The 72,089-nt window shown below is 41.6% G+C and overlaps 1 protein-coding gene across 1 annotated transcript; it reads left to right on the forward strand.

The window, feature by feature from the left end:
• Positions 1 to 27,274: 27,274 nt before the first annotated feature.
• On the forward strand, positions 27,275 to 43,803 carry LOC132832804 (H-2 class II histocompatibility antigen, E-S beta chain-like). Its single transcript, XM_060850956.1, has 6 exons — positions 27,275 to 27,424; positions 27,524 to 27,781; positions 33,646 to 33,927; positions 37,981 to 38,097; positions 41,444 to 41,473; positions 42,753 to 43,803. Exons 1-6 carry the CDS (start codon positions 27,310 to 27,312, stop codon positions 42,776 to 42,778), a joined length of 828 nt encoding a protein of 275 aa, XP_060706939.1. The 5' UTR covers positions 27,275 to 27,309; the 3' UTR covers positions 42,779 to 43,803.
• Positions 43,804 to 72,089: the final 28,286 nt, after the last annotated feature.

Raw genomic sequence — 72,089 nt, forward strand, 5'->3', positions numbered from 1 at the left:
TTGAGTCCTGACCACATCCTTATAATTTTATTTTCTGAACTCTCTCCAGTTTAATAACATCCTTCCTACAGCAAGGTGACTAAAACTGAACACAATATTTCAAGTGCAACCTCACCAACGTATAACTGCAACATAACTTCCCAACTTCTATCCTCACTGCCCTGACTGATGAAGGCCAGTGTGCCAAAAGCCTTCCTCACTGCCCTGTCTACCTGTGACTCCACTTTCAGAAAACATTGCACCTGAACTCCAAGGTCCCTCTGTTCCATTACACTCCTTAAGGCCCTACCATTCACCATGAAACTGCAACCTTGATTTAACTTCCAAAATGCAAGACCTCAGACATATCTCTACTCAACTCTATTTGTCATTTCTCAGCCCACTTCCCCTGCTGATCAAGATCCGGCTGTAATTTCTGATAGCCTTCCTCACTGTCCACGATACCGCCTATTTTAGTGTTATCTGTAAAGTAACTAAATGTGCCTTGTACATTCTCATCCAAATCATTGATATGGATTACAAACAGCAATGGGCCCAACAGCAACCAATGAGGCACTCCATTAGTCACAGGCCACCAGTCCGACAAGTATCCTTCCACTATTACCCTCAGCTTCCTATCATCAAGTCAATTCTGTATCCAATTTGCCAGCTTCCCCTGGATTCCATGTGATCTAACCTTCCAGAGCAGTCTATAGTATGGAACCTTATCAAAGGTCTTACTGAAATCCAGACAGACTACATCTGCCCTGCCCTCAACAACCTTCATCAAAGAACTCTAACAAATTGATAGAACAGAGAACAGTACAGCACAGAACAGGCCCTTCAGCCCACGATGTTGTGCCGCCCACGATGTTGTGCCGACCACTGATCCTCATGTATGCACCCTCAGATTTCTGTGACCATATGCATGTCCAGTAGTCTCTTAAATGTCCCCAATGACCCTGCCTCCACAACTGCGGCTGGCAACGCGTTGCATGCTCTCACAACTCTCTGTGTAAAGAACCCGCCTCTGACCTCCCCTCTATCACTTCCTCCAACCAGCTTAAAACTATGACCCCTTGTGTTAGCCATTTCTGCGCTGGGAAATAGTCTCTGGCTATCGACTCTATCTATGCCTCTCATTATCTTGTACCTCAATTAGGTCCCCTCACCTCCTCCTTTTCTCCAATGAAAAAAGTCCGAGCTCAGTCAACCTCTCTTCATAAGATAAGCCCTCCAGTCCAGGCAGCATCCTGGTAAACCTCCTCTGAACCCTCTCCAAAGCATCCACATCTTTCCTATAATATGGCGACCAGAACTAGATGCAGTATTCCAAGTGCGGTCTAACCAAGTTTTATAGAGCTGCAACAAGATCTCACAACTTTTAAACTCAATCCCCCTGTTAATGAAAGCCAAAACACCATATGCTTTCTTAACAACCCTGTTCACTTGGGTGGCCATTTTAAGGGATCTATGTACCTGCACACCAAGATCCCTCTGTTCCTCCACACTGCCAAGAATCCTATCCTTAATCCTGTACTCAGCTTTCAAATTCGACCTTCCAAAATGCATCACCTCGCATTTATCCAGGTTGAACTCCATCTGCCACCTCTCAGTCCATCTCTGCATCCTGTCAATGTCCCACTGCAGCCTACAACAGTCCTCTATACTGTCAACGACACCTCCAACCTTTATGTCATCTGCAAACTTGCTGACCCATCCTTCAATCCCCTCATCCAAGTCATTAATAAAAATTACAAACAGTAGAGGCCCAAGAACAGAGCCCTGTGCAACACCACTCACCACTGACTTCCAGGCAGAATATTTTCCTTCTACCACCACTCCCTGTCTTCTGTTGGCCAGCCAATTCTGTATCCAGACAGCTAAGTTCCCCTGTATCCCATTCCTCCTGACCTTCTGAATGAGTCTACCATGGGGAACCTTATCAAATGCCTTTCTGAAGTCCATATACACCGCATCCACAGCTCGACCCTCATCAATGTTTCTCGTCACATCCTTAAAGAACTCGATAAGGTTTGTGAGGCATGCCCTGCCCTTCACAAAGCCGTGTTGACTGCATTTAATCAAGCCATGCTATTCCAGATGGTGATTAATTCTATCCCTCAGAATCCTTTCTAACACCTTGCAGATGACAGATGTGAAACTTAGTGCCGGGGATTTCCCTATTTTCTTTCTTGAAGAGAGGAATTACATTTGCCTCTCTCCAGTCCTCAGGTATGACTCCAGTGGAGAGTGGGGATGCAAAGATCTTCACAAGTGGCGAAGCAATCGCATTTCTCGTTTTCCAAAGCAGCCGAGGACAAATCTGGTTTGGGCCTGGCGACTTGTCAATCTTAATGTTTGACAAAATTTTCAGCACATCAGCTTCCTCTATCTCTATCCATTCCAGCATGCACACCTGCTCTTCAAAGATTTCATTCACTACAAAGTTCGTTTCTTTCGTAAAGACTGAAGCAAAAAACTCATTTAGGGCTTCCCCTACCTCCTCAGACTCCACACACAAGTTCCCTATGCTATCCCTGATCGGCCCTACTCTTTCTTTGACCATTCTCTTATTCCTCACATAAGTGTAAAATGCCTTTGTATTCTCCCTAATCCATTCTGTCAAGCCTTTTTCATACCCCCTCCTGGCTCTCCTCAGACCATTTTTGAGCTCCTTCCTCGCCTGCCTGTAATCCTGTAGAGCTAGCTTGACCCTAGCTTCCTTCACCATATGTAAGCTCCCTTCTTCCTTTTGACGAGAAGCTCCACCACTCTTGTCATCCAAGGTTCCTTTATCTTACCCCTTCTTGCCTGTCTCAGAGGGACATATTATTCATCACTTGCAACAACTGTTCCTTAAACAGTCTCCACATGTCTATAGTGCCTTTACCATGGAACAAATGCGCCCAATCCATGTTTCCTAACTCACGTCTAATCGCATCATTGTTTCCTCTTCCCCAAGTAAATATCCCCCCATTTTGCCTAATCCTCTCCTTCTCCATAGCTATGTAGAATGTGAGGCAGTTGTGGTCACTATCACCAAAATGCTTTCCCACCACGAGATCTGATACCTGCCCCAGCTCGTTTCCGAGCACTAAGTCTAGAATGGCCTCTCCCCTCGTCGGCCTGTCGACGTACTGAGTTAGGAAACCCTCCTGAACACACCTTACAAAAATAGCTCCATTCAAATCTTCTGCTCGAAGGAGGTTCCAATCAATATTGGGAAAGTTAAAGTCACCTATTACAACAACCCTACTATGTCCACACTTTTCCAAAATTTGCCGACCTATGCTTTCTTCAAATTCCCTGCTGCTTCTGGGGGGCCTGTAGTAAACCCCTAACGAGGTGACTGCTCCCTTGCTGTTCCTAATTTCCACTCATACTGACTCAGTAGGCAGACCCTCCTCAACAATGGAAGCTTCTGTAGCTGTGATACCCTCTCTGATTAGTAGTGCTACATCCCTCCTCTTTTTCCTCCCTCCCTGTTCTTTTTAAATGCTCTAAACCCTGAAACAACCAGGAACCATTCCTGCCCCTGAGAAACTCATGTGTCTGTTATGACCACAACATCATAGCACCAGGTACTGATCCATGCTCTAAGTTCATCACTTTTATTCCTGATATTCCTTGCGTTAAATTTGTGAGACATGATCTCCCACCCACAAAGCTATGCTGACTACTACTAATCAAACCTTGTCTTTCTAAATGCATGAGGGAGGATATGGTGAACAGAAAGGATTCAGTGGAGACCATATGGGTAGAACTAAGGATTAGTAAAGGATCTAAAGCTGTAATAGGTGTTGTGTACAGGTAGCAGCTCGAAGGAACTAGATTGTTTCAATGCAAGAATCAGGCAAGGGTAGTATTGATGGGGAATTTTAACCTGAATACAGATTGGGATAGGAATACAAGCACCAGACAGAAAAGTAGTGAATTTCTGAAGTGTGAATTTCAGGATCGTTTCCCACAGCAATATGTCCTGGCTGCAAAAGGGGACACGCAATATCCGTGTTTTGTAGTGAGTAGGATTTAATTAGTAACCTCATTGACCATAAACGTTTACCAAATAGTGATCATAACATGATCGAGCATTTGAAATTTAAAAGCATGAATCAGCTATGAAGTTTTCAGGATGACTTTAAGGAGATAAGATACTGTCTGCAGTAAGCTGGGAAAATCTATTTATGGAAAAAACAACTGAAGAACTGTGACATTTAACACAATGCAAAACCACTTCATACCCCTGAGAGAGATAAGCTGTACCTCACAGGAAAAAAAGCCACAGACAGCATAAAACTAAAATAAAGTATTTTTTTTAAAAATATTTTTATTAGAAATTTAACATTTTTGCAAGTTTACAAAAATAAACAAAACTCTCAAATACAAACATTGATGTACAATTAAATCAAATATACAATAGTCAAAATTTAACAAAGGAAAGAGAAAAAAAACAAAAAACAAAATAAAATTAAAAAAAACTCAACTTTCTACTAATCTAAAGGAGAACTAACCAGAGTGTATACCTAAGTCTCTTACATGCTCGGAATGTATAAACATCAAATATAATAAAACCCGTATTCGTGCGGGATTCCTCTCCCAAGGGGCCCCGGAGCAGCCAGGTCTGTAATCTTCACTAAATAAAGGCCCTTGTTAGGATGGCCGAAATATCTGCATTTATGTAATTCAAAAAGGGCTGCCATATTTTATAAAATAATTCAGTCTTTCGGTGCACCATATTTGTAATGAAGTCAAGGGGAATATATTCCATAATTAATCTGTGCCAATTTGAAAGTCCAGGGGGGCCCTCAGCCACCTAGTTCACCAAAATATTTTTCCTTGCACAGAAAGAGAGAATAGAAAATAGTCTCTTCCCATGCATATCTAGGGAGGAAAAGTTCGAAAAGCCCAAAAGGAGAGATACAGGGTCCACTCTAATTTCTGTTCCTAAAATTTCTGTCAGGGTACTTGCTACTTTAGTCCAATATCTACAGATCTTCTGACAAGTCAATAGGCAGTGTACAAGAGTGCCCACCTCTATTTTGCATTTGGGACACATTGGAGATGCTCCTGCCTTAAATTTTGCCAGTCGAGCCAGTGCTATATGGGCCCTATGAAGTATCTTCAGCTGGATAGCCTGGGTTCTGTTACAGATAGTAATTCTTCTAGCATTTTCCCAAATATCATTCCACGTTTCTATAGAGATTTCTAGTCCCAAATCCTGATCCCATGTTTTAAGCAGATTGTCCATATCTCCCGAAACTTCATCATGTAGTAAATGATAAATAGTACTAACGGAGGATACCCCTACTGGTCGTAGGACATTACATTCTCTGTCTGATTTATAAAGACTATCTATTAACGTAGTCTTCTTCTGTATATAATCTCGAATTTGGAAGTATCGAAAGAGGTCTCCATTAGGTAATCCGAATTTCTGACGCAGCTGCTCAAAGGACATCAGGATCCCAGCTTTAAATAGGTCCCCTAAACATGAGATACCTCTGGATCTCCAGAGTTTAAAAGTGGCATCTGTAAACCCAGGTTGGAATCCCCATGCCCCTACTATCGGTGCATGGGGGGATGTTTTATGTAAATTACCCTCATTTTGCCGCATTATATTCCAGGCCTTAATTGTGTTTAGTATTATGGGGTTTTTACAGTGATCTGTAATGATTTTCCTCTTGTCTGAAAATAAGAGGTTAGTAAGTGGGTATTTTACTTGGGAGGCCTCGATGTCCAGCCAGATTGATTGTGGATCAGATGAAACCCAATCAGCTATGTAACTTAATAGGGAACTTAACTGATATTTCCTAAAGTCTGGGAAATCCAGTCCTCCCCTTGCCTGTGGAAGCTGTAGCTTCTTCAGCTTAATAAGGGGCCGTCTACGATTCCAAATAAAGGAACCCAGCCAGCCATATAATTTACCTAGGGCTATCCTTGGCAGCATCACCGGGAGCATTCTCATAGGATATAAGAGACGGGGCAGAACATTCATTTTAATTAATGCTATTCTACCCAACCAGGAAATTGGAAGGTCTCCCCATCGCTGGACGTCCTGCCTTATCCTTTCCAGTAATTGCACAAAATTAGCCCTATACAACTGACCAAATACTGGAGTAATAAAAATACCTAAATATAAGAAGCCCTCCAGGGACCAACGAAAGGGAAAAAGGGATCCGTCCACTAAGTGGGGTGTCATAACCAGGCCACCCATTGGCATAGCCTCCGATTTTGAAAAATTAATTTTATAGCCTGAAAATGCACTAAATGTATTAATAACTTGAATTAGACGAGGTACTGACATCAGAGGATTATTGAGGAATAAAAGAACATCATCTGCATAAAGGGTAATTTTGTGTTTACCTGTACCAATCCTCGGGGCCGTTATATTAGGATCAGTCCGGATAGCTTCTGCTAGTGGTTCAATTATTAGCGTAAATAACAATGGCGAGAGAGGACATCCTTGACGGCAGCCCCTACCCACACTGAAGCCATCCGATCTTAATGCATTGGTCATAACAACTGCTTTGGGATCACTATACAATGTTGAGACCCATTTGGTAAACACCTGTCCAATGCCAAACCTTTCCAACATGTAAAATAAATATGACCATTCAACCGTATCGAATGCCTTTTCCGCATCTAATGAAATTACTACTCCTGGTATCTTTCCCTGATGACAGGCTTGGATCATATTCAAGACCCTTCTAATATTATTGGATGATCTACGGCCCTTAATAAATCCCGTCTGATCCTCCTTTATAATATATGGCAGTACCCTTTCTAGTCTCAGTGCTGACATTTTAGAGAGGATTTTAAAATCTACATTTAGTAAGGATATTGGTCTATAAGATGTACAGTCTTCTGGGTCTTTTCCTTTTTTAAGGATAAGAGAAATATTTGCCTCTTTCAGCGAAGGCGGGAGACAGACCTGACTATATGCAAAGTTATACATGTCCATAAGTGGATCAACCAATATTTCTGTAAATTCTTTATAGAATTAAGCTTGAAAACCATCTGGGCCCGGTGCCTTTCCGTTCTGGAGTTGCCTAATTGCATCAAGTGTATCTTGGACTGTTAGAGGAGCATTTAGGACCGATACCTGTTCCGGAGTCAAGTCCGGAAAGGTCAAATTTTTTTAAAATGACTGCATCCTCCTAGTCCTATCTTCACAATCCTGCAATTTATATAACTCAGAATAAAATTCTCTAAAGATCGCATTGATTTTTTTTATGATCATGAGTCAAGGTACCTGCACTTTCCTTGATAGTTGTAATAGTCTGAGGGGCCTTCTTTTACTTTGCAAGAAATGCTAAGTATCTACCCGGTTTGTCGCCATATTCATATAACCTTTGTTTTGCAAATAATATTTCCCTCTTAGCCGTTTGAGTAAGCGTAGTGTTTAGAGCTGTCGTAAGAGCCGTAATCCTTTGCAATTTTATAATAGATGGTCTATCAGCGTATGCTGTTTCGGCTGCTTTTAAGCGTGCTTCGAGCAGACGCTGTTGTTCTCCCTTCAGTTTCTTCTGGGTTGCTGAGTAGGAGATGATCAAACCTCGTGCATAAGCTTTGATGGTCTCCCACATCATTGATGGGTTGCTAGCCGTACCTGAATTAATTTCTAAAAATGTTTTAAGTTCTTGGGAGAAGTACTTTACAAATTTACTATCTTTTATCAGGAAGGGGTCCATACGCCAATGCCGAGTGGATGTCCCATTGTTCCTTGCCTTAGTTTCCATTTATACAGCGGCGTAGTCGGAGATTGCTATCGTACCTATTTTACAGGATGATATGGAATTTTAAAAAATCGATGGGGCAAAAAACATATCAATTCTTGTATGACATTTATGTGGATTAGAGTAGAAAGAAAAATCTCTACCCTGTGGATGGAGACATCTCCATATATCTACCAATCCTAATTCTTTATTCAGATCCGCCAGTTGTCTAGATCTGGGAGATACTCCAGCAGCACTCTTGGGGATCCTATCTATTTCCAGATCCATAATACAATTAAAGTCTCCCCCTATAATTGTATGACGGGCACCAAAGGCCATCAATTTTGAAAAAGCTTCCGTTATAAATTTAAAGGGGTGTGCCGGGGGGCAGTACACATTTAAGATCCCATATTCCTCTCCATTTATGAGGGCTTTAATCAAAATATATCGTCCAGATTCGTCTTTTATCTGATTTAGAACTTTGAAAGGGAAATTCTTCCTAACAAGAATAACGACTCCCCTGCTTTTTGAGTTAAAAGAAGAAAAAAAGACCTGATCAAATCCACCCTGCCGTAATTTTAAGTGTTCTTTATCCGACAGGTGTGTCTCCTGTAGGAGAGCTATATCAACTCTCTCTTTCTTAAAATTTGATAATATTTTCTTCCTTTTAACTGGCGAATGACTCCCCCTGACATTCCAGGTGCACCACTTAACCGACTGATCAACCATAATCATCTGGGCAGATCCGAGACCCCTCGGGAGGGGAAACCCTATCTAGAACATCCCGAGCATGGAGCATATAAGGTTTACAAAAATAAAGGCTCTCTAATACACTCAAAACAATATAATAAAAAACTATTTCTAAATAAAAAAAATATAAAACGTACCTAATTGGAGATTTTCCCCCTTGTTCCCAGGGAGCGTCACTTCCTCTCCCACAGTCCATCTTATCCTCTCCCAACCAATGCCCCACCCTTGACCCAGGTGCTCTTCAATAAAATGAGGAGAATTCAAATATAATACAAAGCTAGAGTTAACAGTGAGCACCCTACCCCCACCCACACCAACATCTGCATATATTTGGGAATGTTAATACCATATATAAATATATAACCATAAAATTACAATCTCAACAAGTAATAATTAAATATAATAATACAAAATAACAGGGGAAAAAACAACCCCGCTCCTAAAGACAGAAGTAAAATAGAATAAGGTAACCACCTCCCCCCACCAACATTAACTAAACGCCCCAACATATATATATATATATATATATATTTTACACGTACATACATACCCACATATATACATAAAGTAATAAAAGAAAACAAACCCACGCGGTGGGGGGGTGGGTGGGAGAAAAATCAAATCCCTCTCCCCGCCCCCATAATAATATTAAACAATAAGGTAAAAAAAAAGGAGAAACAAAAAAAGGTGGGGGGATGTAAACCAAAGTAGAAGGAAAGGCAGACCAACGTCCACTATCTCTTACAGTTTATTTAAGAGAGTCCAAAATTCCTTAGCCGTCTCTGGTGATCCGAAGTTATATAAGGATCCTTCGTGGCTAAAACGTAGCGTCGCTGGATAGCGTAAGGAGTACTGAGTATTTAAGTCCCTTAAACGCTTCTTCACCTCATCGAATGCCTTCCTCTTTCGGACCAAAGCTGGGGAAAAGTCCTGGAATAGCATGATCTTGAATCCTTTATAGATCATGGCTTGGGGATCTTTTCCAAGATTTCTTGAGGCTTCTAGGAGCATCTGCCTCTCCCTATAGCTCTGCAGCTGGAACAGGACCGGGCGTGGGTGCTGGTTTGAGCCGGGCCCACGTATTGCGACCCGGTAGGCCCATTCCACCCTTACCTGGCCTGATCCAGCATGCAGATTTAAAAGCTGTGGCAGCCATTGCTCCAGGAATGCTGTGAGCTGGCCTCCCTCTTCCTGTTCGGGAAGGCCCAGCAACTGAATATTTTTTCGACGATCTTGATTATCGAGGTCGTCAATATGATTTTCTAAGGCCCGGACTCGCTGCTCGAGAGTCCGGACCTGATCGGCAGCCGATTGAGCTGCAGTCTCCGAGGTCACAGCCTTTAACTCCGCCCCTCCGACTCGGCGCTCCAGTTCCTGGATGTCTCGGCCGTGCTTCTGCAGTGCGGCCGAGAGTGAGTCCCATCGATGTCGGGACTCCTCAATAAAGGCGTCGATCTTCACATCCAGCTTGGTAATCATCTCCACAAGGCTTGTTACCGTCGGTAAGTCCCCCGGGGCAGCTGTGGACGCCTCTGCTGCAGCTGAAGAGGGAGAGGGTGGGGTAGGGGGTCCTGATTGTTGAGAGCTGCGGGCTCCCTTCCCTTTGGTCATTTTTCACTTAATGTTAAACTATTTAAATGTAATAGTAAGCAGCTATTTAAAGTTAACAGCTATTATGGATGATTTGTTGAGTGTGGTGGGGGTGGGTGACTCACTTTGCCCAAGTCTTGGGAAGAGCACTGTGGACTCAGACTTGCTGGGTCGCCGCCATCTTGGATCCCCACCAGAAAGTATCTTTAAAAAATGCAATAAAAGCACAGGTTCTACTGAATAGCAAAGATACAAAGACCACCAAAGGGCTTCAAAGCAACTTCTATGAGCAATGATATAAGATTAGTGTTTGGAGTTCTGGAATTTTAAAAAAAATTTGTTTGACTGAGCATATCTTATTATTGCTTTGCTATCTAGTGTAACGGAGCTGCTCCTTTAATGAGGTTATGCTGTCCTTAGCTTTTGTTTTTCCAGAGTGGTTATAAATGACACAGACTCCAAAAAATCTGGGGGTTGAAGGGTTTTAGGGCCAAATTGATAAGAGTTAACAGAGACTGCCTCAGGCAGAAGGCATTAAGGTTTGAAAAAAAACACGTACAGTGAAAGGGGAGTAGTCAGTTCTCCCTGCTCAGCTTTTCTCTGGTTTGTTTTTTTTAAAGCAGTAGTGTGAAGAAAGGCTGCTGGACCCAAAGAAGCAGATCCAAGATGGTACTCTCTCTCTGACTCCTTTTCTGTAACAACCTGTGTTTGACATCAAAATAAAAAAATAGTTATAACTACATAAAGGGAATGTGGTTGGTCAGGAGCAATGTTGGAGGAGAAAGTGAGGACTGCAGATGCTGGAGATCAGAGCTGAAAATGTGTTGCTGGAAAAGCACAGCAGGTCAGGCTCATGCCCGAAACGTTGATTCTCCTGCTCTTTGGATGCTGCCTGACCTGCTGCGCTTTTCCAGCAACACATTTTCAGCTCAGGAGCAATGTTGGCCCAATAAAGGCTGAAAGTAAGGATATTATCAATGACTATCGAGGAATAACAGATATGTTGAATAATTACTTTGCCTCAGTATTTACAGTAGAAAAGGAGAAATACTCGACAGAAACCCCAAAGAAATTCATGGAGGATCAGAAATAGGGACAGAATAAAATTAACATTAGTAAATAAAACATTGGCAATGAATAAATTAATGGAATTAAAGTAACAAATCCCAGGACCTGATAGTTTCCATCCAAGAATGTTAAAGGAAGTACAGAAGCACATTGTAGACTCCCGAACTGTAATCTCTCAGAGTTCCCCAGATATAGGAGTCAACCTTCTAGATTGAAAAATTGCAGACGTTGCTCCACTTTATAAGAAGAGCAAAAGATGAAAAGTAGGAATTACAGCTGTGGTGGAGAAATTGTTTGAGTCTATAATCAAGGATGGGGTAACTGAACACCTTAAAATTTTCAGTGATTCAGGGACGCCAGCATGGATTCTGTTATTAAGCAGAGGTTGACCCCCTCTGAGAACTAAGACCGAAACACTGAAAGAGGAGCACCTCACCCTGTAATCTGTAAATGGGGTATGAAAAGTGATGTAACCTGCTTTTCAGCAACTTCTAGTGGGGGGTTAAATAAAATAAATCCTTGGCACTTTAAAATAAACAAGTAACAATTTATTTATCCAACACCAAACTATTAACAAACAGAATAAATCCCTCTAACTTCTGACTATTCTTGAATAAAGCAAGATTCTAATGATATGTTGTGTATGAAAGTGTTTAGTGTAGTGGGTTCACTTGTAATAATAACATGAACCCCAGGTCCTAATTGAGTTGGGAAACACTTCAGCGGCCAGGGGCATTCAGCCTCGGATCATCGAGTGACCGTCATCCAAGGTGGGCTTTGGGATAAGCAACAATGCAGGGTGGTTGAGCAGAGGCTGATAGCCAAGTTCGATATCCATGAGAATGGCCTCAACCGGGACCTGGGGTTCATGTCACACTACAGGTGACCCACTACACTATACACTCTCACACGTACACTCACACACAAGCACACATACACATATATTCTTACATTCTCTCAGACTCACGCAGACCCTCTCTCATACACACGCTCTCATTCACACACACATATACTCAGAACTTTCACACTTATGCACACACCCTCTCACAGGCTTATACTCTGTCAAACTCATGCACACACTCTACCAAAGATGCACATATGCACAGAGATGCACACGCATACTCACTCTCTCCTCCCCCCTTCCCCAACACACACACACACTTTCTCTCTCTCTATCTCTCTTCCCCCTCACATGCACGCACACACAGACAGAAAAGTCTATGGGGTGAATTTGCATTTGTTTGCAAATACATTCTATTTTGCTCAAAAAGCACACAATCTGCAGGCAGTCAATCCATGTGACATTTTATAAATTCCTACTTTGGAAATAGAAGCAGTCTGACTCAAGATTAGAATACAGGCAGACTGTAATCTCATATCTTTAATGCGTTGTCTGATCTGAGATGTCACTTTTCTTTATAAATCATCAACTTATCCCGGGAATGGGACTTAAAAGAAGTTCTAAGATTTACATATGAATGAATCAAAACCTGCAACCCATTTTAAAAGATGAAGGACTTAACAGCAACCTAGGTTTGTTCAATATATTGCATCAATTGCATGGTACTATGATCTTTGCTATTAATTCTGTGTCTTATGATCCTGCCCCACTAGCTACCTGATGAAGGAGCAGTGCTCTGAAAGCTAATACTTCCAAATAGACCTGTTCGACTATAACCTGGTGTTCTGTGATTTTTTTCACTCAGAAAAGATGGCTTTTTTTAATCTTTTGAAACCATAACTCCATTACATCATGAAATCCATAGCTCATTAATCTAGAGTCACACATTTTGTGCTAATTCTATTAAATATAACATTTAACAAAACCATTTCTATCTTACATAAACATTTTTAGTTTAAACTCGCAATAAAGCATTTACAATAATATGTTCATGACCAGCAACATGTACAATTTGTAAGTTAAATGCTTGTAACACAAGACTCCAACAAAATTATCTGCTGTTCTTCTAAATCTTTTCAGAAATGTCAAAGCATTGTGATTGGTATACACGATTATCTCTGATGATTTGTTTGCAATGTGAACATTAAAATGTTGTAAGGCCATTACCAAACTCAATAAGTTTTTTTTTCAACTTTTGAATATATTTTTCTGTTGAACATTGACTTTCTTTTAAAAATAACTGATTGGTCTTTCAATTCCTTAATCATCTTCCTGTAACAACAAATCTCCAACACTTACATTGCTGTGTCAATGGCAACTTTTAATAGATTCAAAAATTTGGAATGGCTAAAACTGGTGCAGTGGTTAACACTGCTTTTAAATTCTCAAATGCCTCCTGGCATTGTTTTGTCCACCAAGAGTTCATTTTCTTTTTTAACAAATCAGTCAATGATACCACCATGCTACTACAGTTTGGTGCAAATCTGCTACAGAATGCACTCAATCCTAAAAATCTTAGCACTTCCTTCTTCAATTATAGTCTTAGAAATTCCTCAATGGCCTTTATCTTCACATTCCTCGATGTCATCCATATATTCCAATGATGTCTGATCCGAATGTCACTTCCACTTTCGCAAATGCTCCACACGATTGTTCCACGAATGGCGAAAGATCACTAAGTCACCTATGTAGATAGCACAAATAGTCAATCCTCCCGTAACTCTGTTCGTAAGCATTTGAAACGTGGCTGGTGTATCTTTCATTCCAACGGACATTACTTTAAATTGATATAGCTCATTTAGGGTTACAAAAGCAGAAGCTTCTTTTGCTCTCTCTGACAAAGGTACTTTCCAGTAACTGCGAAGTAAGTTCAACTTTGTGATGTAAATGGCTTGTTCCACATTTTGCACACAATTCTCAAGTGTTGAATTGAGTATGAGTCAGGTTTAGTCACAATGTTGACCTTCTGATAATCTATGCAGAATCATTAAGTACCATCGGATTTGGAAACCAACACGATCGGCAAACTACACTCACTTTGACTTATCTCTACGATGTCTTCTTGGACCATCACTTCTACTTCTCAAACTGTGCTTCTTTAAGAGGATTGAGCCTGTGTTGTTTTATCAGAACAGCATGTCCTATATTAACCTTATGTACTAAGACATTAGTCCTCCCCATTCTATTTCCACATGGGTCCTCATAGCACTGTCTTTCAATTCAGTTGTCTGTTCCTGGGACAGATAGCTCACTATACTATCTCATTCCTTCAGATAATAGCATTCTGGAATTCCGGGTAAAGCCCATATCTGCGGAATCATTTTCCTTGCATTTAGTTATCTGTGGCTCGAACACATAACAAAGAAAACTAGGGACCAGGAGCTGCCAGGAAGCTAAACTTCCTATTTAAATGAATGGGTTCACTCCTGTCCACGGTTTCAGTCTCTTGTACTAGGTCCTGGAATTTATATCCCTATGAGTACAGGGGAACTACTGTACACACTGATTTCTTTTCCAAGTAGGCTTGATAATATAAATACTTTATTATCTCATTTTTTTGTTGTAACTCCATTAATCTTTCTGAACTAAACACCTCTGCCTGATCCTCGACCTACTTAGGTATTTCCTTTACCATGGTAACAAACAGAGTGTCTGGACCTCAATTCCTTCATCTTTCTCTTTTGTTTTCCCTTCTTATTTTAAGTTACGGCTGTAGCATCTTGTCACCACACAGTCTGGAAAAATGCCAAGGCATTTAACTTTTCAGTCCTTAGTTCCCTAGTTTTCTTTTGGCTTTTCCACTACAATGGGCATCACTCCCACTGTGATCCAGCTATCCCGTTTCCAAGAATAAACTGTATTCCTTGAACAGCCAATTTTCCATCACTCCCACTTATCACTTTCACAATCTTGATTGGACTTTCTAGCCTTATCTTACAGGGGAACACCACTCCTCTCTCCATTTATTCCACATATTACCACTCTCTCGGACAATATTTCCAAAGGAGTGCAAATGTTTTCATCTTTTTACAGACTCTTGAACCTCTCAATATTTTAACTTCTTTATCTACTCCCCTGCTCCACCTGAGTATACCTTATCCACACAGGTGAAGGCTTTCAAAAGTTCGGGGGACCATCTTACTATCCAGCCCATGATTAGGCTATGCACTCTCCTGCAGACCTTCAACTTGTCTTGGGATTACCTTCACTACTTTAACTAACACCACTGGTCTAGCCTCTTTTACTGCACTTTTTATCCCTGTGCCTTTCTTAAAGCACCAGCACTGTGGCTTTGTGTGTTGTGCTCTGTTGCAGTAAAAACACGAGGCCTTTCACCTCCATTTCACCCTCTTGGGTTTCTTTTTTTACATGTGGTAAACTGTTCTCAGTGTGATCTACTTTTTGTTTATCATTGAAGGGTCTTCCTCTTTCCCAATTTCAATACTCATGGAATGAAACGGTTGTTGGAAGCTAGATTTTGATTATGCACTAATGCGTATTCATCTGCCATCTCTGCAGCTCTTCTCACTGTTTTGGCTTTCTGTTCCTCAACGTGAGTTTGTATCACTTCCAGGAGTATAAATTCCTTCAGCAGAATAATATCTCTAAAAGCCTCATATGTCTTTTCTATCTATAGTGCTCTCACCCATCTATTGAAGTTGCTCTGTTTAAACTTTTCAAACTTAATATAAGTCTGACCTGGTTCCTTGCTTATATTTCTGAGTTATTATCTATATGCTTCTGGTACCAATCCATAGGTATTCAAAATAGCCTGTTTTACTTCTTCATAATCTCTTGACGCCTCATCTGTTAACACCTCACTAGTCCAAACCCAAAATGTAGACTCTCCTGCTCCTCTGATGCTAACTAACCTGCTGCACCTTTTCCAGCACCACACTTTATTAACTCTGACTTTTCAGCATCTGCAATCCTCACCATCTCCACTTCACTAGCTGAGCCTACCAACTTGGTCTGAATTATTACCTGCAGTCTCTGACCAGTCCATCTGTACAGCCAATTTCTCGAAGTAAATAAAAAAGGCTTCTACATCTTTTTCATTGAATTTTGGTAATGGTTGGGCATATTTGTAACTATATCTCCAACAGGCAATTGACTATGATGAGTTTTCTCATCATCATTTCTATCTTGTTGTACTTTTACTTCTGTCATTTTTGCTTCAAGTTCCAAGTTCATCCTTTCCACTTAAACATTCTTTCCCTTTCTTTATATTCTGCCATGGCTATCCTTTCTTTTTCCCCTAATTCCAGCCTTTTAAGTTCACTTTCTAACTCAGCTTAGTTCATTTGCAACTTATTTTTTGCTAACTCCACTGCAGTTGACTGCCTCTCTGGTATACATGAATGCTTGGCTAACTCCAATACAATTTCAGCTTTCTTATCATCCCTAGTTAAACACAATTTTAGCCTGTTTGGTAATTCTAAAGGAGTCACTTTTTTTCTGTCTTCCTAAACTTTCTTGGCAAATTCAGGGAGCATCTTCGACCCCCAGAACCTCTTTAGCAACCTTATGAGCCATTTCCCCACTTCTGATTTAACTAACAACATGCAACTGAAATTAAACAGATTTTCCACTTCTGGCGTAAGTATTATTTGAAGATCGAGAACACTAGTACCCAAGTCCACTTAATCGGCTAGGATCTTTTGTTCCCTAAATCTGTCCAAATCTCAGACTAGCCCCACAGTCTATTACAAAAATTGACCCCCCTCTCTGAGAACTAAAACCAAAATATCCAAAGAGGAACACTTCACCCTATAATCTGTAAAAGAAGTGACAAAAGTGGTGTAAACTGCTTTTTAGAAACATCTAGTGGTTAAATAAATTAAATTCCTGGCACTCACTTTAAAATAAACAAGTAACAGTTTATTTATCCAATGTAGAATCATACAGATGTTCAGCCGTTTGGTCCAACTCATCCATGCCGACCAAATATCCCAAACCCAATGTAGTCCCACCTACCAGCACCTGGCCCAGATCCCTTCAAACCCTTCCTATTCATATACCCACCCAGATGCCTTTTAAATATTTCAATTGTACCAGCCTCCCCCACTTCCTCTGGCAGCTCATTCCATACATGTACCACCCTCTGCGTGAAAATGTTGCCTCTTAGGTCTCTTTTATATCTTTCCCCTCTCACCCTAAACCTATGCCCTCTAGTTCTGGACTCCCTGACCCCAGGGAACAGACTTTATCTATTTATCCTATCCATGCCCCTCATGATTTTCTAAACCTCAATAACGTCACCCCTAGCCTCTGATGCTCCATGGAAAACAGCCCTAGCCTATTCAACCTCTTCCTGTAGCTCAAATCCTCAAACACTGGTAACATCCTTGTAAATCTTTCCTGAACCCTTTCAAGTTTCACAACATTGTTCCGATAGGAAGGAGATCAGAATTGTATGCGATATTCCAACAGTTGCCTAACCAATGTCCCGTACAGCTGCAACATGACCTTCCAACTACTATACTCTATATTCTGACTAATAAAGGAAACCATACCAAATGCCTTCTTCACTATACTATGTACCTGCGATTCCACTTTCAAGGAGCTAAGAATCCAAGGACTCTTTGTTCAGCAACACTCCTGAGGATCTTACCATTAAGTGTATAGGTCCTGCTAAGATTGCTTTCCCAAATATACCACCTCGTATTTATCTAAATTAAACTCCATCTGACACTTCTCAGCCCATTGGCCCAATAACTAAACAATTAGCAAACAGAATAAATCCCTTCTAACTACTAACTATTCCCAAATAAAGCAAGATTTTAATGGTATGCTGTTCTAATAAAAACAAGTCCCACTTATCTAAAAAAAAGTCCCTTGAAATTACAGCCAAATTACAGATCTTCTGGAATGTCTTATGCCATCTTTGTTGATTCTTTGTTCAGGAATACCTTCTCCGTCAAATCTTCTGTCAGGAATATTAACTAGTTGTGCCATTGGTACTGTTTTTATTGAGATGGCACTTTCTCTAAGACATAGATGAGGTGCAAAAGCCAGCAATTCTCTCGTGAGCTGAGGCTGTTAGCTGTTGCAGATAGCAGTCAGCGTTGCTGCCTTTGTCCAACTGCCCCCTTCTTTTATATCCTTGATGACATATCAATATTTCTTACAATAACATTGTTGTCAAAACCATCCAACTTAAATTTAATATCTAAGTATCTGGTTCAAACCAATTGGCTAAATTCAAAATCCTATTGTATTGGTTAAATAAAAACTGCTGTTTGACCTGCCAACTATATGGGCTTTTGATATAAATATTTTAATCTGGGTCCTCTCTGTATACTTACAAACTTTCAAGCTACTGCTCACAGACATCCATTTTAAATCTCTAAGCACAGGAAAAGCACATGGTCTTTTAAAGGGACCACACAGTGTTTCCCCCTCTGAGCGTTTTACAAACATCAAATTCTAACTTCCTGGTTCCAAAGTACTCTACCCAACATTACAACAATTCATACTGGATGAATGAGCAAAATGGTGGCAAATGGAGTTCAATGTAGTGCTCATTTTAAAACTAAAACGGATAGATCACTGTACTTTTTTGATGGTATGAAGTTAAATATAATAGATTTTCCCAGACTTGGGAGTTCAGGTGTATAGATCATTAAAATGTCACAACAAGTACAGATAATAATCAATAAAGCTGATGGAATGCTGGCCATAATATGTATAGGGGCATAAGAATCTGTGAGGACTGTGACACAAGGAATACGCTGATAATCAAATTCCATGACTCCATCCTTACTATAAATGTTTTGATCCAGTCATTGAAATGGTCATCTTTAATGGACCCAAAATAATCAATTTTTTAGGAACAAAACATATTCTTAAAGAAAATGGCAAACAATAATTCACACATAAGCTATGATCTGAAAGAGAATGCATCTCTTGCTTTAATCCAAGAGATAACCAAAATCATATAATACAAAAAGAGATGTAGAGATAGTGGGATGTCGGGATGTCTTCTTTACTGACTCCTGTATTTGTAGAACAGTCCAGAAAGTCCAACAGAGGCCTCTAGTCCTCTGAAAACCAAAGTTTCCAGTGATTGAGGCAATAAACTCTATCTCTTTGAAAGCCCTGTCTGGCTACTTTTCCAAAGTCACTTGATTGCCAATAAACAGCAGAAAAAAAAATAAAGCACACATTAAATCTCTTGGTGAAATCTCTTTCAATCAACAAAATCCTCCAGTTTTCTTTCTTCAATAGTTCTTACACGTAAATAAGTATTCTTGAGAGCTCCGACAGATAATTATCTCAACTTACTATTACATTTAAACATTACATTCATCAGGCACAAGTGTTTGAGCAAATATTAGGCTACTAGATTACAATAAATGTGGCTGTTTATAATACAGTATCATGCTTCAAGTGATCTGAGGTAAAATGGATTATGAGATCTTTATACCTCAGGACACATGTCACACAAAAGTGGTGATGGCATGAAAGTATCCCCTAAAGGTATACTGACACAATGGCTATCATTGAGTCATAGAGTTTTTACAATATGGAAACAGACCCTTCAGGCCAGCATGTTCATACACGTCAAAATCCATTTATTCTAAAGCCTCTTTCCAGCACTTGGCCCATAACCAGTATTCTGTGGCAATTCAAGTGTTCATCTACATAATGATTAAACATCTTGAGGGTCTTTACTACTCTTTCGATATAAATTCCAGATATCCATCACCCTTTGGGTGAAGAACGTTTTCCTCAAATCCCCTCTAAAGCTCCTGCCTCTTTAAACTGTGTCCCCTGGTTATTGGCTATTCTACTAAGGGGAAATGTGGCCCCTTAACAACTCTGTCTATGCCCCCTCAGAATTTTGTACATCACAGTCTTCTTGCTCTAATGAACTTAACTCTAGAATATATAGCTTCTCTTCATAGCGGAATACTGTGGCCCAGGCAAAATCCTGGTGAATATCTTTTTCAAGGTATCAATTTTTTAGATGATTTGTAGCTCAGGTTGATGATAAGTATGCGAGGTATAACACAACAGAACGTAAATACGTTGGAAACAGTTCACAGGACTTTTACAAGTCTAAACTTTGGATTATAGAATCCCCACAGTGTGGAAACAGGCCATTCAGCCCAACAAGTTCATACTAACAGTTTGAAGGGCGTCTCCCTACCCTATCACTGTAGCCCTATATTTCCCATGGCTAATACACCCAACCTATACATCCCTAAACAGTATAGATAATTTAGCATGGCCAATCAATGTAAATTACACATTTTTGGACTGTGGCAGCACCAGGTGGAAACCCACGCAGACATGGGGACAATGTATAAACGCCACACCGACAATTGCCTGAGGCTGGAATCAAACCCATGTCCCTGGTGCTGTGAGGCAGCAGGGCTAACTACTGAGCCACCGTGCTGTCTTGAACTTCGGGGTAAAGTTTGGACAAACTAATCTTCTGTCCACTGAATTTAGAAGAGTAAGAGGTGACTGAGGGAGTAGAAGGAGGCCCTTTGAGACTGCGCCACCAATCAATATGATCAAAACTGGACCTTTATCTCACTGTCATATTCCTGCTTTCTCGCTAAACCCTTTGATTCATTTAATATACATAAAAAAAACTTCTTGAACATACTCAGTGACCTTGCCTCCACAGTCTTTGGCAGTAGAGAATTTCATAGGTTAACTAGAACCTGAATGAAGAAATATTTCCTAACCTCAGTTCTAAATGGTCTACTCCAAATCCTGAGATTATGCCCCTTGGATCTAGACTCCCCTCGTCAGGATAAAACAGAGACCTTGCATCTGGTCTACCAAGCCTGAGAATTTCATGCATTTCAATCAGATCCCCTATCAAGATTCCAAACTCAGTGAATACAGGTCCAGTTGAGCCAATCTTTTCTCATATAACCGTCCTGCTTTCATTAGTATCAGCCTAGTGTGCCCTCGTTTCACTCCCATTATGGCAAGTATACCCTCTCTTAGATACCAAAACTGTAAATAATATTCTCTGTACAGTCTCATTAAAGCCGTATATAACTGGAATAAGACAGTCCTGCTTCTGAAGTTAAATCATCTTACAATAAATAAAGACCAAAAACTCTTTGCCTTATTCTGGGTAATCCAAGATGGAGGACGGGAAAAATTTTTGGCTGTAAGAGCTGCTCCTTTTTTTGAGGTATTTTACATGTTGGAGGTGATTTCCTTGAATTCCAGGAGCAGCAATTACTGTTTTCTCTGCTGTTGCATTGTTTTGGAACTTTGGAAAAAAAAGTCAAAACAACAGCAGTTTTAAAAGGGAGAAGAGCAGACAAAGGAAGCACATGGTGAGGACAGTGTAGGAGAGAGAGAGGGAGGGAGAGAACTTGCACAGTTACTGCCTTTGCTGTTTGAATTCGTGTATCACTGGTCATCGGAGTGCATCTGGGAAAATTAACAAACCGTGATATTCACAACTAATCTTGGAGGAATGGTTGGGTGAAGTTCACAGCACAGAATCAGATAAGTTAATTGTTTTAAGCCTGTTCAAGAGAAAGGCTGCAGTAGTGAGTATAGTGGATTCTTTCTTGATTATATGTTTTTGGAGATAAGTCTCTTGATTAAACTTAAAATGTAAGCCATAGCAATTAATTTAACCTGGGGGAGTGTTTGTAGAGGAATAAGATGGTGTTATTTTCTGGGTCTGTAGATTGTGAAGGAGCAAAATTGGCCTTTGCAGTGATATGTACTTCTTGTCAGATGTGAGACTTTAAAGAGAGTTTAAGGGTTACTGCAGATTATATCTGCCATAAATGCTGTTGGATGCGAATCTTATCAGACCAAGTGGATCGGTTGGAGAGACAGATAGAAGCTATGAGAAATTTGCAACAGCAACAGTATGTGATGGATGGCAGATATAGGAAGGGGGTACGTCTCAGATACAGTCACAGAGATGGGTTAACAAAGTTTGTGAGAAGATTTGTAGCTCAGGTGCTCATTGTGTGGTTCTGTTCACCAAGCTGGGAATTTGTGTTGCAGAAATGGGTTAACTCCAGGAAGGGTAAGAGAGGTAGGCACCTAGGGCAGGAGTCTTTTGTGGATACACCCATCTCAAACAGGTAAGCTGTTTTGAAAAATGTAGGGAGTGATAGATTCTCAGGGGAACATAGCACGAACAGCCAAGTTTCTGGTATTGAGACTGGCTCTAATGCAACGAAGAGTGTGTCGGCTTCCAAGAGATCAATTGTGTTAGGGGATTCTCTAGTCTGAGGTAGAGACAGACGTTTCTGTGTCCAGCAGAGAAAAGGCAGAATGTTGCATTGTTTCCCAAGTGCCAGGATGAAGGATATCTCAGAGAGGGTGCAGAATGTTCTCATGGAGAAGAGGGGCCAGCATGAGGTCATTGTCCACATTGGAACTAATGGCATAGGAAGGGAAAAGGTTGAGATTCTGAAGGGAGATTACAGAGAGTTAGGCAGAAATTTAAAAAGGAGGTCCTCAAGGGTAGTATTATCTGGATTACTCCCAGTGCTACAAGCTCGTGAGGGCAGGATAGAGCAGATCAATGCATGGCTGAGGAGCTGGTGTATGGGAGAAGGATCATTGGAATCTCTTTTGGGGTAAAGTGAACTGTGCAAGAAGGACGGATTGCACCTAAATTAGAAGGGGTCTAATATACTGGCAGGGAAATTTGCTAGAACTGCTTGGAAGGATTTAAACTAATCAGGTGTGTGTGTGTGTGTGTGTGTGTGTGTGTGTGTGGGTGGGGATGGGGATGGGGATGGGGTGGGGAACCCAGGAAGATAGTGAGGAAAGTGATCAATCTGAGACTGGTACAGTTGGGAACAGAAGCGAGTCAAACAGTCAGGGCAGGCAGGGATAAGGTAGGACTAATAAATTAAACTGCATTTATTTCAATGCAAAGGGCCTAACAGGGAAGGCAGATGAACTCAGGGCATGGTTAGGAACATGGGACTTGAATATCATTGCAATTACAGAAACATGGCTCAGGGATGGGCAGGAGTGGCAGCTTAATGTTCCAGGATACAAATGCTACAGGAAGGATAGAAAAGGAGGCAAGAGAGGAAGGGGAGTGGCATTTTTGATCAGGGATAGCATTACAGCTGTGCTGAGGGAAGATATTCCCAGAAATACATCCAGGGAAGTTATTTGGGTGGAACTGAGAAATAAGAAAGGGATGATGACCTTATTGGGATTGTATTATAGACTCCCACAACAGTCAGAGGGAAATTGAGAAACAAACTTGCAAGGAGATCTCAGCTATCTATAAGAAAAATAGGGTGGTTATGGTAGGGGATTTTAACTTTCCAAACATAGACTAAGACTGCCATAGTGTTAAAGGTTTAAATGGAGAGGAATTTCTTAAGTGTGTACAAGACATTTTTCTGATTCAGTGTGTGGATGTACCTACTAGAGAAGGTGCAAAACCTGACCTACTCTTGGAAAATAAGGCAGGGCAGGTGACTGAGGTGTCAGTGGGGGAGCACTTTGGGGCCAGCGACCATAATTCTATTTGTTTTAAAATAGTGATGGGAAAGAGATAGACCAGATCTGAAAGTTGAAGTTCTAAATTGGAGAAAGACCAATTTTGACGGTATTAGGCAAGAACTTTCGAAAGCTGATTAGAGGCAGATGTTCGTAGGTAAAGGGACGGCTGGAAAATGGGAAGCCTTCAGAAATGAGATAACAAGAATCCAGAGAAAGTATATTCCTGTCAGGGTGAAAGGGAAGGCTGGTAGGTATAGGGAATGCTGGATGACTAAAGAAATTGAGGGTTTGGTTAAGAAAAAGCAGGAAGCATATATCAGGTATAGACATATCGAGTGAATCCTTAGAAGAGTATAAAGAAAGTAGGAGTATACTTAAGAGGGAAATCAGGACGGCAAAACGGGGACATGAGATAGCTTTGGCAAATAGAATTAAGGAGAATCCAAAGGGGTTTTACAAATATATTAAGAACAAAAAGGTAACTAGGGAGAGAATAGGGTCCTTCAAAGATCAGCAAGGCGGCCTTTGTGTGGAGCCACAGAAAATGGGGGAGATACTAAATGAATATTTGCATCAGTATTTACTGTGGAAAAGGATATGGAAGATATAGACTGTATGGAAATAGATGGTGACATCTTGACAAATGTCCAGATTATAGAGGAGGAAGTGCAGGATATCTTAAAACGGTTAAAAGTGGATAAATCCCCAGGACCTGATCAGGTGTACCCGAGAACTCTGTGGGAAGCTAGAGAAGTGATTGCTGGGCCTCTTGCTGAGATATTTGTATCATCGATAGTCACAGGTGAGGTGCCGGAAGACTGGAAGTTGGCAAATGTGGTGCCACTGTTTAAGAAAGGCAGTAAAGACAAGCCAGGGAAGTATAGACCAGTGAGTCTATCCCTTGTGGTGGGCAAGTTGTTGGAGGGAATCCTGAGGGACAGGATGTACGTGTATTTGGAAAGGCAAGGACTGATTCGGGATAGTCAACATGGCTTTGTGCGTGGGAAATCATGTCTCACAAATTTGAGTTTTTTTAAGAAGTAATAAAGAAGATTGATGAGGGCAGAGCAGTAGATGTGATTTATATGGACTTCAGTAAGGCATTCAACAAGGGAGACTGATTAACAAGGTTAGATCGCATGGAATACAGGGAGAACTAACCATTTGGATACAGAACTGGCTCAAAGGTAGAAGACAGAGGGTAGTGGTGTAGGGTTGTTTTTCAGACTGGAGGCCTGTGACCAGTGGAGTGCCACAAGGATCGGTGCTGGGTCCTCTACCTTTTGACATTTATATAAATGATTTGGATGCGAGCATAAGAGGTACAGTTAGTAAGTTTGCAGATGACACCAAAATTGGAGGTGTCATGGACAGCGAAGAGGGTTACCTCAGATTACAACAGGATCTGGACCAGATGGGCCAATGGGCTGAGAAGTAGCAGATGGAGTCTAATTCAGATAAATTCAAGGTGCCGCATTTTGGGAAAGCAAATCTTAGCAGGACTTATACACTGAATGATAAGGTCCTAGGAAGTGTTGCTGAACAAAGAGACCTTGGAGTGCAGGTTCATAGCTCCTTAAAAGTGGAGTCGCAGACAGATAGGATAGTGAAGAAGGCGTTTGGTATGCTTTCCTTTATTGGTCAGAGTATTGAGTACAGGAGTTGGGAGGTTATGTTGCGGCTGTACAGGACATTGGTTAGGCCACTGTTGGAATATTGCACGCAATTCTGGTCTCCTTCCTATCGGAAAGATGTTGTGAAACTTGAAAGGGTTCAGAAAAGATTTACAAGGATGTTGCCAAGGTTGGAGGATCTACAATGAGAGGCTGAACAGGCTGGGGCTGTTTTCCCTGGAGCGTCGGAGGCTGACGGGTGACCTTATAGAGGTTTATAAAATTATGAGGGGCATGGATAGGATAAATAGACAAAGTCTCTTCCCTGGGGTTGGGGAGTCCAGAACTAGAGGGCATAGGTTTAGGGTGAGAGGGGAAAGATATAAGAGACCTAAGGGGCAACCTTTTCACGCAGAGGGTAGTACGTGTATGGAATGAGCTGCCAGAGGATGTGGTGGAGGCTGGTACAATTGCAACATTTAAGAGGCATTTGGATGGGTATATGAATAGGAAGGGTTTGGAGGGACATGGGCTGGATGCTGGCAGGTGGGACTAGATTGGGTCGGGATATCTGGTCGACATGGACGGGTTGGACCGAAGGGTCTGTTTCCATGCTCTACATCTCTATGTCTCTATTTGCCTGTTACTTTCATTGACAACTGCACAAAGATACCCAGATCTCTTTGTATAGCCATACTTCCTGATATATCACCATTTCAATCATACACTGACTGTCTGTCTGGTTTTCACACCAAAGTGTAGAACCTTAAACGTATCCATGTTATATTGAACTCCTTCAACTTGTCTGGATTCTTCTAATGCCTCGTTGCATCCTCCTAACAATACACTATCCTATCCAATTTTATGTCGTCAGCAAACTTGGAAAAATTGCATTTGGTTCCCTAATCCAAGTAGTTTATTTGACCTGATTGAAACCGAAAGGATCCTGAGCGATCTTGGTAGATTGGATGTGGAGAGGATGTTTCACATGTCTCGCATGTTTCCTGATAAAGTGTCTGCGTTTGATGGATGCTGGGTATCGACACCTGCTGCCTTGGAAGGTAAGTGCATGCTCCTGACCGGGTCCTGGTGTTTGGTTCTTTTCCTGAGATTCTTACACACTTGATGCAACTGCAAAACATCAATATCTGTGAACAAGCAAAATTTTATTAAGCATAGTACAGTACAAGCTTTCTGGAGGAACCTTTAACACACCGCGCAAAGCTTGCAGAGTTGTGGCAAAAGATTTACGAACAAAGGAAACACCCTTCCTTTATACAAAATCTTTCCATCACAGGCAGTAACACCCACAAGACAATCTCCAGCCATCCCTCCCCAGCCAGTCACATACCACTCAAGACACAATTCAGTGACCATATCATCTCCAGAAACAATGTAATGCAAATCATCCCCTAACAGTCAAATATGTTTGCAAATCATTTTCTGTAACTATAGGTGAGTCATCAAATTCCAACTGTAATGTCCTTATTTATTTCTGAATGGGGGATGAAAATATGAATAACTTTGAATGGCAAGGAAATGGCCATGTAAATGGCTCTGAATAATAGGAAAATTTCTTATAATCTCTCTGTAAGTCAAATGTATCCCATCCTAGCTTCAGACATCAAATTTCCTGCAGGTCAGCACAGCAAGTTAACTCTTTAATATCAGACTGGGCCGGAGTCGGGTCAGGGCCTCTCCGGGAGGCCTTGAAGTCGATTTTGTCAAACCTCCACATTGTACAGTTTCTTTCAGGTTAGTTGTCATTCCTGGACTGGGTGGTCCTCCTCAGGCTCACTGGAGTCAGGTTACTGCTAGGTCAGGTATTGTTGCTAAAATGGTCAGGCTGTAGTTTTAGATATCCCTGAGGTCAAGAGGTTCGCAGAATCTTTATACACAAGTAGATTTAAGAGAACATGCTTACTAATTTTTACACATTTAGCATTGACTAAAACAGAAGAATGATTGTAAGATATCTCAGAATAAGATCTGCCGTAGAAAGCTCACAGCCAATCACCATTCGTCGCCGCCATCTTGGATCCTTTTGATTGATCGAACCCTGCCCCACTCTGATTGGTCAGCCCCTTCTCCGTTCTGATTGGTCAGTCCTAGCCCCGTTCTGATTGGTCAGCCCCTGCCCCGTTCTGATTGGTCTCCTACACCCCATTTAACGGGCGCTCACTCGCTCGTTCCGGATTTCTGGTTGTTACTCTGTCCGGGAATGGATCTGGTTATTGTGTCTGATCGCTGCTCCCTCTGGAGCCGGATCCCGATCCCGATCCCCCTCCTCATCGGGACATTTATCCTCCTCAGTGGAGGGAGAGACAGCGGAGCTGGTGAGTGATCCCCGGAGACAGCGGGTTTGGTAATTCCCGGAGGGAGGGAAATCCAGCCTCCAGACCGTGTTGTTAAATACTGTTTGTGATCTTTCTCAGGGGCTCACTCCACTAATTTCATTGACGGATGTAGGTTTAATATCTCTGGGGCCTGGACCTATATTCAGCAGTACGTTTATGATAAAGAACTGATCGTGTACTATGACTTTGATCAGAAGATATACGTCGCTGCGAAGGACTGGGCGAAGGGGAATGTGGACCGATGGAATAAAGAGGAGGCGGCTGGAACATACCAGGAAGGGATCCGAGTGTGTGAGAATAATGTTCCGGTCATCAGCAAAGTGGTGTCCCGGAAAGGTAAGGGGCTTATTGGCGAAGAGATGTCAGTGATCCGGGACAGCATTTACCTCTTTCCCCCTGTAACGGGAGCTCTCAATCCCTCCCTATCCACAGTACTCACTTGCTTATTCCCATTTGTGAACGATGGGATTCACAAACAATGTAAATCACTTAAAAGGAATAGTGCTGTCCTTGAGGAAATGGTGGACCCGATGATTATTCACTTGATCTTACTCTTAGCAGAGGAAAATGGATTTTTTGTTCATCCGATGTTTCTGTTATTTCATACTTCAATGTCATTTGTAACTGAAAACCAACCAATTTCTACCTTGAACACACTTGACTGAGCTTTTATAATCTCTTTTGTCATAAGTTGGAAATGTCTTTTGCACCTGTACTAACATTCATTTGTAGTAAATGCTGACACTATGATTATCTTCTGAATTGCTTGCTATACGCCAGCTATCCTTGAGAGCAAGGACACGAAACCCCTTTTGGATATCAATGTTGTTTTCGACCTCTGATCACTTTTTAAAAATGCTATGCACCTTTTTTCTCCCGTGAAATGTGAAATTATCCACTAGTCTACGTTACATTTCATCTACCGTGCTTGCATTGAGGCCTCTTTGCATCCTCCTTGTTGCTTGTTCCCACCAGAATGTGTAGTCTAAAAAAGTTTTCTTTTTTGGCCTTTTAGACATGTTATGGTAAACATCTCTGAAGTGGGATTTGAGCTCAGGCCTTTCTCCTGAAGTAGAGATGCTACCATTGGCTCAAGAGCAGTGTTTGCAAACTGGGAAATATCGAATGATGTCTATGTCCAAATCAGTTGTGACTAGCTGGAGTCTAAGCACTGATCATTACAGTATCCCTCTAGTCTCAGCATGCTGATGTTGGAATGACTCACTTATTCCTACACTCTCTATATTTTCTGCCTGTTAACTAGTCTTCAATCTTTGCTAGTATATTATATCCTGGATTTGGATGAATGTGGCCATGGGCACTCGGATGAGCCCCAGCTACACCTGCTATGTTGAATAGTCTCTCTTTAGTACTTACACAGACACTGTGCCCCAACTCTTCCGCTGTTGTATTGATGACAGCATCAGTGCTGTATCCTGGACCCAAGCTGAACTGGAGCAGTTCAATGACTTTGCCAACAGCTTCCACCCTGCCCTCCAATTCACTTGGTCTATTTCAGATTAATCCCTCCCTTTTTTTTCTTGCGTCTTCTCTGGTGACAGTCAACGGACAGATGTTTATTGTAAACCCACAGACTCCCATAACTACCTCGACTACACCTCCTCCCAGACAGTATCCTGAAAGAATTCCATCCCATTTTCCCAATTCCTCAGTATTTGCTCAAACGAGGTGATATTATACTCCCAAGCATCCCAGATGTCTACATATTTTGAATAACATGCTTTTCCCCTCTGTCATCCAGACAGCCTCCCCTGCACCTCCATTCCCTGCTCTAAGTCCCCCTTGTCCTCACCTATCACCCCACCAGGTTCTGCATCCAATGTATCATCCTTAAACGTTTCTACCAACTCCAATTAGACCCCAACACCAAAAACCTGTTCCTCTCCCCACCTCTCTCCATTTCCACAAGAACTGTTCCTTTTGCAAATCCTTGGTTCATGCCACTTAACCAGCTGGCACACCACCCACTCTTCCCCCCCCCCCCCCCCCCCCACCTCGCCCCTCCTCCATCCAGATCCCCAAATATTGCTTCCAGGTGAGACCGGGTCACCTGCTTCTCCTCCAACCTAGTTTTGTGTATCCAGTGCTCCCAATGTGGTCTTCTATACATCAGTGAGACCAAATGTAAACTCAAGGTTCATTTTGCCAATAGGCTGACCTGACCTCCCAGTCACTGCCCATTTTAATTTTCCTTCCCACTTCCCCTCCGACATGACCATCCTCTGCCTCCTCTATTGCTACAGTGGATCAGACCATAATTTGGAGGAACAACACCTCATCTTCTGCCTGGGCAGCCTACAGCCTGGACGACTCAACATTGAGTTGTCTGATTTCAAATAACCTCTCTTCCCATCCCAATCTCTTCCATTCATCTGACTGACCCTTCCTTCCAGCTCCCAAACAGTGTCCACTATCCGTACCTCACCATTCTGCTCCTTCCCCTCTCCCCACCTCACCTCTTTATCTGCAGCTCCCCCCAACACCCACCTCTCTTCTGAAAGAAGGGTTACACATGAAACATTGACTTCTCCACTTCCGCTGTCTGGCTTGCTGTATTCTTCCAGCCTACTGCTTGTCTACCATGTCTCCCTCCTTTAACAGTGAGACTGCATTTAAAATCTTTTCTTTTGCAGTTACTACTACACAATTAACATGTTGAAAGATGATCACTGACCAACTTGACTTGGAAATATATCGCCATTCCTTTACTGTCTCTGTCACAATCCTGAATTCCCTTCCTAATGGCATTGTGAGTCAACCCACAGCAAGTGGACTGCAGTGGTCAAGAAGGCAACTCACCATGCAACTAGGGATGCACAATAAAGGCTGGCCAGCCAGTGATGCCCACATCCAATAAAATAAATAAATTTTTAAACTATTGTATCCACTAGCTCTATAACCATCTTTCCTCACCTAGGATTAAGATCACTGGATCTTGGAGACTTCCAATGTAATTTTGTTGTTTTTGGATCTTAATTATTTCAGAAAATTTACAGGTATTTTGTGTAACATTTCTCTATTTTCTGTTAAATTTCCTGTATGGCTACAGTGAATCCACATTTTTCTTCTTTACCAACCTATTGACATTTCTGTTGTATATTTTTGTTCTTGCTATTTTGCATTCACATTTTATTCTTTATCAATTTCTTCACCCTCCCTATGCTGAATTCTAACATTGTCCAATCCTCAGATTTGCAGTTTACTTGGCATCATCATAAATTTTCCACTTTGTAATACTATCTTTAACTTCCCTTATTAGCAATGGCTCGTTTCCTGGGTAATTCGGCCAGACAAATGCTTTTCGCAAACCAAGCATTACACTTTAGCCGTATTTATCTACTATCAGATATTTTAATGTATTTTCCAATTTATCATATCTGACTTCCTCTATCTCCATAATTGTCCTTATTTAGATTTAAGGTCTTAATTTCAGATTCCACTAACATTTTTATAATTTTAGTGAAAGATTGTATAGCCACTATTCTCAAGTCTTTTACAAGATGATTACTAGGCATTTCTCATTGCATAATACTAAATCTAAAATAGTGAGTGCTTTGTACTTCATGTGTTAATTCAGATTTAAATGCTGGATTAGAAGGTATGTCCCAATTTACTGGAGCTAAATAGGTGGCAGCATAAAATTCATTGAGTCAAGTGAATGATAAAACTGGCAAATGTACTGCAATGCCTCCAAATGAAGATCTAAATAGGAAGTGTGTTCCAAATGGAGCAAAGCTAGATATAGGAGATCGTGGGGTTGGTAAGTGAGAGGGGACAGATCCAAAGACACATCACTGATTTTGGAACTTTTGATAGCTTAATGGAATGCTGGTCTCCTGCATTATCTTGGAGGAATAATCACTTCCTTCGTAATTGTCAAAATTTTGGAACACCCTTCAAAGTACACCAGCAACTGGAGATGCTGCCTTTAACAGACATCCACATCCAGTTGTGGGCGGAGGTAAGATTAAACTACTGAGCAATCCTCGGCACCACACTTGAATGCTTATTCTCTTTGGAGGGAGAGTGCAGTACACAGAGCTTCGTTTTGAACTTGAGACTTAACAGTAATTAAATTTTTAAAACATTTTTTTAAAATATGAGTGAAATAGTGATTTAATTGAAATAAGGTGTTACGGTAATAGTGTATTTTTGCTAGTTGGAGTTTAGGACTAGGGACTTTTTTTTTAAGAAAAACTAGTTTTTCAAGAGTAAAATTCTGGAAACATTTCTATGTAAGTGACAACTTGGAACTCATTTCCCAGAATATAAAACATAGAACAGCACAGTACAGGTCCTTGCTTCTTTGTTGTGCTGACCTTTTATACTACCGTAAGATCAAACTAACCTAAATACCCTTCAATTTACTATCCTCCATGTGCCTATCCAAGAGTCACTTAATGTCCTAATGTATCTGACAATGCGTTCCCCACACTCACCACTGTAAAGCAATGATCTCTGACATCTCCATTAAACCTTCCTCCAATCACCTTAAAATTATGCCCTCTTGTGATAGCCATTTCTGCCCCGGGAAAATGTCCGGCTATTCACTCTCTGTGCCTCTCATTATCTTGTACATTTCTATCAAGTCGCCTCTCATCCCTATCCGCTCCAATGAGAAAAGGCTTAACTCCCTCAACCTTAAGACATGTCCAAGTCCAGGAAGCATCCTGGTAAATCTCCTCTGCACCCTCTCTAAAGCTTCCACATCCATTCTGAGGCAATCAGAATTGAACACAATATTCCATGTGTAGTCTAACCAGGGCTGTCTAGATCTACAGCATAACCTCATGGCTCTTAAACTTAGTGCCCCTGCTAATGAAAGCCAGCACCATATGCTTCCTTAACTACCCTATCAACTTTGGCAACTTTGAGGGATCTATGGACGTGGACCCCAAATTCCCTCTATTCCTCCACACTGTCAAGAATCCTGCCTTTAACCCTATATTCTGCATTCAAAGCTGACAATCCAAAATGAATCACTCTCACTTTTTCAGGCTGAACTCTATCTGTCACCTTATCAGCCCAGTTCTGCATCCTGTCAATGTCCTGATGCAACCTTCAATAGCCCTCCACACTATCCACCACTCCTCCAACCTGCATGCCATTGACAAACGTATTAACCCACTCTCCACTTCTTCATCCAAGTCATTTTCTAAAAATCACAAGAGATCCCTGCAGAACACCATTGGTCACTAATTTCCAGGCTGAATACCTTCCGTCCACTACCATCCTGTCTTCTAGGGCCAGCCAATTCTGTATCCAGACAGATAGCTCTCCCTGTATCCCATGCCTCATTACTTTCTAAGTGAGCCTACCATGGGAACCTTATTAATTGTTAATCACTGCACAATTTATTACTGATTTTGTTCCCAAAAGGTTTGAGATGGGGAAAAACAGACCAAAATTTTGGATTTGGATGAACCATATCCTATTGCCTCAGTTGGCTAAATGGCCTGCTATTGTTCATGTGCTCTTACTTCTCTGACGACTGTCTGAACCTGACCCTTTAAGGAACTATTTCCTTGATGTTCCCCACAATTCTTGGTGTAACATTGCTGCTAGAGATTTCTGGGCTTGTTTGTTGTAGTTGAAGTACATAATGGTCTTTTGAGGATTCTGTGACCCAAGGAGCTGATGCTTTTCAGCCATCTTGTGTGTTTTGCTCTTATATAGTGCAAGCATCTAGCTCTTGATGGTTAAAAAGTTACAACAGATGTGTTGAACAGACTTCTTGATCACTGCTTCAGTGTTCACCTAGTCCTTCCTCCAGTTTACACTGGAATACATAATTAAAAAAGAAAGGTATTGGAATGAAACTAAAACAGTAAGCCAAGATAAATTTAATGGGAACTATTGGACTAATTGCATCCAATAATTGGTGCTACAGTACTGATTTGACTTGTCATTAAAATTAATGTTATGTGGTAGCCTTGCTTTTTGTGGTTTTTGTAAAGCCAATTTAAATTGTTTAATAGCATCATGATAAAAGACAACTTTTTGTCTTCTGCACTGAATTTCCTAATTAGAATGAAGACTGGGACTTGTAGTCAATCTGAGGGAATTCAGGAAACAACAATGATGACTGGGAGGAAAATTGAGAAACAAACACAAGATGACAAAAACACTATTCGACTCTTCACCGCTTGCTTTCTAAAGTTGACTTTAATCTGTTCCAGTTGAACCAACAGTCACTATCCGACCTAAAGCCTCTCAGCATTCTGCACAGTCAGCTTTGCTCTCGTGTCATGTCACTGGATTTTACCCTCCTGAGATTGATGTCACGTGGCTGAAAAATGGAGCACCAATTCCTGATGGTGTCATCAACACTGTCCTGTTATCAGATGGTGACTGGACCTATCAGGTGGAGGATCTCCTCCAGTACCAGCCAGTGTCTGGGGATAAATACACCTGTCGTGTGGAACACAGCAGCCTGAGGGGGCCCAGAAGTGTGGATTGGGGTAAGAAGTGAATCTCAACTAGTACTGCTTGAATGAGTTTCAGGAATTTATACATGTTTGTTTTTGTCTCTAGTCAAAAATCTACTGTTCAATCACATCTTACGTTCTGATACATTCAAAGTACAGCTAGCTCAGCTGGCTGGATTGCTGGTTTGCAGAGCAGTGTGATGCCAACAGTGTGGATTAATTCCAACCACTGATTTGGGGTTACTATGAAGGACACACCTTCTCAGCCTCTTTTCCTTGCCTGAGGTCTGGGGGCCCTCAGGTTAAATCACCACCAGTTGCTTCTGAGAGCAGCCCCTATGGCTCGGCAAGACTATGGTGACACAACTTGAATTCTTGATCACTGACCTTCCATGTCATCCAGTTTTGCTCTTCCAGTTAATAACTTACCTCTGTACTTTAATGTCTAAACTTTTTAAGAGGACTATCTTCCCTCAGTGCTATAGCCAAATTAGTTCTGTACACTGAAACCCTGTAGGAAATAAGTGTATTGTAAAATGCATGATCACAGACTCAAAGTTTGGGAGAAGATTTGTAACTTGGGTGCTTGTTGTTGTGGTTCTGTTTGCCAAGCTGGGAATTTGTGTTGCAGGTGTTTCATCCCTTGTCTAGGTGACATCCTCCGTGCTTGGGATCCTCCTGTGAAGTGCTTCTGTGATGTTTCCTCCAGCATTTATAGTGATTTACAGACTGGGAAAATAGTCAAATTCCATTAAAGTCAGCACGGAAAGGCAAAGCCTGCTCACAAATTAGTGGAAATTTTGAGTGTAGAAATGAGGATGCTGTGTATTTGGATTATCAGAATGTTTGAGATCCCATGTTAGTGGGTAAGGTTAAAGCACATGGGATAAAGGGTAATCTATTGGTATCAATTGTGAATTGATTACTAACAGAACAGGAAGAAAAATCACTCTTCCAAATGAGTGATTATTGAAATACCACAAGAATCAGTGCTTAGACCCAAACTATTCAGATGTATATAAATGATATGGTGAGGGACCTAAATGCAACAGTTTAATGTAAGCATAGAGGATTAGTTGACTGACAGGAAGCGGTGGGGATAAATCAGTAACTGGTGGTGTGCCTCAGGGATCAGTGGGACCGCAGTTAGTCACAATTTATGTATGACTTGGAGTTTGGTATCATGTGTCAAAGTTTGCAGATGACACGGAGTTCAAAGTGTGCAGAGGACAAACGTTGCAGAGGAGCATAATACTTTGATGGGCAAAGGTCTGGCAGATGGAATGCAATGTTAATGTGACATCTCTTTTGGTAGAAGTAACAGTAAAAAGAATTGACTTGAATGGTAAAAGAACTGTAATTATGCTGCTGTGCAGAGGGCCCTTGTGCATGAATCACAGAAGATTGGTCTGCAGGTACAACAGGAATTTTGCTCTTCGTTGCTGAAGGGATTGAGTTTAAAAGCAGGGAGGCTGTTGCTGCTATACAGGGTGATGGCGAGGCCACACCTGGAGTACTGTGTGCAGTTTTGGTCTCCTTCTTTTAGAAAGGATGTACTGGACTGGAGGGGGGTGTAGAGGAAGTTCACAAGGTTGATTCTGGAATTGAGGGGGTTGGATTATGAGTAGACTGGGATTATATTCATTGGTATTCAAAAGAATGAGGGGGATCTTATAGAAACATAAAATTAGAATGGAACAGATGAGAGACATGGACAGTACTTTTCCAATGGTGGGTAAAACTAGGACAAGAGGGTGGAGCCTCAAAATTAAGGGGAGCAGACTTTGGACTGAATTGAGAAGGAACGTCTTCACCCAGAGGGTTGTGAATCCATGGAATTCCTTACCCACTGAAGTAGTTGACATACTTCAGTAAATGTTTTTAAAGTAAGATTTTTTAACAATGAATTAAGGTATACAGAGGGCAGTGAAGTGGAGCTGAGGCCACAGGATGATCTTGAATGGTGGAGCAGGCTTGAAGGGCCAGATGACTTACTCTTGCTTCATGTTAATGTTCAAGAGAAAGGTAAGTACTTAAAATCAAGGTATCAAATGGTATGGGGAGAAGTGGGAATATACCACTTGTGATAGTGGATCATCAATGATGTTAAATGTTGGAGCAGGCTCAAACGGCTGAATGTTTGCTTCTGTGACCTGCTTGCCATCTGGAGCCTTGTGCAGATTGAGAATTCAATTCCCTCAGATTTTACTCCTCCCTTCAAATAAGCATGTCATTAAACTCCAAATTAAGTTATTCCTATTTGTCTCTTTACTCTATAGATATTTTGACCACTTCACTGCTCTTTTTTTTCATTGTATTAAGCCTGTTTAAATCTGGTTTTAGTCTCATAGGTATCTCCTCATGTGCCTTTGTTGCTACTTTCTCCCATATTCTGCAAACCTTAAGTGAGATCTCCTCTGTTCATGTTAAACTTATTTTCCTGATTACACTGATGCAGTTTGAAAATTTAAAAAGAAATGTGAACCTTAAATTCGCTTCTCTCTGCTCGTTGACATTTCTGGCATTGATATTTTTTGTCCAAGCTCATTTTCCTTTGTCTTCTGCTTTTAGCCACTTTTTATTTGCTTTTGCATGTATATCTAGATCATCCTTCTCCCTTACATTTACTTCACTGTGTTGCTTTGCTTCGTTGTGCAATTCCTTATCCTTTTCCAGTTTGGCTTGTTGCCATCATCATGGAAAAATCAAATCTTTTCATTCCATTGGACATTGGCACCAGTTCTGGGGAAAACAAACTCCAAAAGTTTCCCAATCTCCCTATTTTATTTGTAGCCTACTTTTTAAAGACACTTTTCCAACTGCTTTCTTACAATTAATCCCTTTCTGTTTCACCAGTTCAATATGTATTATTGCCCTTTGACCATGTTCTTTTTCCTCCCTGGGAGTCAAAGGACTTGAGCTTGATGCAAAAGTTGATGCTCAACATTCTTGCAAAACCTTCTATTGCTGAATTGCAAATAGACTCCTCCCCTCATCACACCAGTTTCTTTTTAAATGTCACTGAATTGCTCCCTTGCCCTGACCAGTGAACTTCCACAGGTGCTTTGCTATCAGTTTTCTCTGGAGTGACAACCCTCAAACATTTGGTCTGGAAATCTGTCTCCAGTTTCCCTTTGCTTCAGATGTCTCAAGTATCTTACACAGCTTTTGACTCCATTAACATCTCCTCTATTCTCTCAATCTAAAATGAGCCAGAACCTGTCATTCTTCTGCATTCTGACAAGGAATCAATTATTGATAAGATAAACATCAGTTCCAATTGAATTACTCTACTTTTTCATCCTCTATTTCCACATTGTTAACATTGTCCTCCAGTAACAAGATCTCAATGGTCTGTTAATGGCTGAGATTACTGCATGAGGAATTTCTAAATGCTCACTAATCCATATATTTTACACCATCTATTTTACATAGTTCCAGTCCAGGCCACTTTTTTAATGGATGTAAAATAGAAATTCTGGCAGTATTTGTGGAGAGATAACAGTTAACATTTTGGGTGCAGTTCTGGAGAAGGGTCATGAGCCAAAATGTTAGCTCTGCTTTCTCTCCACAGATGCTGCCAGATTTGAGATTTTTTCCAGCAATGTTTTTGATTTTCAGCATTCACAGTTCTTTAGGTTTTTCACCTTATTGGATTGTTTAAGTAATCTTTGTATACTAACTTCAGTTTTCCAACTGTCTGAGATCTAGAATTCTTCATTTTGAATCTCAATTTCACAAGGAATTGTGGAACTGTCTCTTGTTAAAATGTAATCCCATTTTATTAAGACCCCATAACCTTGCTAGAATTAGTCTTGTGGAGTGGAATGAGGACAAGCTGCTGGAAATCTAGCAGTGAGCAAAATTCACATTCCCAGTACTTTTTTCCTGTGCTCATTGCTTACAGTTTGATTTTTGTTCATCCACCTCCTTGCTGCAGTCACTGTTCCAGCCTGAGGAGCTGAGAAAAATCAGTCAAATATGAAGACTTAACCAGGGAATGGATTTTACTTCGTAGCTGCAAGTTCTGTATCACAGTTGAACACCTAGTGTTGCTTTGACACCTGGATTGTTTTATTTGGACAGAAGTACAGAATGTCTCTCTATCAGAGAGACACAAGATCATTGTTGGAGCCCTGTTCTTTGGGATTGGACTGATCATCTTACTAGCTGGAGTGATAATGAGATTAAAGAATGCTAAAGGTGAGACTTTTCCTGTATCTCAAGTGTGGGATATTGCTGCCTTTGGGTTTTTGGTTGTTTGGGGCTGAGTCTGTACACAACAATATTAGCAGTTTAATACACCATGTTGCACTCAATGTGATATTTACTGTGTGCATCCTTTATCATCTATTGATCAGTGCAGTGAGCATAGTGTTGTGGCTGTACAGGACATTGGCTAGGCCACTTTTGGAAAACTGCATTTAATTCAACCTCCCATTCAGTAAGAATGTTGTTCAACTTGAAAAGCTGCAAATGTGTTGCTGGTCAAAGCACAGCAGGCCAGGCAGCATCCGAGGAGGTTGCCAGAATTGGAACGTTTAGGTATACAGAGGCCGAATAGGCTGGGGCTGTTTTCCCTGAAGTGTCAGAGGCTAAGGGGTGACCTTGTATAGGTTTATAATATCATGAGTGGTGTGAATTGGGTGAACAGCCAAGGTCTCTTTCCGAGGGAAGGGGAGTCTAAAACTAGAGAGCATAAGTTTATGGTGGGGGGAAAGATATGAAAGGGACCCAAGGGGCAACTTTTTTTCATGCAGAGGGTGGTACATGTATGGACTGAGCTGGCAGACAAAGTAGTGGAGGCTATTACAACATCTAAAAGGCATTTAAATGGGTACGTGAATAGGAGGGGTTTAGAGGGATATGGGCCAAATGGCACTAGATTGATTGAGGATATCTGGTCGGCATGGAGGAGTTGGACCGAAGGATCTATTTCCATGCTGTATAACTCCATGTCTCCATAAAGCTTACTCATTTAAGATAGCTGCTGAACCTGGGAAATGCCAAGAGGTAACATCATTACCACTAGTACGGCAAAGTTCTCACTGAGGTTTGAGGTGGCCTTGTTATTGGTGTAATGTTTTTTAAAGCTGCTTTAGACAGGAAATATGGCTGGGAATTTTTAAAATTCCAGATCAAGAAATCTTTTCTGGCACAGTGGACAAATTCATCAAACTTAAATATTTTAGGTGGGATATTTCCAGGGCCTTCAAGTGCAATGGGCTGAATGTATAATGGAAACATTAGTGTAAATGTAATTGGAACTGGGTGACATTCATGTAAAGCAGTTGCAAATCCTGTTTGCTAGCCATGTCATACTATCCAAATGTTCAATTTATCTCTAGGACACTTATTCAGGGTAACTGTAAATCCATCTAGCTGACCTTATTTTAACTGATTCTTCCTTTAGAATAAGACAAACTCGATCTTTAAATACATTTTCTCTCAAGACACTGCAAAACCTTATTTTTAGTGCTGAAAAGAGACCTCTGAGGAAATGTGTTCTGAAATGTGGTCACTGTTGTACTGTAGCATAACTTTAAACAGTTCTGAGGAAGGATCACTTGACCTGAAATGTTAACCTGAGTCTAATGGATGGCATGGTAACAGACCCTTTGGTCTAATTCATCCATAGTGACGACATATCCTAAATTAACAGTCCCATTTGACCCATATCCCTCTAAACTGTTCCTATTCATATATCCATCCAGATGCCTTTTTTAAATGTTATAACTGTACCAGCCTCACCATTTCCTCTGGCTCCTAGTTCTGGACTCTTTCTTCCCCCCCCCACGCCCCACAAAAAGGAAAAAACTTTTTTATTCTATTTACCCTATCTATAACCCTCCTGATTTTATAAACCTCTAAGGTCTTCCCTCAGCCTCCGATGCTCCAAGGAAAACTGCCCCAGCCTATTTGGCTCCTCCCTATAGCTCCAATCCTCCAACCCTGGCCACATCCTTGTAAATCTTCTCTGAACCCTTTCAAGTTTCACAACTTCCTTCCTTCCTATAAGAGGGAGACTAGAATTGCACGCAATATTCCAACAGTGGCCTAACCAATGTCCTGTACAGCCACATGACCTCCCAACTCTGATACTCAATGGTCTGACCAATAAGAGACCATACCAAATGCTGCCTTCTCTATCCTATCTACTGGAAACATCACTTTCAAGGAGCCAAGAACCTGCACTCCAACAACACTCCCTAGGACCTTACCATTTAGTGTATAAGTCCTGCTGAGATTTGATTTCCCAAAATGCAGCACCTCTCATTTATATAGATTAAACTCCATCTGCCACTTCTCAGCCCATTGACCCACCTGATCAAGATCCCATTGTACTGAGGTAACCTTTGCTGTCCACCACACCACCAATTTTCATGTCATCTACAAACTTACTAACTATACCTCCAATGTTCACGTCCTAATCATTTATATAAATAATGAAAAGCAGTGGACCCAGTGCTGGTCCTGTGACACACCAGTGATCACTGGCCTTCAGTCTGAAAAGCAACTCTCCACCACCACCCTCTGTCTTTCTATCTTTTGAGTCAGTTTTATATCCAAATGGCTAATTTTCCCTGTATTCCATGTGATCTACCTTTGCTAACCAGTCTACCAGGAGGAATCTTATCAAACTGATTTCTTGTCACAGATGCTGAACCTGCTGAGCTTTGCCACCAACTTCTGTTTTTGTTTGATTTACAGCAGCCGCTGTTTTGATTTTAACTTAAACAGAATCTGTTCTGATGTTAGTTAAGGGGTAAGGTTTCATCATGACAGACGAGACTAGATGATCTTCAAACTAGTGTTAGGACATTCCTTGCATCTGTCTGAGGACAGACTGAGTTTAAGTTTCAACATCTCCTCTAATCTACTGTAAGATGCAGGCTAGCATTCCAGTGGAGTACTAGACCTCTGGGACGCCCGGACCAACCAACCCAACCACTCCGTGGCTCAACACTTTAACTCTCCCTCCCACTCCACCAAGGACATGCAGGTCCTTGGACTCCTCCATCGCCAGAACATAACAACATGACGGTTGGAGGAAAAACGCCTCATCTTCCGCCTGGGAACCCTCCAACCACAAGGGATGAACTCAGATTTCTCCAGTTTCCTCATTTCCCCTCCCCCCACCTTGTCTCAGTCGATTCCCTTGAACTCAGCACCGCCCTCCTAACCTGCAATTTTCTTCCTGACCTCTCCGCCCCCACCCCACTCCGGCCTATCACCCTCACCTTGACCTCCTTCCACCTATCACATCTCCATCGCCCCTCCCCCAAGTCCCTCCTCCCTACCTTTTATCTTAGCCTGCTGGACACACTTTCCTCATTCCTGATGAAGGGCTTGTGCCCAAAACGTCAAATTTCCTGTTTCTTGGATGCTGCCTGACCTGCTGCGCTTTAACCAGCAACATATTTTCAGCTCTGATCTCCAGCATCTGCAGACCTCACCTTTTTACTAGACTATTTTATATTCAAGGTGTGGGGCTTGCAACCCTAACCTTTTAACTTGGGTAACCTAACCATGTTGTTTTCTCTTCCAGCTATCCTGGACTCCAGCAATCATGGTCCACGTAAGTATACCAGCCAAGAATAAATTTTGTGGGAGGGATGCACTGAGGGTTCTGTTCTGACAAATAGTGAGACCGTAGTATTCCACTTCTAGAATTAACCCTGACAGTAAAATTCCTTCTGTATTGCAAATATTGTCCCTATCACAGGTTCATTTCACATTAACCTTCACTGCTAGTCAGTGTAACTAGTGCACTAAATAAAAAACCTCATTTCCACCAGTCTCATTAGCAGGCATCTTTAGTTTGGGAGCCTCTGGAATTTGCTGATAGTGAGGAGGATTGTCAGGATACAGCAGGATATAGATCAGTTGGAGGCAAGGGGAGAAAAATGGCAGATGGAGTTTAAGCTGGACAAATGTGGGTGATGCATTTTGAAAAGGTAAGTACAGGTGGAAATTATACAGTGAATAGCAGAACCCTTAGGAGTATTGATAGGCAGCAGGATCTGGGTGTGCAGGTCCACAGATCACTGAAGGTGGCTGTGCAGATACTTAAACTAATAAAGGCCTATGGCATGCTTCTCTTCATTAGAGGGGACACTAAGTATAAAGAGACAAGTTTTGCTGCAGCTTTATAGAATTTGGTTAGGCCACACCTAGAATATTGTGTACAGTTCTAGCTGCCACAGACAGAAAGATGTTGATGCTTTGGAGAAGGCACAGAAGAGGTTTACCCAAAGAGTATGGGGGATTTTAGTGATGGATAGACTGGGTTTGTTTTCACTGGAACTCAGGAGGTTGAAGGGCAACCTGATAGAAGTTTAAGATTGTAAACAGCATGGTTAGTGGAAAGTATAAGACTTTTTTCCCCAGGGTGGAGGGGTCAATTACCAGGGACACAGGTTGAAGGTGCATGAGGGAGACTTTTACAAGAGATGAGGCAATTTTTGAGAAGGTGGTGAGTACCTATAAAGTGCTGGCAGAGGAGGTGGTGGAGGCAGACACAGTAGCAGCATTTTAAGAAGCACGTGGATGAATACATGAATAGGAAGGGAACAGAGGATTATGCATGTGAACACTTTCTTAGTATGGAAAGGCAAAATGTGTTGGCACAGGCTTGGAGGGGCCAAAGGGCCTGTTCCTATGCTCTATTCTTTGTTCAAAGTATGATACAATCTATCACATGAATGTTATAGAACTCCACTGCACCAATTTGTACAAAAACTGCCATTGCTATCCCATACTGAGCTTAATGGTAAACTGGTTCAGTGCAGTTTGTTGGGTTAATGGTGTATGTCGAGATTGTGTCTTTATTTTCTAACTCTGGTAATTTGTTTCAGGTCTGATGGGTCCAGCTGTCAGCTAACTAACCTCTGGGAGAATGTGTTCAAGACATTGGAATAAATGACTTAATTAAATGACACAATTAAACCGCTTAATGCATTGAGACCCCTCCTGACTCTCTATAGCTTACTGGGTGCAAGGCTACTTTTCCTTTTTTATGATGTTTAAGATTAACTTTAAGCAACGTTGAAATTTGTATGCTCTAGTATCTCACTGCACACATCCCTATCATCTGGTTCAATGATTAAACATGTTGAAATTAAGAAACTGGGATAAGTGCTGGGTCCATTCTGTATCTCTACTTTCAAAATATGCACTTTTTAAAAAACTCGTCAGATCTTCAACATTGGCCTGGATTATCATTGAGTTGGGGAGATGCCATGAATGGCTAAAAATGGCAACAGGACCAGATTTCAGAATTTCTGACCACTTGATTGGATTTTTGATTTTCAGCAGTGCTTAAGGGTGTGTGCAGGTTTGGGTCACAATCCCACAGTTTACCTGACCTGCTCTACAATAGAGATAGCCACAGCCTAGTTCTTTCACTCAACTCAATGAAAATTGCAGTTTATGTAGAGTCATGGTTCATGGCACCTATCATGAACCGTACTCTGCCTGAGGTGGCTTTTTTGAAAGGAAAGTTCAAAAGCTCCTCATGCCTCCCATACCAAGCTATTGCCCATCATTTGTTGTAGACTACAGAACCAATGCATTCTGTAGTGATGACAATTTAAGAAATGCATCGAATGCTAATGTAGACCCCAAACATCCATTTGGAGTGCTGAAACAGCTAATCCCTGAGTAAGTATTGCTTGACTGATAGCTTTGGATCTCTGCACAATTCAGATCAATGTTTGAGCACAAGGTTTCAAATACCCGTGAATTGTTAGGGTCTGTTTTTAAATGTGCTATTTTCACTAGTCAGGAATTTGACAAGTCTCACTAACTTACTAAAATGAATGTCCAGGCCTTTATCTATAAATGTATGCAAATGCTACAATGGATATTTGTCATAGAAAAAAATTGATTAAAATTCAATTTTACTCAGGTCTGCTATTGTTGGTCCTTTCCTGCAACAACTGTAACAAAACTTGACTGGCTTTTTATTTCTAATTACTTTTGGGACTCTAACATCAAAGCATGGGAAAAGTATAAAATTGTTTTTAGGCAAAAGATGAACGTAGAACATAGAAAAATACAGCGCAGTACAGGCCCTTCGGCCCTCGATGTTGCACCGACCGAAGCCTACCTAACCTACACTAGCCCAACAACCTCCATATGCTTATCCAATGCCCGCTTAAATGCCCATAAAGAGGGAGAGTCCACCACTGCTACTGGCAGGGCATTCTATGAACTCACAACCCGCTGAGTAAAGAATCTACCCCTAACATCTGTCATATACCTACCACACCTTAATTTAAAGCTGTGTCCCCTAGTAACAACTGACTCCATTAGCGGAAAAAAGGTTCTTACTGTCAACCCTATCTAAACCCCTAATCATCTTGTACACCTCTATCAAATCTCCCCTAAACCTTCTTTTCTCCAATGAGAACAGCCCCAAGTGCCTCAGCCTTTCCTCATACGATCTTCCTAACATGCCAGGCAACATCCTGGTAAACCTCCTCTGCACCCGTTCCAATGCCTCCACATCCTTCATATAGTATGGTGACCAAAACTGCACACAATACTCCAGATGAGGCTGCACCAGAGTCTTATACAACTGCAACATGACCTCAGGACTCCGGAACTCAATTCCTCTACCAATAAAGCTCAGTACATCATATGCCTTCTTCACAGCACTATTTACCTGGGTGGCAACTTTCAGAGATCTGTGTACATGGATACCAAGATCCCTCTGCTCATCCACACTACCAAGTAGCCTACCATTAGCCCAGTACTCCGTCTTCTTGTTACTCCTGAGTTTGGCTCTGAACTCCATTCCTGTTGTGCATTGTATATTCCATTGTGCGGAATGAGTTATCTCAGGGTAATGAAGAGGCAATTTTGTAATTAGTCTAAAGTATGTGATTACTCAATGGGGTGCATATGTAGCCAGAGTCATTGCTTAGTATTGGTGACAATGGATTGTAGATAAAGCAGGCTCCCCTAGTTGGAATCAAACTTTGGTTTCAACAGTAATTTTTATTTAAAACTGCCTATTAGACCAGCCATTCAAGTAGAGAATGAAAGGGTGAAACAAGCTGAAGATGTTGACAAAAGTCCTGGAAATGGAAATACAGATTTGAGGGTGGAGATAAAGACTATATTGGTGAACCTGTAGGGCCACAGGAGCCTAAGGGGAAAATGCTCCCAAGTTCCTGTCAAGCCTATGACATCAATGAAATCTGTCCTTAATTGGCTCTGGAGGGGGTGCAGAGGAGGGTTGACTAGGTTGATTCCAGAGTTGAGGGTTGGCTTATGAGGAGAGAGAGTAGACTAGAACTATACTCTCTGGAACTTAGAATGAGGGGACTGTCTTCCCTATTCCCTTCATAAATTTTATGAATCTATAAGATGGAAGCAGGTAGGTTGTTTCCCCTGGTGGGTGGAACTAGGGTTTGAAGCATAGCCTCAAAGTTAGAGGAGCAGATTTGACTGAGTTGAGGAGGAATTTCACTCAAAAGGTTGTGAATTTCCTGCCCAGTGAAGCAGTTGAGGATACCTCATTGAATTTTAAGGTAAAGACAGATTTTACAACATTAAAGGAATTAATGGTTATGGTCAGTGGGTGTGTAAGTGGAGCTGAGTCCATGAAAAGATCGGCCATGATCATATTGAACGGCAGAGCAGGCTCAATGGGCCAGGTGGCTTATTCCAGCTCCTATTTCTTATGCTCATAAATTAGCGAGTTGGAAAATAATCTTCATCATGACTACAAAGAGGGGCAGGAAATTTGGAATGCAAAAGCTGAAAGCTGATTATCAGAATGCAGTAGCATTGTTGCAACTGATGAACTGAAATCTGAGCTGATATCCATTTGAGAAATAGATTGAACTGCCTGAGGAAGTGGTGGAGGGTAGTACAATTACCACATTTCAAAGGCCCCTGGGCGGGTATATGAATAGGAAGGGCTGAAGAATATGGGCCAAGTGCTGGCAAATGGGAAGAGATTAATGTACCATATCTGGTTGGTATGGACGAGTTGGACTGAAGAGTGTGTGGCCATGCTGTGTAGCTCTTTGGCTGTAAGATAATAGATCTGAATATTCAAGGGTACACCTCAAAAGGGCAAGAAACTCTAGAGCAACCAAGGACTGGCAATAAATGCTGGCCAGCCAGTGACTCTCACATCCCATGAATAAATAAGTGCCATATTGAGGTGACATTGCTTCTAAAGATGAGGAATAAGAAATAGAAAAGGTAAGATGCTGCTTTGTGGGTGCAGTTAATAATGCTCATTAACCAACCATGTAGGGGAATGGGTTGGTTGCGCTTCGGCGGGTCGGTATGGACTTGTTGGACCGAAGGGCCTGTTTCCACAGTGTAAGTAATCTAATCTAATCTAACCACAATGGAGGATAGATAGAGGAAGAAATCTGGCTTCGAGGAAAGCTTATTTTGGGTGATTTTAATCCAAATTTGAATTGGATTGCCAGGGTAACCTGGATGAGGAGTTCATTTGTTTTCAGGTTAGTTGTCTAGATCAGGATATTCTAGCTCTGGTAATGTACAATGAGGCAGGATCAATAAATTACCAACCTCCATAAAGGAGCCTCTTAAATAGCAGTGATTAAAATTCAGTTTGAGGAAAGAAGTCATTAATTTTAATGAAGAGAACAGGCTAGAGTGAAATTAGAATGGAGGTATATCAACAGAAATCAAATATAGGCATTAATAGTATCAAATTGAAAGGAAATGGACTGTTCTGTGCAGGATCATAATATAAATAATAAAAGATAGGATAATATGAAAGCCTGCAAAGAATTACTAGAGCAGAGAGAGAAAAGAAATTAGTGAGAAAGCTAGTAAGAGATGGTTGAATTTTCTCTATTAGTCCATGAAAACAGACTACTTGTCATAGGAAGAGAAACAGTAAGATCCATTTGGGAACTTCCAGCCATGCTGGTAATAAGAATTAGACAATAGAAACTGGGATTGTTCCCTGGCACCGTCTCAGGATTTCATTCCATAAGTTCTTTGCCTAGTTGGGGGATCCTTGGCTCATTGTTAATGTTTCATTTTAAGAAATTTACCGAGTAGTTGTTCAATGGTGGTTTTTATTACCTTCCACTCTGGGAAGGGAAAAGAGCCTGATTCCAAATCCTCCTTGGCTAAAGCACTAATTGAAACATTAGTGGTGTCATTGAGTTGCAAGCTAGCTAATTGAACTAACTAACCCTGCATAGTATCCATATGGGGTAAGGGGTTTATCATTTTAATGAGAAATTTAAAATGATATGGCATTTCTCATATCAGTCATTAAAATTATTTTAATGACTGATATGAGAAATGCCTTCGCTTAAAATGTTTTAAGCCTTTGGAATTATTGATCACAGCTGGCTATGGTGCCATAAGGCTGACCACTTTCAATGTAATTTCTTTGATTTCTTAGGAAATTGAAGGGTATGTGAAGTAATTGCAAAAAAGGGTGGTCTTCTGATCCCACTTCTTAGGATATAATGATAATGGAATTGTGAATAAACAGTACAATCAAATAAGCTATAGCACATTGAAACATTAGGAAAGGGGTGGAAAGACTTGGGATCTATAGGTTGAATCTGTTTCTCCTGAAACTGCTACACCCAACACCTGTTGATTATGAATCCAAAGCACTGGTCCAGATCTCAAGGTCAGTAGCAGCCAGAGCATGTCACCACTGAATGTGAAAATAATTAACGTTTTTTGCATTCTTCTAATTGGGAATTTGTGTTCTATTGTTTTTTTTATTTTTCTCTCATTTTAATTGTAGATTGAAATGGGAAAAGGACTTTTTAAAAATTTCAAATCTTGTGCACCTTTTAAAAGCAAGCTATTAGTATTCCTTATAAGTGCTATTTTACATTGCTATTTGTTTAAATAGTGGGGAATGTTACTGAAGCAAGGGCTTAGCACAAAGTGAGATTTAGCCAGCAAATGCTGCTCAGTAGCAGCAGTGCGTACTATCTACAAGATGCAGCACAAAATTCACCAAGTACTAAGGCTGCACCCTCCAAACCCATTACTGCTTTCGTCTAGAAGGACAAGGGCAGCAGATACATGAGAACACCATCACCTGCAAGTTCCCCTTCAAGCCACTCACCATCCGGAGTTGGAAACATATTAGCATTCCTTGACTGACTGTCGCTGGGTCAAAATCTTGGAATTCCCTCCCTAATAGCATTGTTGGACAACCTACAGCAGGTGGACTGCAGTGGTTCAAGAAGGCAGCTCACCACTACCTTCTCAAGTGCAACTAAGAATGGGCAATAAGTACTGTGCCAATCAGCGATGCCCATGTTCTAAGAGTGAATTTTAAAAGTTGCTGATTGGACTGTGAATGGTGGGGGGACCAGTAATCAATGACAAAGACCTTCTGCCTACCAACAAGCACAGAATTGGCTTACAGATACCTGTACAGCTTGTGCGTGTGAATGTAAGGTCAAAGCCATCAAACCTGCACAAAGGAGTGTTTTGTCCTTTGCAATATTCTGCAATAAAAACCACCATAAACCTGAAGAAATCTAAATAATTTTCCCTCAGCAGTTGCTGAAAGCTGTGATTTTAGCTAATGAGACCGACTTTATAAGTATGAATGAGTGACTCTGTGCTTCCTGCAAGCAAGTGCAAATACCTAGAGAAGGAAGATTAAGAAACAAGCCAAAAGGATCTTCTCAGCAAACCATGTGGACAGGGACCATTGAACTGCTTTCCTCGTCTTACCCTGAACATGTTACACCCGTGTGTGTGTGGGTGTTTTATAAGGGAGTTAGAGAGTTTTAACATGTAGACTTACATGTTGACAGTTCATAGTTGTTTATCTATAGCTATAGTCTATTTATTTGGAATAATTAGTCATTCTTGTTCAGTACAGAAACCTAATCAATGTTTTCTGTCAGTCTGGATTTAAAAGACAGATAAATTGAGGAATTTTACTTACCTTTATAAAATCTTTAATGTGTGTGATGACTCTGGAAATAACAGCCAGATTTCCAATGTGCTACCCAAGTGAGCATAACTGAATCCAAAATTTCCTATCAATTCCTGATAATCTTTGATTGTCCTGCCTAACACAAATCGATCAACCTCCACCTTAAAAATATTTAATGATCCCACCTTCACGGCTTTCTGAGGCACAGAGTTCTAAAGTTACACAACCCCTCTGAGAGAAAGAAATAAAATTCTTCCCATTTCTGTCATAAAAGGAGACCTAAATCTAAAATAGTGCCCCCTGTTCTGGACTGACCCATAGGAAGAAACATCATTTCTAAATCTACCTTGTCAACACCATTCAGGATCTGAACTATTTTGATCAAGTCACCACCCTTGCTCTTCTGAACCCTAGGATGAAAAAAAACCTGATCTGTACCATCTTTCATTCTAGGCAACTCCATTCATTCAAAGTATCAATCGAGTAAACGCCCTCCATTCTTAATAAGGAGACCAAAACTACACAAAGCATTTGAAACATAATTGAAGCATAATTTCCTTACTTTTACATTCAATACCTCTATTAATAAAGGATGGCATTCCATTAGTCTCCTTAATCACTTGCTGGACCTAATTTTTATATTTTGTAATGCATTCACTAAGACACCTAGATCCTTCTGCATCCCAGAATTCTGCTGCTGTTCTGCACTTAAATAATACTTTGCTTTCTTTACTCTTTCCACCAAAGTGAACAATATACTCATCTGGCAGATTTTTGCCCCACTCATTCAGCCACATTGTCTTGGATCCCCTCACCTAAGTCATTGATGTAAATTATAAAACGTTGAGGGCCGAGCAAAGACCCCTACGGGATCCCAATATCATATCTTGCTAATCAGATGAAGATCCCCATTTCTGCAGACTCTGTTTTCTGTTACCCAGCCAATCTTTTATCCAAGTTAAGATATTAAGCCTTGAACCATGAGATCCCATAATGCACAATAAACTTTTATCTTGTACCTTGTCAAATGCCTCTGGAACTCGCAAGTACAGGATATCAATGAGCTCTGCTTCATCCAGCAAGTTGGGGAACCAGGTAGCTCAGTTGGCTGAACAGCTGATTAGTAATTATACCATTGGCAATGGCATAAGTTCAATTCCTGGACCACCTGAGATAATTGTGAAGGCCCTTCCTCTAAGGCATAGTTACCCTCAGGTTAAAACACCATCAGTCTCTCTAATGAGAGAGCAACCCTATGGTCATGTGGCTGTTATTGGCTCACTATTTATATCCAGAATGGATATTACTCTTTCAAAGAATTGATTAGATACAATTTCCATTTCTGACCCTTCCTGATAAACTTTGCAAGGTAAGTACCTACATCCCAAGTCTCTGACACTGATATCAGTGTAAGGGACATTCGTGGAATGATTGCACAGGGCAGCACAAATCAACCCACCATAACTTTAAAACTTCCTGTGCATGTGCCATGCTTGTATATACACCAGGACTTTAGCTGGGTCCTAATCAGTAATGTCAGCTCAACATTCACCACCACAGGCATTGAAAGATCTGGCCACTTATTTTCTGCAATAAATTATCATGAATCAATACTAAATGTTGTCACCATCTCCTTGGTGAGTCAGTTCCATTGATTGACTTTACGCCCACTGAAATATTCCTGCTCCAGATCTGAACTCTCTTAAAGCTCAACTATGTCTTAGTCTGGACAAGGGGAAAACAATTTGACATGTACACAGTAACCTGTCCCATTATAAATTGCAATTGTATCATCTCACAATAGTATTTATTGTCTTTGAGTGGCTGGTGGTGAGATGCCTTTTTGAACCACTGCAATCATGTGCTGAAGATAAATCCACAATGCCCCTAGGGAGGGAGTTCAGGATTTTGACCCAGCTGAAAGAATAACAATATATTTCCATGTCAGGATGGTGCTTGACTTGGAGGGAAACTTGCTGTGATGGTGTTTCTGTATGTCTGCTGCTCTTGTCCTTCTAGATCAAGAAATGTTTGTGGGTTTGGAAAATATAATTGAAGGAGCTTTGATGAAATTCTGCAGTGCATCTTGTAAATGGTATACATTGTTGCTACTGAGCATTAGTTATAGAGGGGATGAATGCTCAATGTGGTAGATTTGGTGCTGTCAATTTCTTGAATATTGTTGGAGCTGCACTCTTTGAGTAAAGTAGGAAGTATTCCATCACACTCCTGACACGTTCCTTGTAGATGGTGGTTGGGATTTGGGAAGTCAGGAGGTGAGTTATTTGCAACATAATTTTCAACCTCTGATCAACATCTGTAGTCACAGCATAGTTTACATTGCTAGCCAGAAATTTGATAGTGGATGATTTCAGCAATGGTAATGTCATTGAATATCAAAGGGTAATGCTCAGATTCTCTATGGTTGAGATGGTCATCATCTGGCACTTGTATAGCAGGAATGTTTCTTGCCACTGATCAGACAGACCCTGATATTTTCCCAGGCATGCTGGCTCCTTCATTATTTCCGGACTTGTGAATGGAGCTGAACAACGTGAAATCACAGAATCCCGTTCTGCACTCTTCAATATGTTCACATCCAACCAGTCGTGTTTTGCCAAGGTCTGCACACAATACTCCAACTGAGATCTAGCAAGTGTCTTGTACAATCACCTCTTGTACTCTATGCCCCTATAAATAAAGCCTAGAAAACTGCATGCTTTGCTCTCTCCACCTGTCTTGTCACCTGTAATGATCTATGCACAAACACACCCAGGTGTTTCTGCTTTGGCACCCCCTTTACAGTACATCGAACAGTACAACACAGTACAGACCCTTCGCCCCTTGATATTGTGTTGACTTTTCATCCTACTCTAAGATCAAACTGACCAACATTCCCTAGATTTTACTATCATCCATGTGCCTATCCAAGCGTTGTTTAAATGTCCCTAATGTATCTAACTCTACTACCACTGCTGGCAGTGTATTCCACGCCCTGACCACTCTCTGTGTAAAGAACCCTCTCCTGACATCTCCCTGAAACATTCCTTCAATCACCTTAAAATTATGCCCCCTTATGATAGCCATTTCCTCCCTGAGGAAAAGCTTCTGGCTGTCCACTCTATCTATGCCTCTCACCATCTTGCACACCTTTAAGTCACCACTCATCCTTCTTCGCTCCACTGAGAAAAGCCCTAGCTTCCTCGACCTTTCTTCATAAGACATGCCTTTCAGTCCAGGCAGCATCCTGGTAAATCTCCTCTGCACCCTCTCTAAAGCTTCCACATCTTTCATATAATGATGCAACCAGAACTGAACACAATATTCCAACCAGGTCTAACTAGGGTTGTATAGAGCTGCAGCATAACCTTGTGGCTCTTAAACTCAATCCCACTGCTAATGAAAGCCAATACACCATATGCCTTCTGGGTGGCAACTTTGAGGGATTTATGGATGTGGACCCCAACATCCTTTTGTTCCTCCACACTGCCAAGAATCCTGCCTTTAACCCTGCATTCAAATTTAACCTTCCAAAATGAATCACTTCACACTTTTCCAGGTTGAACTCCATCTGCCACTTATCAGCCCAGTCCTGCATCCTATCAAAGTCCTGTTGCAACCTACAACAACCCTTTACACTGTCCGGAACTCCACCAACTTTCATATCAATGGCAAACTTACTAACCATCCTTCCAATTCTTCAACCAAGTCATTTACAAAAATCACAAAGAGCGGAGGTCCCACACCGATCCCTGTGGAACACCACTGGTCACCGAGCTCTAGGCTGAATGCTTTTCATTTACCACCACCCTCTGTCTTCTATGGGCCAGCCAATTCTGTAATCAGACAGACAGGTTTTCCTGTATATCCGATGCCTCCTAACTTTCTGAATGAGCCTACCATGGGGAACCTTATCAAACACCTTGCTAAAATCCACATACACCACATCCATTGCTTTACCTTCGTCAATGTGTTTTGTCACATGCTCAAAGAATTCAATAAGGCTTGTGTATCATGACCTGCCCCTCATAAAGATATGCAGACTATCGCTAATCAAACTATGCTTTTCCAAACAATCATAAATCCTGTATCTCAGAATCCTCTCCAATAATTTGCCCACCACTGAAACACTGACTGGTTTGTAATTCCCAGGGTTATCACTATTCCCTTTCTCGAACGAGGGAATAAGATTTGCCACCCTCCAATCATCTGGCACAACTCCAGTGAACAGTGAGGATGCAAAGATCATCGCCAAAGGCACAGCAAACTTTTCCCTCACTTCCCGTGGTAACCTAAGGTATATCATGTCTGATCCAAAGGACTTATAGAAACATAGAAACATAGAAAAAAATACAGCGCAGTACAGGCCCTTCGGCCCTCAATGTTGCGCCGACCGAATCCTACCTAACCTACACTAGCCCAATAACTTCCAAATGCCTATCCAATGCCCGCTTAAATGACCATAAAGAGGGAGAGTTCACCACTGCTACTGGCAGGGCATTCCATGAACTCTCAACCCGCTGTGTAAAGAATCTACCCCTAACACCTGTCCTATACCTTCCACCCCTTAATTTAAAGCTGTGTCCCCTTGTAACAGCTGACTCCATTAGCGGTAAAAGGTTCTCAGTGTCTACCCTATCTAAACCCCTAATCATCTTGTACACCTCTATCAAATCTCCCCTAAACCTTCTTTTCTCCAATGAGAACAGCCCCAAGTGCCTCAGTCTTTCCTCATACGATTTTCCTACCATACCAGGCAACATCCTGGTAAACCTCCTCTGCACTCGTTCCAATGCCTCCACATCCTTCCTATAGTATGGCGACCAAAACTGCACACAATACTCCAGATGAGGCCGCACCAGAGTCTTATACAACTGCAACATGACCTCAGGACTCCGGAACTCAATTCCTCTGCCAATAAAGCCCAGTACACCATATGCCTTCCTCACAGCACTATTTACCTGGGTGGCAACTTTCAGAGATCTGTGTACATGGATACCAAGATCCCTCTGCTCATCCACACTACCAAGTAGCCTACCATTAGCCCAGTAATCCATCTTCTTGTTACTCCTACCAAAGTGAATGACTTCACACTTAGCTACATTGAATTCCATTTGCCACCTTTCTGCCCAGCTTTGCAACTTATCTATATCCCGCTGTAACCTGCCACATCCTTCCTCACTATCCACAACTCCACCGACTTTTGTGTCATCCGCAAACTTACTCACCCAGCTTTCAAGCCCCTCCTCTAGATCATTTATAAAGATAACAAAAAGCAATGGTCCCAAAACAGATCCTTGAGGTACACCGCTAGTAACTGCACTCCAAGATGAACCTATACCATCAACTACTACCCTCTGTCTCCTTCCAGCCAGCCAATTCCTAATCCAAACCTCTAATGCACCCTCAATGCCATACCTCCGTAGTTTTTGCATTAGCCCACCATGGGGTACCTTATCGAACGCCTTACTAAAATCCATATACACAACATCTACTGCTTTACCCTCGTCCACCTCCTTAGTCACCTGCTCAAAGAACTCAATAAGGTTTGTGAGGCACGACCTGCCCTTCACAAAACCATGCTGACTATCCTTGATCACGTTATTCCTATCCAGATGTTCATAAATCTTATCCCTTACAATTCTCTCTAAGACTTTGCCCACCACAGAAGTCAGACTCACTGGCCTATAGTTACTCGGGCTATCCCTACTACCCTTCTTGAACAAGGGGACCGCATTCGCCATCCTCCAGTCTTCTGGTACTATTCCCGTTGACAATGACAACATAAAAATCCAGGCCATTGGCTCTGCTATCTCCTCCCTAGCTTCCCAGAGGATCCTAGGATAAATGCCATCAGGCCCAGGAGACTTACCTATTTTCATCCTTTCCAGTATTCCCAAAACCTCTTCCCTACATACTTCAATGCCATCCATTCTAATCACTTGTGACTCAATATTCACACCAGCAACAGTGTCCTGTTCCTGAGTGAATACTGACAAAAAGTATTGATTTAGTGTCTCTCCAATCTCCTCCGCCTCCACACACAACTTCCCACTACTATCCTTGACTGGACCGATACCTACCCTAGTCATCCTTTTATTCCTGACATACCTATAGAAAGCCTTTGGATTTTCCCTAATCCTACCAGCTAAGGACTTTTCATGTCCCCTTCTCGCTGCTCTTAGCTCTCTCTTTAGATCCTTCCTGGCTACCTTATAACTCTCAATCGCCCCAACTGAACCTTCACGCCTCATCTTTACATATGCCACCTTCTTCCCTTTCACAAGGGATTCCAATTCCTTATTAAACCACGGCTCCCTCACAAGACCCTTAACTCCATGCCTGACTGGTACATACTTATCAAGGACACTCAGTAGCTGTTCCTTGAACAATCTCCACATATCATTAGTATTCTTCTCTTGAAGAATGTTTTTCCAATCCACACATCCTAAGTCATGCCTCACCGCATCATAATTTCCCTGCCCCCAGCTATAACTCTTGCCCTGCAGTGCACATTTATCCCTCTCCATCACTAAAGTAAAAGTCACCGAGTTGTGGTCACTGTCCCCGAAGTGCTCACCTACCTCCAAGTCTAACACCTGGCCTGGTTCATTACCTAGAACCAAATCCAGTATAGCCTCACCTCTTGTTGGCCTGTCGACATTATCTATCCTCATGTCTTTCAAAATTTTCAGCACATCCTCCTTCTTAACATTAACCTGTTTGAGCATATCAGGCTGTTTCACAAACAACAAAGTCCCTCTCACGAGTGAATACTGAAGCAAAGTATTCATTAAGGACTTCACCTACCTCCTTGGACGCCAGGTACAAGTTCCCTCCACTATCTCTGATGGCTCTACCCTCACTCTAGCCATCCTCTTGTTCCTCAGGTGACTCTCTGTGTGGAGTTTGCACATTCTCCCCGTGTCTGCGTGGGTTTTCTCCGGGTGCTCCGGTTTCCTCCCACAATCCAAATTATGTGCAGGTTAGCTGAATTGGCCATGCTAAATTGCCTGTAGTGTTAGGTGAAGGGGTAAATGTAGGGGAATGGTCTGGGTGGGTTGCGCTTCGGCAGGTCGGTGTGGACATGTTGGGCCGAAGGGCCTGTTTCCACACTGTAAGTAATCTAATCTAAAAAAAAGTGTAGAACACCTTAGGGCTTTCCTTAATCCTACCTGCTAAAGCTTTTTCATGCCTCCTTCTAGCTTTCCCAAGTCCATTCTTCAGTTCCTTCCTGGCTACGTTGTAACCCTCTAGAGCCCTGTCTGATCCTTGCTTCCTCAACCTTAAGTAAGCTTCCTTATTCCTCTGGACAAGATGTTCCACATCCCTTGTCATCCAAGGTTCCTTCACTCTACCATCCCTTCCTTGTCTCAGTGAGACAAACCTATCTAGCACTGTCAGCAAGGGCCTCCTAAACAACTTCCGCATTTCTGTTGTGCATTTCCCTGAGAACATCTGCTCCCCATTTATGGTCCACAGTTCCTACCTAATAGCATTGTAATTCCCCCTCACCCAACTAAATACTTTCCCATACCGTCTACTCCTATCCCTCTCCATGTCTATCATAAAGGTGAGGCAGTTGTGATCACCATCACTGAAATGCTGTACCACTGAGAGATCTGACACCTGACCTGGTTCATTGCCAAGCACCAAATCCAATACAGCCTCCCCTCTAGTCGGCCTATCTACATACTGAGTCAGGAATCCATCCTGGACACTCCTAATAAAATCAGCTCCATCCAAATTATTTGCACTAAGAAGGTTCCAATCAATATTAGGGAAATTGAAGTCACCCATGACAACAAATCTGTTATGTCTGCACCTTTCCAAAATCTGCCTCCAAATCTGCTTCCCTATATCTCTGTTGCTGTTGGGGAGGTCTATAGAAAACTCCCAATAAAGTGACTGCTCCTTTCCTGTTTCTGACTTCCACCCATACTGACTCTGCGGACAAACCTCCTCAATGACCTCCCTTTCTGCAGCTGTGATACTATCCCTGATTAGCAATGCCACTCCTCCACGTCTTTATTACCCTTAATTGTAACTGTCTCTTCATGTTCTTTCTACCATGTTGTTTCACCACATATTTCTCTGAACTTAACTGTCACCTACCTACCACTTCACTAATTTATCTATGTCCTTTAGAAGGTTTACACTGTTGACCTCATATTTATAATGCTTCCAAGTCTTGAATCATCTGAAAGCTTTGACATTGTCCCCTGTACACCAATATCTAGATCATTAATATATATCAGGAAAAGGAAGGATCCAAATCCTGATCCCTGGGGTACTCCACTACAAACCTTCCTCTAACCTGAAAGTATCCATTGACTGTTACTCTGTTTCCTTTCACTCAGCCAATTTTGTATCCACATTGCCAATAGTCCATTTTATTCTATGGCCTATAACTTTCCTCAAGTCTGTTGTGGGGCGCTGTATCAAACACCTTCTGGAAATCCATGTACACCACATCAACAGCAATATACCCACATTAACTGTCTCTTTAAAGAAATTTGGTAAGTTAGCTAAACATAAATTTCCTTTAAGTAAAATCCATGCTGACCCTTCTTTATTAAACCAAATTTGTTCATGTGACTATTAATTCTATCCCAATATTCTATATCTGTTCCTATAGGTTTCCTCAATACTGTAGTAAACTGATCTATAATTGCTGGGCTATCCTTACAAGGACACTGATGTAATGTTCGCAATTCTCCAATCCTCTGGCACCACCCCTAAATTTAAGGAAGACTAAAACATTATGACCATTACCTCCACAATTTCTAATCTCACGTCCTTCAATATCCTTGGATATATCTCGTCCAGTCACAATGTCTTGTCAATTTTAAGGTTTATCCAATGCTTCCTCCTTATCAATTTTGAACCCTTCTTGTGAAATTAGTTAGCCATACATCACATTTTACCACCATTTTACTAATTTTTTGACTTGAGAAGACTTTGGGATTCTCCCATATGTTAGCTGTCAGTTTCTTTTCTCTTTGCTCATCCTCTTTGCTTCTCTTATTTACTTTTGCAACCTTTTTCTGAACCTTCTATATTCCTCTTAGTTTTCAATTGTACTTTCTACCTGACACCTGTTATCGGCACATTCTTCCTCTTCACCTTAATCTCTGTCTCCTTTTTCATCAAGAGAGCTCTGGATTAGTTTGCCCAATTTTCCTTTTGGGGGGAATAAACCTTGATTGTGTCTAAACTATCTCCTCTATGAAGATAATTCATTGTTCAGCTTTGGTTTTTTTCCTGTAAAAAGCAAAATACTAGAAATGTTGGCGATCTGAAATAAAAACAGAAAATGCTGGAGAAACTCAGCAAGTTGGGCAGTATCTGTGGAGAGAAATAGAGTTGACATTTCAAGTCCAGTATGAAACTTTATCTTGGAAACATGAACTCTGTGTCTCTCTCCACAGATGCTACTGTGCTCACTGAGTTTCTCCAGCAAAATCTGTTTGTCTTGCAAATTCTCTTTGGCAAACTTTGGGTGCAGTCCATCCAGCTCTATTCTTGCCCTGTTAAAGTCCAGTTAATTACTCTTACTCTTGAGTTATTTATTGACCTTTTCCACTGTCATTCTCAATCATCTGATATTATGATCACTGTCCCCAAAATGCTCCCTCACTGACACAATTTACCTCATTCCCAAGAAACAAGTCTAGCAGTGCCTCCGTTCTCATTGAGCTGGAAGCATACTCCAGTTGGAAATTCTCTGAACACAGTCTAGGAACATTTGCCCCCTCTGCTCCTTACACCACCATATCCCAATCCATATTCAGATAATCAAAGTCTTTCATTTTCATGACTCTGTAATGTTTCTTCTCAGTAATTTTGCCTCAGATTTGTTTTGCTACAATCTTCCCACTATTCTTCTATAATTTTCCTGTTAATTATTGGCTTACAATATTGTTGGAGCAATATAGCTGTATCTTTTCCATGCCATAGTTTTAGTCAAATTGATGCTGTCTCTTGAACCCTCTGGCACATCTTTCTTCAGCGCAATGTCATCCTTAACCAATACTTCCACCACACCCTATTTTTTATCTTCCTGAATGTTTTGTATCCATGGATACTTAACACTCACTCACATTTCCTTGATCTAGGTCTTTGTTACCACAACAACATAATATTCCCACATGGCAGCCTGCACCTGTAACTCCCCAATCTTATTTACCATACTCCTTGTATTCACATACATGAATTTAACACACTTCGGAACATTTTAATTTAACCCTTATTTTAACTCCACCTGCTAACTTATTATTCTCATTTCCAGAGCTATCTATCTCAATATTTTGTATTCATCACTTATCTTCTCTCCTGGTTCCCAAACCCCTGCTAATTTAGTTTTAAGGCCTATCAACAGCATTAGTGAAATGCCTCACAAGGAACTCTGTTTTAGTGATCCTTTCTTGCATATACATGCACTATCTTGCTCAAAGTCATTCCTAGCGTCCCAGGAATCTAATATCTCTCTCCTGAACAATCTTTCCAGTCATATATTCATTTGCCTTATCCTTCTATGTCAATACTCACTAGGTGCAATCCAGAGATTACAACATTTGAGATCCTGTTTACAAACTTTCTACCTAGCTCTCCAATTTAACTGTAGGTTCACAACCTCCTTTCCACCAAACTCATTCGTACCAAATTGGGTAATAGTCTCTGCATTTTTGTAAGTCAAATCAAGATACTAATTTCATGGTGAATGGTAGGGCCTTAAGGAGTGTAGTGGAACAGAGGAACCTTGGAGTTCAGGTGCAGTGTTCTCTGAAAGTGGAGTCACAGGTAGGCAGGGCAGTGAGGAAGGCTTTTGGCACACTGGCCTTCATCAGTCGGGGCAGTGAGTGTAGAAGTTGGGAAGGTGAGGCCGCATTTGGAATGTTGTGGAATTTGGTCACCTTGCTTTAAGAAGGATGTTATTAAACTGGAAAGAGTGCAGAAGAAATTTACAAGGATGTTGCCAGGACTCAACGCTCTGAGTCAAAGGAAGAGGTTGAACAAGCTGGGATTTTTTTTAAGAGCATAGGAGACTGAGAGGGTATCTTAGAGAGGTGTATAAGATCATGAGAGGCAAGGATAGAGTGAATGCACTCAGTCTTTTTCCCAGGGTTGGGGAATTGAGGACTAGAGGGCATCAGTTTAAGGTTAGATAGAGGGGAGTGAATAAAAGGGACCCTAAGGGACAACTTTTTTTACGCAGAGGGTGGTACACATATGGAATGAGCTGCCAGCGGAGGTGGTTGAGGCAGGTACTTCAACAACATTTAAAAGGCATTTGGACAAATACATGGATAGGAAAGGATTAGAAGGATATGGGCCAAGTGCAGGGAAATGGGGTTAGTGTGGACAGAAATTTTGGTCAGCATGGACCAGTTTGGGCTAAAGGGCTTGTTTCCAAACTGTAGGGCTCCATAACTCTGGCTGATCATCCTCTTCCAGAAGAATTTCTTGCAACCATTCAGTGTTATCCTTGACCTTGGCATGAGTGAGGAGAATTCTCCTCAGCTCTTGGCACTTTTTGTCATATTATGTTTCAAGGGACAGATAACTCACACTGTGTCAATCAACAGTCTGAACCCTGGCAGTGACAATGAAAGAACTACTCATGATGTCAAACGATCACTGCCCCTTTAATCATAGAGTCTGTATAGTGCAGGAAGAGGCCATACGAACCATCGAGTTTGCACCAACCCTCCGAAGAGCATCCCACCCTATCCCCATATTTACCCTGGTTAGTCCACCTGACCTGCACATTCCTGGACATGACAAGAAATCTTTTTAGCATGGTCAATCCACCTCATGTGCATATCTTTGAACTGTGGGAGGAAAACTGGAGCATCCAGGAGAAATCCACGTCGATAAGGAAGAGCATATAAACTCCACAAGGTCACCTGAATCTGGAATTGAACCCAGGTCCCTGCTACTGTGAGACAGCAATGCTAACCACTGTGTCAACTAGCCGCCTCCATCTGAAGGTTAGTTTACCATTCTTTTGACAAATAAATACTTACTTCAAAAACAACAAACTGTTAATAGGGTGGATTTGGCACCAGATATAAATTGTTGACATTAGTTCAATGTGAATTGTGACCTCCGTGTTTCTTATCATCCTTTCCCTTTGTCTTCATATGCTACAGTTTTGGAAAGTTAATAATTGCTGTAATAGCTGTGAAATAAAATCTCATATTACAGAGTAAATACAAGGAAAATTCAGTTTTCAATGAGCCCTAATATTTAAAATATGTCCACAACTACCCATATGCCACAGGATGGACATTCCACATGGTTGAAAGTGAGGACTGCAGATGCTGGAGATTAGAGTCAAGATTAGAGTGGTGCTGGAAAAGCACAGCAGGTCAGGCAGCATCCAAGGAGCAGGAAAATCAATGGGCAGGAGCCCTTCATCAGGAATGAACATTTGCTATAATACCTCATTCCTAATGAAAGGCTCCTACCTGAAACGTCGATTTTCCTGCTCCTCGGATGCTGCCTGACCTGCTGTGCTTTTCCAGCACCACTCTAATCTTGACTCTAATCTCCAGCATCTGCAGTCCTCACTTTCAACCATGTGGAATGTCCATCCTGTGTTGAACTACTTTGCAATATTTAAAGCTTACTTTTGCACTATCACCATAAACTGGAGATTGGAGAGTGAAATTTACAATTGTTGACTCTTATATGTCAATCAGCTCCTTGTCCTGTGCCTATAAATTGGATATTTAAAGGTAAGTGTAGGAACCATTTCTTACAAGGTGAAAAAGTTTCAAAAGAAGCAAAGAAGCACCTTCTTTCTTCACCAGATCCCTCAACCTATCAAACGCCCAGTATTCTGGGTAATCTAAGATAGAGGACGGGGAAAAAGTCTGGCTATAACCGCTGCTCCTTTTTTGAGGTGTTTCAGATGTTGGAGGTGATTTCCTTGAATTCCAGGAGCAGCAATTACTGTTTTATATGCTGTTGTATTGTTTTGGAACTATGGAGAAAAAAATGTCAAAACAACAGCAGTTTAAAAGGGAGAAGATCAGACAAAGGAAGCACATGGTCTAGTCAGTGCAGGAGAAAGAGAGAGAGAGAGAGAAACTGATACCACAGTGAACCTGCACAGTTACTGCCTTTGCTGTTTGAAGTTGTATCGCTGGACATTGGAGTGCGTCTGGGAAAATTATAAAACAATGAAATTTACAACTGATCTTGAAGGAACCTGTTTGGGAAAGGTCACAGCACAGAAGCAGATAAGTGGATTTTTAGTGCGGCATTAAAATAAGTCTGCAGTAGTGAGTAGAGTGGGTTCTTTCTTGATTATATGTTTTATTGAGCTATGTCTCTTGAATAAACATAAAATATAAGCCATAAGTGTTAATTTAACCTGGAACAGTGTTTTGTAGAGAAATAAGACAGTGCTATTTTCTGGGTCTGTAGACTGAAAGAAGTAAAAATGGCCATTAGTAGAGTGATATGCGCTTCCTGTCGGACGTGGGAGTTTATGGAGAGTTTACGGATTAATGGGTTAATGATATAATCTGCAATAAATACCGTTGGTTTGGAATCCTATCAGATCAAATGGATCGGGTGGAGAGGCAATGAAGAATTTACAAGAGCAAGGGGATGTGATGGATGGCAGTTACAGGCGGGGGAAAAGTCTCAGATACAGTCACACAGATGGGTTAACTCCAGAAAAGGTAGGAGAGGTAGGCGGGTAGTGCAGGAGTCTTCTGTGGTTATCCCCATTTCAAACAAGTATGCTGTTTTGGAAAATGTAGGGGGTGATGGACACTCAGGGGTACATAGCAGGAACAGCTAAGTTTCTGGTATTGAGGGGTACATCAGGTTCCATGCGATTGATTGTGTTAGGGGACTCTCTAGTCCGAGGTACAGACAGACGTTTCTGTGGTCAGCAGTGAAAAATCAGAATGGTGTGTTACTTCCCTGGTGCCAGGATCAAGGATGTCTTAGAGAGGGTGTAGAAAGCTCTCAAGGAGGGGTGGGACCAGCAAGAGGTTGTTGTACACAATGGAACCAACAACATTGGAAGCGAAAAGATTGAGATTCTGAAGGGAGAATACAGAGAGTTAGACAGGAATTTAAAAAGAAGGTCCTCGAGAGTAGTAATATCTGGATTACTCCCAGTGCTATGAGCTAGTGAGGGCAGGAATAGGAGGATAGAGCAGATGAATTCATGGTTGAGGAGCTGGTATATAGGAGAATGATTCACATTTTTGGATCATTGGAATCTCTTTAGGGGTAGAAGTGACCTGTACAAGAAGGACGGATTGCACCTAAATTGGAACAGGACTAATATACTGGCAGGGAGATATGCTAGAGTTGCTTGGGAGGATTTAAATTTGTACGGTCGGGAGGTGGGATCCAGGGAGACAGTGAGGAACAGTTTGACTGAACAAAAGCAAGTCAAACAGTCAGGGCAGGCAGGGACAAAGCAGAGAAGAAGGTAGTACTGATAAATTAAACTGCATTTATTTCAATGCAAGAGGCCTAACAGGGAAGGCAGATGAACTCAGGGCATGGTTAGGAATATGCGGCTGGGATATCATAATAATTATAGAAACGTGGCTCAGGGATGGGCAGGACTGGCAGCTTAATGTTCCAGGATACAAATGCTACAGGAAGGATAGAAAGGGAGGCAAGAGAGGAGGGGGAGTGGCATTTTTGATAAGGGATAGCATTACAGCTGTACTTAGGGAGGATATTCCCGGAAATACATCCAGGGAAGTTATTTGGTGGAACTGAGAAATAAGAAAGGGATGATCACTTTATTGGGATTGTATTTTAGACCCTATAATAGTCAGAGGGAAATTGAGAAACAGATTTGTAAGGAGATCTCAGTTATCTATAAGATTAATAGGGTGGTTGTGGTAGGGGATTTTAACTTTCCAAACATCGACTGGGATTGCCATAGTACTAAGGGTTTTGATGGAGAGGAATTTGTTAAGTGTGTACAAGACAATTTTCTTATTCAGTATGTGGATATACCTACTAGAGAAGGTGCAAAACTTGACCTACTCTTGGGAAATAAGGCAGGGCAGGTGACTGAGGTGTCAGTGGGGGAGCACTTTGGGGCCAGCGACCATAATACTATTAGTTTTAAAATAGTGACAGAAAAAGATAGACCAGATCTAAAAGTTGAAGTTCTAAATTGGAGCAAAGCCAAGTTTTGACGGTATTAGGCAAGAATTTTCTAAAGCTGATTTGGCACAAATGCTTGCAGGTAAAGGGATGGAAAATGGGAAGCCTTCAGAAATGATATAACGTGAGTCCAGAGAAAGTATATTCCTGTCAGGGTGAAAGGGAAGGCTGGTAGTTATAGGGAATGCTGGATGACTAAAGAAATTCAGGGTTTGGTTAAGAAAAAGAATGAAGCATATGTCAGGTCTAGACAGGATAGATCGAGTGAATCCTTAGAAGAGCATAAAGGCAGTAGGAGTATACTTTTGAGGGAAATCAGGAGGGCAAAAAGGGGACATGAGATAGCTTTGGCAAATAGAGTTCAGGAGAATCCAAAGGATTTTTTCAAATACCTTAAGGACAAAAGGGTAACGCAGGAGAGAACAGGGCCCCTCAAAGATCAGCAAGACGGCCTTTGTGTGGAGCCACAGAAAATGGAGGAGATACTAAATGAATATTTTGCATCAGTATTTACTGTGGAAAAGGACATGGAAAATATAGAATGTAGGGAAATAGATGGCGACATCTTGAAAAATGTCCGTATTACAGAGGAGGATGTGCTGGATGTCTTGAAACACATAGGAGTGGATAAATCCCTAGGACCTGATCAGGTGTACACTAGAATTCTGTGTGAAGCTAGGGAAGTGATTGCTTAGCCTCTTGCTGAGATATTTGTATCATCAATAGTCACAGGTGAGGTGCCAGAAGACTGGAAGTTGGCAAATGTGATGCCACTGTTTAAGAAACGTGGTAAGGACAAGCCAGGGAACCATAGACCAGTGAGCCTGATGTTGGTGATGGGCAAGTGGTTGGAGGGAATGCTGAGGGTCAGGATGTACATGTATTTGGAAAGGCAAGGGCTGATTAGGGATAGTCAACATGGCTTTGTGCATGGGAAATCACGTCTCACAAACTTGATTGAGTTTTTCAAAGAAGTAACAAAGAGGATTGATGTGGGCAGAGCGGTAGATGTGATCTATATGGACTTCAGCAAGGCGTTCGACAAGGTTCCCCATGGGAGACTGATTAGCAAGGTCAAATCTCATGGAATACAGGGAGAACTAGCCATTTGGATACAGAACTGGCTCAAAGGTAGAAGGCAGAGGGTGGTGGTGGAGAATTGTTTTTCAGAAGGATCAGTGCTGGGTCCTCCACTTTTAATCATTTATATAAATGATTTGGATGTGAGCATAAGAGGTATAGTTAGTAGATTTGCTAATGACACCAAAATTGGAGGTGTAGTGGACAGCGAAGAAGGTTACCTCCGATTACAATGGAATCTTGATCAGATGGGCCAATGGGCTGAGAAGTGGCAGATGGAGTTTAATTCAGTTAAATGTGAGGTGCTGCATTTTGGGAAAGCAAATCTCACTAGGACTTATACACTTAATGGTAAGGTCCTAGGGAGTGTTGCTGAACAAAGAGACCTTGGAGTGCAGGTTCATAGCTCCTTGAAAATGAAGTTGCAAGTAGATAGGATAGTGAAGACGACATTTGGTATGCTTTCCTTTATTGGTCAGAGTATTGAGTACGGGAGTTGGGACGTCATGTTGCTTTTGAACAGGACATTGGTTAGGCCATTGTTGAAATAATGCGTGCAATTCTGGTCTCCTTCCTATCGGAAAAATTGTTGTGAAACTTGAAAGGTTCAGAAAAGATTTACAAGGATGTTGCCAGGGTTGGAGGATTTGAGCTATAGGGAGAGATTGAACAGGCTGGGGCTGTTTTCTGTGGAGCATGGGAGGCTGAGTGGTGACCTTATAGAGGTTTATAAAATCATGAGGGGCATGGGTAGGATAAATTGACAAAGTCTTTCCCCTTGGGTGGGGGAGTCCAGAGCTAGAGGGCATAGGTTTAGGGTGAGAGGAGAAAGATATAAAAGAGACCTAAGAGGCAATTGTTTCACAAAGAGGGTAGTGAGTGTATGGAATGAGCTGCCAGAGGAAGTGGTGGCATTTGGATGGGTATATGAATAGGAAGGGTTTGGAGGGATATGGGCCAGGTGCTGGCAGGTGGGACTAGATTGGGTTAGGATATCTGGTTGGCATGGACAAGTTGGACCGAAGGGTCTGTTTCCATGCTTTACATCTCTATGACTCTATGACTGTATGACATTCAGTTTCAGTCTCATAAATCATCGGTGAATATTTTCACTTCTGACCTTATGATAAAAAGGAGGTCATTGATTAAATGGTTTAAGATGGTTGGAGTTCGGACACCACCCTGAGGAATTTTAGGATTCTTGTGGTACAGTAGTAATGTATCTACCTCTGGGCCAGAAGGTTCAGGTTCAAGTCCTCCCTGTGGGACTGTTATATATAATACATCTAAGCAGGTTGACTAAAAATATCTGACATGAGAAACTCCTGCAGTGATGTCTTAGGACTGCAACAAGCACAACCATCCTTTTTTGGATTTGATATGATCCAACCAATGGAGAGCTTTCCTCAGGTTATCATTAGTCCATTCTGTTTTGGGATCATTGATGCTACCCTCAGTCAAATGCGGCCTTAATGTCACGTGCAGTCACCCTCATGACAATCTTTGAAATCTGCTCCTTTGTCTATGTTGAAACAAGGCTACAATGAGGTCAGCAGTGAGTGATCCTGTTAGAGCTCAAACTTTGCATTGGTGAGCAGGAAGTTGAGGTATAAGTTGATAGTGATGCAGCAACCATACATGTGCAGACACCCAGAACAGCAACTGCCAGGAATAAAGATGGTGCCGCCCTGCAATCAGACTGTAGGGCAGAGTACTCACAAAACACAACACTATTCAAAACAGCAGTATAACAGATCAAAATAACAAGAAAATTACTAATGATAACTCCAATCTCCTCTTGATGATGAGCAATTAAATCTTTATAATAAAGCTAATAAACAGGTCACCATCGTGACAGCGCAGCAAATGAGGCATCCTACGTTGTAAATACCACTAGGTATCTGATGGTGTGGCTTCCAGTGATGGAGAAATAAAAATTGTGAATATGCAAGGGCCACACTTAAGAAATTAGTGATTTTAGAGGATGTATAGTTTAAGGATCTTACAGAGGTAAGGAGAAGGCAGACCATGGATTGATTTTAATGCAAAGATTGAGAATTTTAAATTTGCTGTGTTGCCAGATTGTAAGCCAAAGTAGGTCAGACAGCAAAGGGGTGATGGGTGATCAGGGATCAGTATGTGTTAGGAGATGGACAGCTGAGCTTTGAAGCACTTAGATTTATGAGAGGTATAATTTGGAGGCTAGGTAACAGAACATAGAATAGGTTTGCAGAAAACGCTGGTGATACTGAGCAGATCTGACAACATCTGTGGAGAGAAACAACAGTTTCAGATCAACAACCTTGTACCAAAATTGGACACAGTAAGAAATATAAGAGTTATTAGCAATGCAGGGAGCGAGGAGAGTAAAGAACAAGATGAAAGGTCTGTTAAAGAAGATAGAGGAGGGGAATCTGAAGAACAGGATGTACATATATTTGGAATGGCAAGGATTGATTAGATAGTCATCATGGATTTTTGTGTGGGAAATTATGTCTCACGAACTTGATTGAGTTCTGAGTCTGAAGATCTCAACCCCCAAGGTGGGTCTCTCGGTTCCGCGATCGGTCAAATAATCAACAGGAATGTGATCTGTTTTCAGCAACTTTAGCAGTTTATTCTCGAAGCTGGGCACAGGTTGTCCAGCAACACAGAGGTTAACAGCTCCTGTGTTCCTTGGAGAAACTGCACAATATCACTTCAAACAAAGGCATTTTTTATACGTTACTTAAGAAATAGTACAGCCATAATTACAGAATAAATCCAATAAAATGTAATAAAATGACATGATGGACTGCAGGTCAACCCAATATTTTCTAGAAAACAAAGTTGTTTACTACACATTTATCTCTTTCCATCTGCATTTCTAGGTTAACTAAAATAGTTAATAATGCCCTATCTAGCTTAGTTAATTCCATGCTATGAAGGGTTCATCGTTTGCTTTATCTTTTATTCAGTTAGCTCAGCAAGGCAGGAATGCAGCCTGAAGCCATTTTGTTCTGTTACTTTGTATTAAGAAGTCATTTTGTTGTTAATAAAAGCATGCACAAAAATTGTTACTCCTGACAATAGTCTAATTCCAGATTTTAGATCCTCAGGTGCATTGCTTTTTGGTAGTTTGATAAATGATTTGGATGTGAACATAGGAGCTATGGTTAGGAAGTTTGCAGGTGACACCAAAATGAGTGGTGTAGTGGATAGCGAAGAAGGTTACCTCAGAGTAAACGGGACCTTGATCAGATAGGCCAATCAGTCTAGGAGTGGCAGATGGAGTGTAATTTAGATAAATGTGTGGTGCTGCATTTTGGTAAGGCAAACCAAGACAGGGGTGCAGGTTGAGAGTTCCTTCAAGAGGGAGTAGCGAACAGTAGTGGGAGTAGACAGGGTAGTGAAAAGCATTTGATATACTTGACTTTATTTATCAGTGCATTGAGTATAGAAGTTAGGATATCATGTGTGGTAGTACCGATTAGGCTACTTTTGAAATATTACATTGAATTGTCCCTGCTATTGAAAATATGTTGTTGAACTTGAAATAATACAGAAAAGATTTATCAGAATGTTGCCAGGGCTGGAGGGTTTGAGCTATTTTTGGAGATTACGGGGTAACCTTATGTTTATAAATGTTTATAAATTCATGACCAGTATCTTGGGGGGGCAGGGGAGGCTTTGGAATTTGCTAATGCTCTTTGGAATGGTTTAAGCTAATTCAGCAGGGGGACGAGAACCTGAATTGTAGCTCCAGTGTACAGGACGTTGAGAGTAGTGAGGTCATAAATAAGATTTCAAGGTCACAACAGCGTACTGGCAGACAGGAAGATGGTTTGAATGTGTCTGCTTCAATGCCAGGAGGATCCCGAATGAGGTGGGTGAACTTGCAGCATGGGTTTGTACCTGGGACTTTGATGTTGTGGCCTTCTCGGAGATATGGGTAGAGCAAGCACAGGAATGATTGTTGCAGGTTCCGGGATTTATATGTTTCAGTAAAAGAGGGGAAGGTGTGGCATTGTCCGTCAAGGATGGGAATTGCTGTTGCAGAAAGGACGTTTGATGAGGACTCATCTACTGAAGTAGTATGGGCTGAGGGTAGAAACAGGAAAGCAGAAGTCACCCTCTTGGGAGTTTTCTCTAGGCCTCCAAAAAGTTCCAGAGATGTAGAGGAAAGGATTGCAAAGATGATTCTGGATAGGAGTGAAAGTAACAGGGTAGCTGTTATGGGGACTTTAACTTTCCAAATATTGACTAGAAACGCTATAGTTCGAGTACTTTAGATGGGTCAGTTTTTGTTCAATGTGTGCAGGCCTTAAGAGGCGAGGCCTTACTTAAGAAATAGTACAGCCATAATTTGGTACTGGGTAATGAATCAGGCCAAATTAGATTTGGAGATAGTTGAGCACTTTGGTGATAGTGACCACAATTCGGTTACATTTACTTTAACGATAGAAAGGGATAGGTATATACCGCAGGGCAAGAGTTACAGCTGGGGGACAGGCAAGATGCAATTAGGCAAGATTTAGGATGCATAGGATGGGGCAGAAAACTGTAGGGGATGGACACACTTGAAATGTGGAGCTTGCTCAAGGGACAGCCTTGATAAGTATGTACCTATCAGGCAGGGAGGAAGTGGTTGAGCAAGGGAACCATGGTTTACTGAAGAAGTTGAATCTCTTGTCAAGAGGAAGAAGGAGGCTTATGTAAAGATGAGACGTGAAAGCTCAATCAGGGCACTTAAGAGTTACAAGTTAGCCGGGAAAGACCTAAAGAAAGAGCTAAGAAGAGCCAGGAGGGGACATGAGAAGGCACTGGCAGGTAGGATCAAGTAAAACCCTAAAGCTTTCTATAGGTACTTCAGGAATAAAAGAATGAAGAGAGTAAGATTAGGGCCAGTCAAGAACAGTCGTGGGAAATTGTGTGTGAAGTCCAAGGAGATAGGAGAGGCACTAAGTGAATATTTTTCATCAGTATTCACACAGGAAAAAGACAATGTTATTGGGGAGAATACTGAGATACAGGCTATTAGACTACGGGATTGAGTCTAGATTAGAATGGTGCTGGTTCATAAGGAGGAGGTTTTAGCAATTCTGGAAAGTGTGAAAATAGATACTTCCCCAGGCTGGATGGAACTTATGCTAGGATTCTCTGGGAAGCTTAGTACTTTTCTTCAGTATTTACAAATGACAAGGACCGTATTGTTGAAGAGGAGAGTATGAAACGGACTGGTAAGCTAGAGAACATACTTGTTAGGAAGGAAGATGTGTTTGGCATTTTGAAAAACTTGAGGATAGACAAGTCCCCCGGGCCTGACGGGATATATCCTAGGATTATGTGGGAAGCAAGAGAGGAAATTGCAGAGCCGTTGGCAATGATCTTTTCGTCTTCACTGTCAAGGGGGGTGGTACCAGGGGACTGGAGAGTGGCGAATGTTGTGCCCCTGTTCAAAAAAGGGAATAGGGATAACCCCGGGAATTACAGGCCAGTTAATCTTACTTCGGTGGTAGGCAAAGTAATGGAAAGGGTACTGAGGGATAGGATTTATGAGTATCTGCAAAGACACTGCTTGATTAGGGACAGCCAGCACGGATTTGTGAGGGATAGGTCTTGCCTTACAAGTCTTATTGAATTCTTTGAGGAGGGGACCAAGCATGTGGATGAGGGTAGAGCAGTGGATGTAGTGTACATGGATTTTAGTAAGGCAATTGATAAGGTTCCCCATGGTAGGCTTATGCGCAAAGACAGGAGGCATGGAATAGTGGGAAATTTGGCCAGTTGGATAGAGAACTGGCTAACCGGTCGAAGTCAGAGAATTGTGGTAGATGGTAAATATTCAGCCTGGAGCCCAGTTACAAGTAGAGTTCCGCAGGGATCAGTTCTGGGTCCTCTGCTGTTTGTAATTTTTATTAATGACTTGGAAGAGGGAGTCGAAGGGTGGGTCAGTAAATTTGTAGACCATACGAAGATTGGTGGAGTTGTGGATAGTGAGGAGGGCTGTTGTCGGCTGCAAAGGGACTTAGATATGATGCAGAGCTGGGCTGAGGAGTGGCAGATGGAGCTCAACCCTGTCAAGTGTGAGGTTGTCCATTTTGGAAGGACAAATAAGAATGCAGAATACAGGGTTAACGGTAGGGTTTTAGTAAGGTGGAGGAGCAGAGGGATCTTGGGGTCTATGTTCATAGCTCTTTGAAAGTTGCCACTCAGTTGGATAGAGCTTGTAAGAAAGCCTATGGTGTATTAGCGTTCATTAGCAGAGGGATTGAATTCAAGAGTCGTGAGGTGATGTTGCAGCTGTACAGGACCTTGGTAAAGCCACATTTGGAGTACTGTTTGCAGTTCTGGTCGCCTCACTTTAGGAAAGATGTGGAAGCTTTGGAGAGGGTGCAGAGGAGATTTATCAGGATGTTGCCTGGAATGGAGAATAGGTCGTACGAGGATAGGTTGAGAGTGCTAGGCCTTTTCTCATTGGAACGGCGAAGGATGAGGGGTGACTTGATAGAGGATTATAAGATGACCAGGGAATAGATAGAGTAGATAGTCAGAGACTTTTTCCCCGGGTACAACAGCGTTACAAGGGGACATTAATTTAAGGTGAAGGGTGGAAGGTATAGGGGGGAATGTCAGGGGTAGGTTCTTTACCCAGAGAGTGGTGGGGGCATGGAATGCGCTGCCTGTGGGAGTGGCAGAGTCAGAATCATTGGTGACCTTTAAGCAGCAATTGGATAGGTAATGGATAAGTGCTTAAGCTAGGACAAATGTTCGGCACAACATCGTGGGCCAAAGGGCCTGTTCTGTGCTGTATTGTTCTATGTTCTATGTTCTATCATCTCATGCTATCTCAGAGCAGTCCTGCCTCCAAGTTTCACTTCATTCTCTAGCTTGTCAATGTTCTAACAAGAACCTTTTTCTCTTGTTTTCGGGCTTAAGAAACACAAACATCAGAAACTCAGAGGTGCCCACACCCCTCTGGAACCTTCCCCCTGTCCTCTTCCCTCTGACTGCCTTCTCCTAACCATACCTCTTGTCAGATTTTACT

Source organism: Hemiscyllium ocellatum, chromosome 35 (assembly GCF_020745735.1).
Source record: "Hemiscyllium ocellatum isolate sHemOce1 chromosome 35, sHemOce1.pat.X.cur, whole genome shotgun sequence".
Classification (NCBI taxonomy): domain Eukaryota; kingdom Metazoa; phylum Chordata; class Chondrichthyes; order Orectolobiformes; family Hemiscylliidae; genus Hemiscyllium; species Hemiscyllium ocellatum.

Coding starts and splice junctions, on each gene's coding strand:
- LOC132832804 (XM_060850956.1), top strand. CDS start 27,310: ATGGATCTGGTTATTGTGTCTGATCGCTGCTCCCTCTGGAGCCGGATC. Junction 27,425..27,523: donor AGGGAGAGACAGCGGAGCTG/GTGAGTGATCCC, acceptor GATCTTTCTCAG/GGGCTCACTCCACTAATTTC. Junction 27,782..33,645: donor CAAAGTGGTGTCCCGGAAAG/GTAAGGGGCTTA, acceptor AATCTGTTCCAG/TTGAACCAACAGTCACTATC.